This window comes from Sceloporus occidentalis, unplaced genomic scaffold (assembly GCF_023333645.1).
Source record: "Sceloporus occidentalis isolate IW3139 unplaced genomic scaffold, rSceOcc1.0.p SCAF_259, whole genome shotgun sequence".
Lineage (NCBI taxonomy): Eukaryota > Metazoa > Chordata > Lepidosauria > Squamata > Phrynosomatidae > Sceloporus > Sceloporus occidentalis.
In genome coordinates this window covers 372,746-444,834 of record NW_028317239.1, presented here as the reverse complement: position 1 = coordinate 444,834, position 72,089 = coordinate 372,746, and the positions used below count along the sequence as shown (strand labels likewise).

Here is a 72,089-nt window from a genome sequence, read left to right as displayed (position 1 = left end):
GCAGAATATTTTGCTAGAAAAGGTCATTGGCTAAAAACTAAATTTGTCTTTTCCGTCTCATCAGCCACATTAGAAACCTGGACCGCCGTAACCGTATGCAGAGTCATACAATAAAGACCAACTTGTGTACCCCGTGTGATACATTTTCGCTATACTTCTCAGTACATCATTTCAGAAAAACTGAAATTCAACCTTTTATATCTCTTTCAGTTTGTAAAATACGACCGCAGTGCAGAATCTGTTAAAAAGAGAATCTTTGAGATTGTTAATTATGTCAACTTGGTAAGTTTACCCTGATAGATAGTATCTGACCTAGTGAAACATGTTGTTGTTATTATTAATATTGTGGCGTATTTGGGGGGGGGGCACCCTGGGGGCCACACTGGCACAGACTTCCAGCCTCGAGAAGTGTGGGTGTTCCAAATAAACGATTTGCCCCGAGTGCCAAATTCTACGCCCCTGTTGTAGAGTTTAATTGACTGATCATTGGGGTAGTCATATTTATTTGGGGTTTATTTAACTGATATCAAACCATCTGCAAGAAGACCATTAGGTGGATCTAGAAGGGATCAGGGGGTAAATCCAAAAGTAATCGATATCTCGCATTGACTTATCCTGTCCATTGTTCATTCATGCTCAGGTGTATAAGGCCATAAATACTTTTGTGGCTCTCACTGGGATGGAAATCTGGGAGAAAAGTGACCAGTTTGAAGTTGTCCCCTCGGCATCTGTAAATCTGGATAGGTTTTCTTCCTGGAGGAAAGAACGCCTCTTGCCGAGGATAGTACATGACAATGCCCAGTTTATCACGTAAGTAAATCCAAGCCTTAGAGAAGAATCTTTTAAGAGGTGCTTATAAATAGTACTATGTATTAGATGGCCGCTTTTTTGTAATTGCTGATATGCCTCGTGTTCTGCTCATCTCAGGAATACAGACTTTGATGGTGCTACGGTTGGACTGGCATACGTGGGCACCATGTGCAGTGAAACTCATTCCACGGGGGTTATCCAGGTGAGATGTTCCATATATTTACTGTCATATAGAATTAAGGTTTATCTATATGAGTAATTGCATTTTAGTTATTTTATTACCTTCCTTAAATAAACAACCATGTTAGATGTACCTTTCACCGATAAGGTATTTCCGGTGTCAAGCAATACCGGATGTCCTGTATACCTTTTTTAAAAACCATAAGCTTGTATGGTGAGAATAGATAATTACCGTACTTTCTTAAATATCTCTCTTCTTGTCAATGCTACCTTATGATTTTATAATCTCATCTCTGGTGGCGTGGATTAAAAAAAAATTAGAGGTATTTCATAATCTTAATTGAAAAAGAAATGTTACATTTTTTGGTCCAGTTGAACCTACAGTATAGTAGATAAGATCTTATTTTACAATCGCTTTTCTTTTCTCCAAGTGAACAGCATTAGTAAGAACAACGTGTTGAAATCTTTGAGCTGATTGGACCAATCCTTCATCAGATGTTCAATAGTTCCCTTTACAAGATATCCCATAGGGTGCATAGTAATCTAAATTTAATGGCCAGCATGTGAGAAGTTGAGTGTTTCAGTGCTTAGTATTCTTCCCATGACCTCACCAACAAATCTTGTTCCTAGAATCACTTTCTAACGTCAGCGGTTCTGCAGCATTCAAGTCAATCTTACTTTGGACCATAGAATCATGTAATACATTGGGTCATTTCTTTCGCTTAACCCTTCCAGGATCACAGTAAGCCACCTATCTCAGTAGGGGCTACAGTGGCGCATGAGATGGGACACAACCTGGGGATGAATCATGATAGCAGCTCCTGCACCTGTGACGCTGAATCCTGCATCATGTCAGCCAGCCTCAGGTGCGATAATACGTCACTGTGTATTATAAAGAAAGGGCTAGACCCAAGGAGCTTGCAATCTAACTATTAAATAGTCCTGGTTAACAATAATTGAATGATCATAGTTAAAATAACAATTAATGTATTTTGACCTCTTTAATAGTTTTTCTTTTTATTGTCTAGCTTTCCCTTTGTCCCATTTTTTGAATATGTCCATGCCCCCCTAATGATTTCCCTCTTTTTGGCTCCTTATGACTTTGTTATCTCTCTCATGCAGTTATAAAACTCCGAAGTTCTTTAGTAGCTGCAGCCACCAGAACTTCAAAGACTTTATCTACGATAAAATGCCACAGTGTATGAAGATCTCTCCCCTGAAAACGCATATCCAGACACCGCCAGTGTGTGGCAATAAGTTTACGGAGCTGGGGGAAGACTGTGACTGTGGCACAGAGGAGGTAACGTCTATTCACGATGTATGCAAAGCGTGTCCCTCACCCCTAACACACCTTTTCAGGATCTAGAAAGTCAGGAACTCAGTCAGTGGTTTTCATCCCCCCATAAAAAAAACTTCTTACAGACACTGCCTGATAATGCCAGGACCTTATTATAGAATAAGGTAGCAGTTTAGTTTTAACCAGGTGTGTTAAGTACTGGAACCCAGCCAGGCTTTACCTGTATAGACATATCGCTTGTCTGTGCGGTAGATACCACATTGTTCTCTTGTTTTGTGGCTGCTAAATACCTGTGCTGATTATTACACTGTAGTCTGCGGGTAAATATGGGTCTGAATGGGTCTTTTATGGCACATTGCTGCTCCATTTAATAAACAAAATGATAAAATCTTTTACAACGTCCTTTGTTGAGGACATTCCAGGGGATGCCAATAGCCACCCATGAATTACACGAGCCTTTGATGAGTGTCCAGGCACAGCCACTTTGGCAATGCCAGCTCCTTTCCCTCTGACATTGGGGCACCGCACTCTGTTATAATGACACTCCAATGTATTGCTGGTCCCTGTTAACCTATGAGGATATTACTGTTAGAATGATGCCCACAGGGGGCCAGAATGGGCCTTTTACTGGGATGCCAAGTAGGGCTAGGCCTGAGGGCATTTCTTGAGTTTTGGGGGGTGGAGCCTGGGGAGGTTGTTTATGGACGAGTGTCATTAGGTTCGGGGCCATTTTGCGTGTCACCCTACCTCGTGTAGTTTGTGGTGTTAGCGGGGTGGTTAGTTTTTGTCAGTCAGGGGGGAAGCTTACCAGGCATCTAGGGGGTGAATGCTTTGGGGGAAAGCACTTGGCAGTATTTTGGTTGGCGGTTCCTGGCTGGTGGTGCTCGGATCCTCAGGTCTGGGGTTGGGTATTCGGGTATGTCTTGTTGGGGGTACCTGGATACCCTGGTAAGCTTAGGGGTGTTTTCAATTTTTGTTATTTATTGGTGTTCAGTTTTTGGTAGTCATTGCCCTGTAAACACACCTAGTTTTGGTTTAGGTGGCCTGGTTAAATAAATAAATCAGCGGTGGCCTTTTAACTCCACTCTTGGTGTCATGTTAATTATTGGGTAGTTAAATTGGTTGGGGGGCCTGGCCCGGTCATCGAGGGTACATCAGTCAATGCTCCAGGGAAACTCCACAAAGGCTCAACAAAATACATTTGCGTATTTATAAATATATTTAATATGTATTTATATATTGCGTAATTGCGTATATTGAGTAAGAAAGTTTCATTAGTGGATTAGTTAAACAAGATTCTGGCAGAAGTGGTAACAGCGAGGACGTTTAAGCATAAGGCGAAGTGATAGACAAAAGTCAAGAATACTTTATGGTTTCTTTCTGTTGTCAACCTCTGGATTCTTTATTGAACTACATTGGTTGTCAAACATTCTGTTAATTTTGATAACTATGAGGTCAAAGGAGGCTAAAGTGATTTTTCCAGAGTAATACGTAAAGCTTTGTAAATCCAGTGGCTCCGTATTGTCTAAGTTACCCCGGTGCTGATGGACAGGTCATGTCTTTTGATTGTCCCGTAGGAATGTACCAATCCTTGCTGTGATGCCGCCACCTGCAAACTCAAAGCCACAGCTCAGTGTGCGGAAGGAGAATGCTGTAAAGACTGCCAGGTGAGTGGGATACGCCTTATAATATTTCATAAACATTCAGTATTTGGTAACCAGGGCCGGCCCGACAATGGGGCCGAGTGGGGCAACCGCTCCAGGCGGCACTTTTGAAGGGGCGGCACTTTGCCGCCCAAGCCTTTTTTTTTATTTATTTTCTTAAGCGAAAGAGAGAGAAAGGGGCGCCGAGTGGTTTTCGCTTACCAAGCTGTCAGTACCCGCTCGGCGCCCCTCTCTCTCCTCTGCGGCGAGTCTTCCTGTTCGGTCTCGGTGCCGGCTTGTAATGCTGAGTGCCGGAAGATTTCCTCATAGCCGGCACCGAGACTGAACAGGGAGACTCGCCGCAGGACTGCTTAAAAGGTAAGTACAAGGGGGGGGGGGGGAAGGGTAGATAAGGGGGGGGCGGCATTTTAAAATTTGCCCCAGGCGGCATTTTGCCTTGGGCCGGCCCTGTTGGTAACTATAATGTCACATGCAAAGTGGAATGGAATGTAGTTGGGTATCTGCTCGCCTTTTTTGCCTTTCTCTGTAATTAAAGTTTATTCTGCACAGATTAGGAAAGCAGGAGATGTATGCAGACCTGCCAAGGATGACTGTGACCTGGCGGATATGTGTGACGGGAAGTCTGCCTTCTGTTCCTCTGATCGTTACAAAGTCAATGGATTTTCGTGCAGAAGCGGAGAAGGAAGCTGCTACAATGGGAAGTGTCCCACTCTACAGAGTCAGTGTACTGCGCTGTGGGGAGCAAGTGAGTGCCAGGAGCCTCGGTTATTTAAATAATCTATATGGATTTCATACATTATTGGCCGTAAACCGGATCTACTAGGGTTAATTTAACTTGTATTGTGTTTCGGCCATATAAGTCTAGCCATGTAGAAACAATATTACTTCTGCCTTTCAAACAGTGATTTATAATCCAAGAACGATATCTTTAATGACACGAAATAGTTAGCTTATGTGATCCATAGAAAGTGGAACCTAAATTCATACTTTAACATTTTTAATTTAGGATCACTTATTGAGGAAATGACTATAAGGGGATTTCTTCCTCTCCAGGCTGCAACTCTGTCACTAAGTTTAATATTGCGAAAGGGAAGTTATCACGAAAAAATCGTGTTTTGTTTGCACTTGCTAATGTTGCGTTCCATATCCTCCAAAAATTCATATAACCGAAAATAGGAAAGCTGTAGGTTTATGTGGCTTGTTGGTGCGTCACGAAGGCTGAGCCTCACTGAGATTATTAATAGCTTTATCTGTTGTATAGACGAGTGTAAATTCTATTATTTATTTACACAGATTTATTTAGAAATCCAGATGGTCCTGCACTTTAGGTTCAAGTTTTATGGATCTCTATGATACACACATATAAAACATTCTAGATTGTAAACCAAATTAGCAACAATTCAGACCTGCATGGACTTTCCTCAGGCCGTCTAATGCAGAGGAGGTCTTCTCCACGGTGGATTTCGGATTTAAACTTTAGAAGAACATCTTTTACAAACCCAATAAAATCACATAAGCTGCTGTATCTTCTAGACCTCCAGTATGATATGTCACCCCTCAACCTTCCTAACGTTTATTCTGTCTTCAATTAGGTTCTCAGACAGCAGTTAATTCCTGCTTCAATGTGAATCAAAGAGGCACTAACTATGGGTACTGTTTGAAGTCTGAGGGCACATACGTTCCATGTGCAGCCAAGTGAGTACACAGCTCTCGTGCTGGCTCAGCCAGTGCTGGCTTCGTAGCTAATGTAAGATGACTGCAGAGGGCAGGCTCAGACAATGTTATGGGAGGTTGACTAAGATAAGTGGAGCAGCTTCCCAGCAGAAGTGGTTGAGTTCAATACAGTAAAGTAATTTAAACATGCATGGTATAAGCACATGTCTATCCTGAATTTAAGGCAAGACCAAGGGCCGAGTCTGTAAAGTACAAAAAACTAGCAGACTCAATGGGTCAAATGTTTCTTAACTTCTCTCAAATTTTATGTTTCTATGTTGGCCTTTTGGTGGGCCAAAACATGTAGAGTTTGCTGGGCCTCAGAGGTCTCTTCTTATTATGGTCTCTTCTTCAGACATACCCATCTTCTCTTTGACCAGTACAGCTATATCCATTTTTTTCTCCTGTGTATTTGTATGTAACATTATTTGTTTTTTTTTTCCTAGGGATGTTAAATGTGGGGTACTTTATTGTTCTGGTGGTGCTGACAGTCCCAATCTTTATGCTTCTGTTGCTGCATTTTCCAACTGCAAAGCAGTTCTGCATCCAAACGGAATGGTTGAGAATGGAACAAAGTGTGAAGATGGAATGGTGAGTGAATGAGAGCATCTGAGACGTTCTGATTTATAACCCCAGTGAGGACCCTGTTTATCGAAATCTAGTAGTTTTTTAGGACCTAACTTGGTAATTTATATTATAGCGCCTGGTAATAATTACTTTGGATTGGTTCATTTATATGGTGTTTATGTTCTAATACTTTTTTATGTATAGCAGGGCTGCAGTTTCTACCACAAGTATTTTTTTAATGGTTTCTGAAAGATGTATATTAAATCCTTCCTGGCCACCATTACATTCTCAGAAACAAGTCTAGGTGACCAAGGACGTAATAGTACATCCTATTCTTTTTGCATCCGTGTGTACTTTTTCCCCAGCTGCATGGGAGATCAGGGTGTTATTCGACAGTCTGGGGTCTCCTCTCTCAGCAGGACTGATCTGTAATATTCTACCAGTGGTGTCAGTCCTGACACTGCCGGAAATATGATTGCAAATGAAAAGGTTCCCAAGGAAAATTTCCAAGCACCCCTGAAACCTCTGATGAACTCCCCTGTAGGCTGATCAAATTTACTGCGATCAGCAATGCAGAGCAATGACACCCTGGTTGCTGATCACTGTGTGATCAGCAGCAGTAGGGATTAAAGTGAAAATAAGGAGAAACTGTTTCTCTCTCTTCAAAAAATATAAAAAATAAATACGGTATGTAGAAAATAATAATACAAATAATTTAAAAATGTACAAAAATAAACAATCACAAAGTAATTGCCCAAACACCTCTTACCCCCCCCCTTTAGAAATATATATTAACAATTATCCTCTTCTTTGCCCCATATCCAAAGTTCAAAATTAAGTTAAAAATGTAGTATGTAAGGGAGCATTTTGCACCTTAAAGACTATGCATTTAGGATACTATTCTACTCAGGGGCTATTTTATCAGTGGCAGAAATCCTAATTAAAATTAAAAAAATGTTTTGCATATTATTTATAATAAATGACAGATTATCCAAAAAGTTGTATTAAGAGAAAGCCCTATCTTTCCTTGAAAAAAAAACCAATATATAATTTGTGTGGGTACACTAAACATGGAAAGGGGGAATCATGGTCGAACAGATATGGTAAAAATTTACTGGATCTACTATTTAAATAATTGCTAAATCTAGCAATTATTACCCAAGACAATAATCTTAAAAGTGTATATGTTCTAGTCTTTGGAATTGTAGGTTCTGGCTACCCACAGACCCCTGAGGGTCTGATAATATGGTAGTACTCAGTGTACAGGTTCTCACTGCTGTGCATGCGTAACGGTTCCATCTCCTTTGTAATTAAGTGTTGACTGTTTCATTATAATACTGTGGCCCCTTTCAGTGTTTGCATTCTATGTTGGAATTATGTTACGCTGCCTCTGCTGGTGGGGATATGGTATTGCAGGATTTAAATTTCCTTCTTTCTGTCTAGGTCTGTTACAGCGGGAAATGCGTTACCACTGAAAGTGCGTTCAAATCCACAAACTGCTCATCCAAGTGCCCAGGACATGCGGTGAGACCTTGGTGTGGGAAAAGGGGGAGGATAACAGGGTTGGGTTTTTTTCTTGATTTTTACTGATTAGGAGGTAAACAATGGCACACCAGTGGTTAATCATTAAATTGTGCTAGCCAACATATAACTCATAATGGACCATGTTCAGTGATCAGTGTCAGAATTCCAGTTTTACATCACCCATAGAGATAACCATTCTTTCCGCCTTGTTATCATTCAGAAACATAGATCCTGGTGTTGGATTATGTTCTTTAACTATAGGATGTATTGATTAATTTAAAAAAAAATGCATTTAACTCTTCACTTACTAGGGTCAAACCCAGTGACCATCTGCTGCAAGAAGAATTTGTCAGACCATGTAAAATACATGGTTAAACCAGTGTGATTTCTTGAAAATCCACTCTCTGATTGTGTCTATGAGATGATACTGCAACTCCCATGGAAAGTCACATGCAGAATATTTGTGATTGACTATTACATGGTTAATATTTAGATATTATTGGAAGGGTCTCAGGTTCGGCTCATTCCGAGGATTCACTTTGAATTATTTCTTTCAGGTTTGTGACCATGAGCTTCAATGTCGGTGCCAGGAGGGATGGGCGCCCCCGACCTGTGACACGGCTTCAAGTACCAGTAAGTATAAGACACGAAGAGTGATGGCAACAGAGGATGATGTCAGAAATACTTTCCTCCTACACGCAAACTGCACAGACCTTTTAAGTAGCCTCTACTGTCACCCAAAGCAGTCTAACTCTGCCAGCACCAATTACTTTAGCTTCTGTCTTTCAACATCTTCAGCGGATAACTCACAAAGAGTCCATAGGACATTGGGTCACCCACTGGGTGTCGTGATACTATGAGATCATAGTCGTACCTCTTTAAACCACATTTATCCAGAATTGCTACATAGCTGTGGTGCGGGCGCATCACTCCAAAACCCAGGCAGGAAGTGTGGCCGCTATAGACATGATACAGGAGAATAATGCTCTGTGCACATTTTAACTAAAAATACCAATACTTCCCACGCAAATGCAACAGCCTCCCAGCAGAAGTGGTAGAGGTCTAATACAGTGAGGGGATTTAAACCTGCATGGGGAAAGGCATGTGGCTCTCCTGAATCTAAGACAAGACCAAGGAACAAATATTGTTTGAGGTTAAGGTATTTATCACTTATAAAGGTCTTGGGAGTCATAAGAGCTGACAGATTATTTAACATGTGTTATTACTCAAGCACACTATTGTAATTATAAATCCCTGTTTCCGCAGATATTATCATCATCGTGGTGGCGGTCATTCTTGCCGTTGCTCTTCTGCTTGGTCTTGTGTTAATGGTGGTGTTCTGCAGACGGTCACGACGCAGGAAGCAGAGGTAATTTAAAAATAAATTAGAACCTTCTTGCTTGTACATCTTGCCCGTGTTTACAATCGAGAAGTGGAATAGTTAGGAACAAATCAGAGCATTCTCAGAAAGAAGCGCGTCCTGGCCAGTATGTGTAGTATAGGCGTGAAAGACACAGCTACTTCTCAGCCCCTCACCTTTTCTCTTGTATGGCGTAATATTTTGTTTTTGAATCTGCCCCTATTTTTTGGTCATTTCTATCTTCTAGAGCAATTTTAATTACATATGCAAAGAGGAATGGGAGCCATTAATAGACCGTTGCCAATGCCCTAAATTCCACATGGGAAAAAAGAGTATAAATGAAAACCATAACATACCCTTTGTTCATGTATACGTGTTTAGCCTGCGTTAGGGCCAGACACCAGCTACCCTAACTATTGGCGCCTACTCACCACCTGCTAAAATTCCTCCTAATGACTCTGACCCTTGGTGGCTATCAGGTTTTTCCCTGAAAAAAGGGTTAGTTGCAAATTACCCTTGTTTAGCATCGCCATTTTCTTCTCTTGTAGTTGTTCTCCACCTACTATATCTGGTGCGACCAACCCATCCTTTGGCCCTCAGGTTCAGCAACAACAGTCTGGTTTCCACGTGTCAACACCTGAGGTATGGAATATGGAGGCTACAGCAGTATTCCCCAATTTATCATAATTCTGAAGACTTTGGAAAGTGAAGGATAGCGTGCAGCGAGTGGGCCACATTCTGTGCGGAGAGTGGGAAATATGATATGATATGACTGTGTAGGCAGCATTTACTGGAAGTTGTGAGCCTGATGTGTGAAAATGGCGTGTGAGTTATATATAAAAGGTGAGCTGTGTGTGGGGAATTGGCACTATATAAAATGTGTGTGAGGAGTTAACAGTATAGGCCCTGTGTGGGGAGCAGGCGTTATATGAAGGGTGAGCCCTGTGTGGGGAGCAGGCGTTATATGAAGGGTGAGCTCTGTGTGAGGAGCAGGCGTTATATGAAGGGTGAGCCCTGTGTGAGGAGCAGGCGTTATATAAAGGGTGAGCTTTGTGTGAGGAGCAGGCGTTATATGAAGGGTGAGCTCTGTGTGAGTAGCAGGCGTTATATGAAGGGTAAGCCCTGTGTGAGGAGCAGGCGTTATATGAAGGGTGAGCCCTGTGTGAGGAGCAGGCGTTATATGAAGGGTGAGCCCTGTGTGAGGAGCAGGCGTTATATGAAGGGTGAGCCCTGTGTGAGGAGCAGGCGTTATATGAAGGGTGAGCCCTGTGTGAGGAGAAGGCGTTATATGAAGGGTGAGCCCTGTGTGAGGAGCAGGCGTTATATGAAGGATGAGCTCTGTGTGAGGAGCAGGCGTTGTATGAAGGGTGAGCCCTGTGTGAGGAGCAGGCGTTATATGAAGGGTGAGCCCTGTGTGAGGAGCAGGCGTTATATGAAGGGTGAGCCCTGTGTGAGGAGCAGGCGTTATATGAAGGGTGAGCCCTGTGTGAGGAGCAGGCGTTATATGAAGGGTGAGCCCTGTGTGAGGAGCAGGCGTTGTATGAAGGGTGAGCCCTGTGTGAGGAGCAGGCGTTGTATGAAGGGTGAGCCCTGTGTGAGGAGCAGGCGTTATATGAAGGGTGAGCCCTGTGTGAGGAGCAGGCGTTGTATGAAGGGTGAGCCCTGTGTGAGGAGCAGGCGTTATATGAAGGGTGAGCCCTGTGTGAGGAGCAGGCGTTATATGAAGGGTGAGCCCTGTGTGAGGAGCAGGCGTTATATGAAGGGTGAGCCCTGTGTGAGGAGCAGGCGTTATATGAAGGGTGAGCCCTGTGTGAGGAGCAGGCGTTATATGAAGGGTGAGCCCTGTGTGAGGAGCAGGCGTTATATGAAGGGTGAGCCCTGTGTGAGGAGCAGGCGTTATATGAAGGGTGAGCCCTGTGTGAGGAGCAGGCGTTATATGAAGGGTGAGCCCTGTGTGAGGAGCAGGCGTTATATGAAGGGTGAGCCCTGTGTGAGGAGCAGGCGTTAAATGAAGGGTGAGCCCTGTGTGAGGAGCAGGCGTTATATGAAGGGTGAGCCCTGTGTGAGGAGCAGGCGTTGTATGAAGGGTGAGCCCTGTGTGAGGAGCAGGCGTTGTATGAAGGGTGAGCCCTGTGTGAGGAGCAGGCGTTATATGAAGGGTGAGCCCTGTGTGAGGAGCAGGCGTTATATGAAGGGTGAGCCCTGTGTGAGGAGCAGGCGTTATATGAAGGGTGAGCCCTGTGTGAGGAGCAGGCGTTATATGAAGGGTGAGCCCTGTGTGAGGAGCAGGCGTTATATGAAGGGTGAGCCCTGTGTGAGGAGCAGGCGTTGTATGAAGGGTGAGCCCTGTGTGAGGAGCAGGCGTTGTATGAAGGGTGAGCCCTGTGTGAGGAGCAGGCGTTGTATGAAGGGTGAGCCCTGTGTGAGGAGCAGGCGTTGTATGAAGGGTGAGCCCTGTGTGAGGAGCAGGCGTTATATGAAGGGTGAGCCCTGTGTGAGGAGCAGGCGTTATATGAAGGGTGAGCCCTGTGTGAGGAGCAGGCGTTATATGAAGGGTGAGCTCTGTGTGAGGAGCAGGCGTTATATGAAGGGTGAGCCCTGTGTGAGGAGCAGGCGTTATATGAAGGGTGAGCCCTGTGTGAGGAGCAGGCATTATATGAAGGGTGAGCCCTGTGTGAGGAGCAGGCGTTATATGAAGGGTGAGCCCTGTGTGAGGAGCAGGCGTTATATGAAGGGTGAGCCCTGTGTGAGGAGCAGGCGTTATATGAAGGGTGAGCCCTGTGTGAGGAGCAGGCGTTATATGAAGGGTGAGCTCTGTGTGAGGAGCAGGCGTTATATGAAGGGTGAGCCCTGTGTGAGGAGCAGGCGTTATATGAAGGGTGAGCCCTGTGTGAGGAGCAGGCGTTATATGAAGGGTGAGCCCTGTGTGAGGAGACGGCGTTATATGAAGGGTGAGCCCTGTGTGAGGAGCAGGCGTTATATGAAGGGTGAGCCCTGTGTGAGGAGCAGGCGTTGTATGAAGGGTGAGCCCTGTGTGAGGAGCAGGCGTTGTATGAAGGGTGAGCCCTGTGTGAGGAGCAGGCGTTATATGAAGGGTGAGCCCTGTGTGAGGAGCAGGCGTTGTATGAAGGGTGAGCCCTGTGTGAGGAGCAGGCGTTATATGAAGGGTGAGCCCTGTGTGAGGAGCAGGCGTTATATGAAGGGTGAGTCCTGTGTGAGGAGCAGGCGTTATATGAAGGGTGAGCCCTGTGTGAGGAGCAGGCGTTATATGAAGGGTGAGCCCTGTGTGAGGAGCAGGCGTTATATGAAGGGTGAGCTCTGTGTGAGGAGCAGGCGTTATATGAAGGGTGAGCCCTGTGTGGGGATGTGGACAGATTTGAATTGCATGAGCGCGAGAGCCTTGGAATTGCGTCAACATTAATCAAATTTCATTTGTGTTTAATTGTAGCACAATTCAACTTTTTTTTTTTTTATTTCTGCTCTTTGTCCCTGAGTAATAAGTGCCACATAGGGACGTGAAAGCCTCATTTACTATACTGATATTTTTCACTGTTTCCATTTTTGTCACATGCAGCTCACTACCCGGAACCTCCTGCACCCACACCCATCACCACCGGCAAATTCACAGAAGCCACAGATCTCATTCGTAAGTCTGCTCACAACCCATTGGGTTCGGGGGTTAACGATCACAGGTTTTGCAAAAAGTTTGGGAATAGAAAAAAAATGGGCTGTCTACTTATACCATCCCTTACCTTTAAACCAAATTTACCCAAACCCCATATACTCATCAAACCACACAAAGCAGAAGCTGCGGATATTTTTTAATAAACACATTTTATAAAAGATGGTGACAGTTCCCCTTGTTGGGATGGCCATCTGTGAACCCTTTTCTGATCCTTTTTGTTTTCTCTCTTACAGACCGGTGCGGACTCGTCCCGGCGCCTCAGCCGAGATGGTTACCAAGGTCCCCAATATTCTGTGGTAAGTGTAATGTGTTAAGGGGTGGATATAGGTAACCTCATGTCCTTATTGCTTAATACTGTATGGGACAAATCCTTTTAATTCTTACTACAGACATTTAAAAAAACAATTAAACGGCAGAGAAGAACCATTCGGCCCTTCTAGTCTGCCAATCTGTCCTTGGTCTCATTTTACCCTATCCCATGTTTAAAACAATAGGGGGTCTTCCATTATTCCAAACCAAATTTCATTCACATTCATTTGATTAACCTGCTATCAACTCATACCAGCTTTTCTGTATCATAAGCAATCACATCCACATCCACATACTTATATGAATATATATTATTACTTTTAGCAACAGCATTTCTGACAGTTGACTTAGCCTGCTACACACTAGGACCAGTGTGCTTACAATCTAATTTATTTTCTTATCAGGCCTCCAGAAAGGTTCTGTTTGAGAGCAAGCCAACGGTAAGATCATTTATCCGACCAACGTCGGGGCACCCGACAAATGGTATGGCTGCTGTGTAGTCGGCCGAACAGATGGGATTAGGGTAGCATGGAGGTAGCATCATGGTTATATAGCATTATTAGGAATTAGGGGTATGATTACACCAGATGATGATGCTTGTATTACCTTGGGCGGGTGTAATGTTGCAGGGTGTTTTCAATGTATTATATATGTAAACGTTTCATGATGATGATGTTGTGGCCGTAGCCGTCTGGTAGTCATATTTTAAGAATGGGTATAGCCTTTAACCATGATGCTTGTAGCTGTAGTCTGACTGCAGATATGATGGTTTTGTTAACGTGATTTATTGGTTTATTAAACTGTCTTTATTTATTTATTTCAGAGGCCAACCACTGCTCCACCGCCTGTACCTCCGGTCAAACCAGTGGTTCCTCCACCTCCGCCACAGGTGTGTTCAACTATCCTACCTTAAACAGTCAAACCTTCATTGGCACGGTATACACTATATACCCCCATGTGTCCCACTTTAGAAAGGAGAGTCCCTCTTTAGGACCCAAATTTCTCTGGGAATTAGTATTTCACGGCACTAAATGCCGCAACAAATTATATATATATCGCAGAAATAACATTTAGAAGATACATTGTGGAAATGGAATAAACTATTCTTCTAAATGCCCAGTTAAAGAACTTTGTATCAATTTAGTCACACGGTCACAAAAAGCGTTGGTAAAGTAATACAACCCCGTCCTCAAAGTCCACAGGTCTGTGACCGCAAGTCACCGTGTAGGGCAAGCACACAGAAAACGTCCTGAATGGGGATACCCTAAAATTATTGCACATTGAAACATTACAACTACCTGATATCACTCCCCCATTAAGAAGGGCTATCCTGAGTGAGCCTCTCATGCAAAAACAGCTGAGCTGGCCCTGTATAATGCATAATTAATGCAATTAAGTGTCAGCCCTCTCACATTTTGAGCTATGCAATTTGACATAAATATATATGTTTTTTTCGATATAGTAGTTCTAACTACAGAGACCCGTACAGATCGTTTGGAACATGGCACAGCTCCCTGGTGCTAGATAATGCATCTTAAGACTATAAGTAGATGGTTGTCCTCTTATACAGTACTTTTTACAGTCATCGGATTAAAACCGACCCAGCCGAGTTGGCTGCTAAGATAAATAGGTTCTCCCTGCTGTACAGAAAATGTTAATAAATGTATAATTGTACAACTTAAGCTTTTTATATCACAGCACATATTTTCTTCTCATTCCAGGCACTGAAGCCTCCAGTTCAAAATTAACACCGACCCTGAAACAACCAACAAGCACTCGGAGAGTCTAGCTATGCATAGACTGGCTTTATGAGTCCTCGGTGGACTGATCCTTGTTAAAATGGCTGTACTTCCTCCAGCGGTCAGAGGACTGAGATGGACAAAAGGCCCCGTCATCCTTCAATTTTTAACAAGTTCTCACTGCGGAGAGGGAAAACTATTTTCAGCAGATCCGATATACCTACTGAAAAAAACTTCCATAGCTTATCTACTGCCAGGATCTACAGTCATAGTATCAATCCTTATCATATGTCAGAGAGATGGATGTATAGATCTATAAAATCTCTGGCACCCCCCTCTGCTTTACTGTAAAATGGGGGAAGAAGTGCTAACTATGGAGCAGTCAACAAAATATATACCACAATAGTCCAGACATTTTTCTTTAATAAATATGGAAGAACTTGCACTAATATCGCTTCATAATGCTGTTCAGGTTTCGGTTACCCCCTCCCCATCTCCCTTTATTGCTACGTTGACTTCTGTCAACCATACAGGATTGGTCTTCTAACTACTTCTATTCCTTAACCCTTTGTTTCTGTAAGGTGAATTGTTATGGTATAAACTACTCGTTATGTCCTGTTTACCCGTTGTACAGCGCTATGGAGTATGATGGCGCTATATAAAACAATTAAGTGCAGCTGGAATTAATATGTTAAAGGTCGTTAGACATACATACTGTGTTCAGGTCTCTAACTCCCTGTGGCGTTCATACTGTTTTCTTTGAAGGGGTTTACTCTGATTTCTGTGACTTGTAAATATTCTCGTTAGAGAAAAGGTGTGATTTCCAGAGGAATGACTTCAGGATTAGTCTGGTTTTGATCACTTTACTATTAATATGTTTTAATCGCCCTGTATAAGGTCATGTGGGGAAAATCCAGAAATCAACTTAGATGAGGATTTAAGTTGGTAACATAAGATTGCTTTTTATAGTTTATTTTCTCAACATTTTGTGCACTTTAAGTCATAAAATAAATTTAAAATTTTTTTTTAAAATTCCAACTGTGTGGTAATTTGTTTGTGAATTAATAGAACTTTGAAGAATGGGGACTTAACAACATTTTTGAAGTAGCGGTTCTTTAATATTAATATTAATGCCAGTGGAAGTTTTGGAATCAGCACCCGCGTTGGCGATTTTTACGTGTCTTCCGCTTCGTCCCTGCTGTTCTTAAACGCTTCTATTTTCCAAATTTATCACTTACATTTGACTGTGGAATATCTAGCTGGGATGAAAGGTGGCATCCTATCACCGAACCGCACGTGAATTCACTGAGCTCTCCAGAATATCCCATTTTTTCACAAATACTAGTAAATACATTTTACTGCCTGGCTATGTGCTTGATTTTATACAGCTGTGGCAATGGGTCTGATTGCAACTCCTGAACTCAATAATTAAGAGATGTGTCCCGATACTTTGGTCCATCTCGTCTGGTTGCATTATTAAGACTTAGGCTAGGTTTCCACTTGGGTTTTTTTTGCTAAAAAAGCCCATAAAAACGTAATTTTAGCCACACGGCGTTTTTTGTGTGAAAAAACACTGAGGCCAGATGTTAGCTGTTCTTCAATAGGAAATCGTACAACGCCATATCCACTTGGCGTTTTTCTGTTTGGCGTTTTTTCAGTCCTCTTTGGCGTTTTTCTGCTTTTTGGGGCTCTGTGGCAGTTTTTCAAAATCGCAGCATGTTGACACTCTGGCGTTTTTTGCAAGGAAATCTTGGCGTTTTTCGCCAATAGAAGTCTATGGGAGAGAAAAAAACGCCATGAAAAAGCCATGTGGGTTTTGCCTTGCCGTTTTTTTATGACGTTTTTTTCCACAGTTACAATGCAGAGGATGGACCCAGTATCTGTGTGTCCTACGAGAAATAGGCTGGAAACAAACAGTTTCACACAAAACAAAGTTCATATTGAATTTTACACCATTTGGAACAAACATGCCATTACAAACAAACATACGCGACGCATCAACTGGATCCTGCCTGCCAAAAGCAACAGCAAACTATGTGCACCATCATTTGGGGCCAATCTTCCTAGAGGAGCAGACATTCGGAATAAAGCACGCCTTACAAACCACAGAAAAGAGAAAAAAGGGTCCGCCGGGGCGTTTAAGTAGAACTCTACCAAGGAAATGACATCAGGAGGGGGCAGATACTTGCCATTTATCCTAATCCCTTCTAGCTGGGTGACAATTCCAACGTGTAAAGGCTGGAAAAACTGCCTAAGGTCAAAAAAGCAATTTCCACAGAAAGGCTAAAACGCCAGAAAAAACGCCAAAACGCAGGTAAATGCAGTGGCAGTTTTCTTGGCGTTTTCTTGGCGTTTTTTATCAAGAAAATAACACAGGACAAAAACCCAAGTGGAAACTTAGCCTTATTATGGGTTTGTAATTTCCTTTTCTCGTTACACAAGAATAGCTCCTTAGTTGATGTTTCACAAGATATTGTTTCATACAGGAAACATTGCAATCAAATACATTTTGCAGTCATAAAAAAAACACAAGTAAGTGACAAAAAGAGATAGCACACAATGTAACATGGAAGAATGAGGCCCGTGTCTCTGTTGACAAATATCTCACTTCTGGACATTACGAGGAGCATTAGGAGCACTAGGTTATGATGTCATAACTCAGCGCTCCCGTCTTTACTCAGAATGGGTGGGCAACCGGAGAAAATATATCAATGCCAAGCTGAGAGACAGGTGTCCCTGTACAAGGCTGGACCACCAAAGGCTTACTGCCACTATCTGGAAATTTATAAATTGCATTAAAATATAGCAACATGTAGCATATATTGTCCATATCAAACATGGACACAGATAAAAAGGTTTTAATAACTCCTATATTACTTTTACCAGAGATATGGGTCCCATGGGCTGCATCGAAGGGTGCTGCCGTCATCTATCCATATTCTGCTTGGGACAGAAGGTGAGCAGTCCATACACTTAATGAGTGTATCAGAGGACTTACGAGTAGCAACATGTATATCACTAAATCAGGATGCCGCTCTCCCATATAACACCCACCAGACCTTTAGGGAAATTAGGGTGAGGTACCATCATCCAAGTAGAAACACACGCTCACGGTGTGCCGCTACAACTTTAAATGGGATTTTGTGATACTATATCGCTTGCCGCAGCCAGTTCTAAAGTGTCTAGATTCCTAAGCAGACTTATGTCTTGGGTGGCTCAATCTAGCTCGTTTATTTTTGTTTCTCCCACCCTTCAGTTGGATGTGATGTGTGTATCATATTGTTTTTGTTAGCTTAGGCTCTATAATACTCCGGGAATAGTCCCTGCGGTAGCCGGGCCAGAGTTCCATAGCCGCGGCTGGGTAAAGCCCGGTCCTAAAGATGGGTAATAAAACCAGGGTTCTCAAATGAGCTCCCTCTCCGAGTGTTGCCCAAAAGAGAGAAGTGGTGGGACAACCGATGTCCGTAGTGATTCAGTTCCAATGAGCACAGGGTGACTTAAACATAAGAGGGGACTGTCCAGGTAGCCAATGAGTATCCCCAGGAATCCATCAGTGCGCCCCTCCCAAACTCAAATCTACCCCCATTTGTCCTCAGTCTCAGGGGGTTACCGTGACAGGTACCTTGCTTTCATCCATTCTTTTCATGTTTCAGAGCTGTGTATAGATGTTGCAATTCACTGTGTAATTTTGGTTTACAGTGGGATGCTGTTGCTCTCACACACTGTTCCTAACAATTGAGTGTATCATTACTTGTGTAATTAATTACAAAATAAATGTACGACAGAATGACATCAGAGACAGGCAGTGATGGACTGATGAGGTTGTTATTTGATTTACTACAATAAATAAACGGTAAAGGCACAGTTCACTGTCCCTGACAGATCCACTAAAAAGAGTTTCTGTAAGGAATTTAACAGGCTCGAAAGAACATGACACAATACCTTTCTGACCCATACCCTAGGCCCTGGAGGTGACTGGCCTTGAGTATTTGACATGCATGGAGATGTGTTCCACATGGAAAATAAGTGGAGGTGGGAAATGGGGCAAATCCATTTGGGGGATCTGCAAAAAGAGGGCACCACAAAAATTTAAAGGGACCACATAGTAGCGGAAGTGTCTCCTTAATTATATCATATCTCTAAAAATGGAGGATGACACTGTATTGCAGGGGTGTCCAAGTTTTTTCTGCAGTGGGCCACTTCATCAGAATTGTATCCGTGCGAGGGCCACACTCATTTTTCACCGTGAGAAAATATAGCCTTTAATAAAATATGCAAATTAAAATAAAGTAAATGACACAAAACCTTTTCTTTTCCTCTCACTGATTTCTGGGCCTAGAAAGTTTTGTGACTACAAATTCAAAAATGAAATAGTTTTATTTATTCTAGGGATGCACCAAAATGAAAATTCTGGACCAAAACCGAAAATTCAGGGTTCACTTAGCCGAAACCGAAAATGACCCCCCACCTTTAAAAATAATTAAAAACCCCCACATTTTTAATAAAAGTAGGTAACACACCACAATTGGACCAAAAAAAATCAGCAATATGACTTGGCATGATAGGAGTGTGATTGCTAACCTAGTCAATGCTGGAACATAGGCATGATGGGACTGTGATTGCTGTTAGCAATCACACTCCTATCATGCCAAGTCAGGCAGTACATGCTGGTACAGGGTGGCTGTAAGTGCAGACCCCATACTGCTGGCAGCATCAATACACAAGGGGGCAGCTAGCTAGGTTTCAACATGTACTGGCTGACTTGCATGATAGGAGTGTGCTTGCTAACTGCATCACAGTCCCATCATGCCTAGGTTCCATCACTTACACATCCATGCTATCACACACACACTCATTCATTCACATACTCATTCATTCACAGATTCATTCCCTCAATCAGGCATACTCATTAAAACCACCTCCCCACCCCCATACCAGCACTGTAGTTCTCTTGCTCAGAGACTTCAGCAGGGGACGCGGTCTCCCTCTGTGTTCTCTTGTACTGCACAGAGGAAGCACGTGACTCTGCTGGGCTCCGCTTTCTCTGCAGTACAAAAGACCCTCCCACAGGCTGCCGATCTCACGCGGGCCGCACCTCGAGGTCTTGCGGGCCGCATATGTCCCGCGGGCCGCATGTTGCACGCCCCTGCTGTATTGCAATCTCACCGCAGCAGCTACATAGTGTCATGCCCACAATCCAACACTGGGAATACTGGTTTTGAGGGGTATAACAAGACTATATAAACTACTGACCGGTGTGACCCTTGTTGTTCCACAATTATCAGACACTACAGACTGAATAATATTACACTGCAGAGATAAAGGGCCCCCGTGGACTTGATCATGGCACTGGGTACTTCTGTTGGTCTGCTAAATTCTTAAATAATAAATAAAAAAAAAAGACAGACAACCGAATGGATTTTGAAAGGTCACAGCTTTATTTAAGATCAAATACTGTGACACGTAAAACGTTATTAAAACGTAAAACATACATCTTACTGTAACTTTTGTTACCTCCAAACTTAATGTCCCAACCCACCACTTAACCATGGAGGTTACAACCACAACCCCACACAACAACCATATGACTTAAACTGTTCCACGTCACACCGGAACTCACATGACCATGTTGGGGCGTACACCAAACCACGCGCCGTAAACCGCACTAGCACGTGGTGTAATCACAACGGCCCCCTCATTCCCTTGAGACCCTGCTGGTGGGAAAAGGCCCTTCAAAGTACACAATAAACACGGTTTCCATACCTCAGATAAGAAACTACGACGAGTTCACCCACATACCCTGAATAAATCAACCATAAAAAACATGACCGCAACCTCAGTTCCCCAAAAACACCAAGCCAGAAGACAAAACAAAAAAGGGAGGGGTAAAATCTTGCGAACTGCGCCTATGCACAATAATGAAGAGGCCCTACACCACGACCCTACTTAAAGGGGCATTGACCCACGCCCCCAAATGACCTATCCAAAAGGATCCATGAGGTGATCATGCACCCCAACATGATCCTGGCCTGATCATGCAGCCCCTCCCTTGAATTTTGTCTATCCGCGGCCCACTGTAAGGAAAAGGGAGTATGGATGCTGGCCTAGGCCTGGAGTATGGGTATTCCAGCAGTCATAACATTGGTGATTAAAAGGTGGCTGAGGAAGGGGCCCCACACTTTTCCCCCGCTTGACTCCTTCTGGGCAGGGATCTCCACCCAGTTGTTTGTATAGTTTGTACATGTATTATTATAACATGTATTACATGTATTACCGTATTTCCCCATGTATAAGACACTCCCATGTATAAGACGCACCTTAATTTTGGTGCCCTTCTATCATGCTGGAACCTATCATGCACAGGTTCCAGGATGAGCGTGATGTTAGCTGTTCTGGAATCTGGGTATGCCTGGGCATGGTAGGAGTGTTATTGCTGTTAGCAATCATGTATATTTAATATAGCAATCACACTCCTATCATGCACAAGCAGCCAACACATGCACATCACTTTCATCCTCCCTGTGCCCTGCCCCCCCCTACTTACACATCCATGTTATCACACACACATATTCATTCATTCCCCCATTCACGCAGACTCATACACCCTCCCCCCCTTACCTGAACTGCAGATCTTCCGGTGCTGCTCGCAGACTTTGTTTCCCTCTGCGTTGCTCCAACTCTGAGTGAACTTCTCTTGTCCTGCCCAGGGGAGCTGGAATGTAGCAGAGTCATGTGATGTACATTCACGTGACTCCACTGGATTCTTGTGTCTCCTCAATGGAACAATAGACACTGCTGAGCAACACAGAGGTAAGCGGAAAAATAAATACTCTAAAACCACTGTATAAGACGTGTTTTTACTAGACTTGTGCATTCGTCTTCAGGCGAACATGAAAACGAGCACGAAGAGGCCGTTTTTTTGTTCGTTCCGAAGGAACGTAGAACAGAATACAGTGCCGGCAAACCGTAGGCGAAGACGAAGACTCACAATCACGAAGAATCGAAGATTCTTCGTGATCGTCTTCGTTTTTGCCGCGCAACCGCCAAAATTTCAAACAGGAGTGAGCTGATCCTCGTCTGTCCAATCAGCTCACTCTTGTGACGTAACGCTAAGGGTCTCGTCCAATGCCTGTGCTGCTGTTTTTTGAATTCTGAAGGCGCCTTTATAAGACCAGAGCTTGCCTGAGAGATCCATTCATTTTTCGCTGTGACTGCTTTGGCAACACTGCTGTGCTGCATCCGAGCGTTACAGAGAGAGATTGTTCTGTTCTGTGTGAGACTGGTAAGCCTTAGCCTGCCATTTCTCACTGTGTACTTCATCCTCACTTCAGTGCTACTTAATTAATATATTTAATAATAATAATTTGATTAATTTAATTTTTTTAAAATTAATTTGTCATCAACTTTAGTGTAAGTGCTGTTGAGTTGACAGTGCACCCAGTGCCTCAGTGGCACTGGGGTGCCCTTGCCCTGGGCTGGCACTAGTGCCTATTGCCTGTCCTGCTTAAATAAATTAAATAGAATTTATAAATTACAATTTAATAGAATCTATAATTTAATAGTTCATTATAATATTATATATATATATATATATTTGTCAGTCATATATATATATATACTATAGTATACTAGTGTAGAGTGTACTGTAGACATTCATCTACTAGTGTCTAATTTAAAATCAGTAATATTAATTAATATAATTAATAATTGAATTCATTATAAAATTATATATATATTTGTCAGTTATAGTTAGTAATAGTATACTAGTGTAGAGTGTACTGTAGACATTCAGAACATCTACTAGTGTCTAATCTAAAATCAGTAATATCAATAATTCTCTAATTCTTTCTTATCTTAATAGTTAATTAAATTAGCTATAAATAAAAGTAATAATATTAATTAATTACTACTAGCGTATAGTTCAGCTAATCTTATTAGTACTGGTGCTGCAGCTCTATAGTTTGTGCTTTGTTTTAGCAACAGTAAGAGACCAAGTCAATTTTTCTTAATTAATCTTTCATTTTATTTCATTTGTTTTGCTCACCTCAGTCCATCAGTGAAGTGAACTTGTTGGGCTAGTGAGTGCAGCCGCATAAGTGCTGTGTTTTTTTTTGATCAGCAAGCAGTGACGTTAACTGTTTTGCAAAGATTTTCTCATTTATTTTACATTTTATTTCAATTTTATTAAAAGTACCCTTAGTGTTTTGCTCACCTCAGTCCATCAGTGAAGTGAACTTGTTGGGCTAGTGAGTGCAGCAAGCAGTGAAGATAACCGTTTTGCTGTGACATTTTATTTTATTTCTAATTCTTTTCAAGAAAAATTGACTGTGACGAGCTGTACTAAGCAAAGCTTCAAGCTACTAGCTGTAGTACTAAAATAATTCTAATCTTCTTTAATCTTAATCTATAATATATTATAAATAATAATATTCTAATTCATAATCTATAATATAAGTAATTCTAATTCTAAATTCTAATTCATAATCTATATTCTTCTATCTATAATACATAATATATAAGTAAATTAGTTCTAATCTATTAATATTATATAACTTAATATTAATTAATAAATCATATACTGAATCTGATTTAACCTCACTTTAGCTTAGTGGGTTTGAGAGCGTCTGCCTAGAGGTAGACTTATAGTAAGGAAATATAGCTTTAGGCTAGCATAGTGGTAGGCTAAGCTCTTAGGCCCGTGTAAATTCAAATTAAAAATAAAATACTGCTAGTTATTAAATAGTTAATCTTGAGTTAATAATTTCAATAACTTTAGGATTTTGGCAGATTGCACACAGCACAGTGCAGTAGTGCATAGTTTTACTTTTTAAGCAGTAGCACTGAAGAGAACTTCCTCTAATTTTTTTGTCTTTAATTCGTTTTTCCTTTTTTTTATTTTTATTTTTTTATTTTTTTTTTTATAGTTTTTTAAACACTACACTACACTACACTACACTACACTACACACACAACACAAAATTTGAAATGGATCCTCCTTTTGGGACTAAGGAGGGACAAGCTCCATCTACCACCACCACCACCACCACCAGCACCACCACCAGCACCACCACCAGCTCTAAGATGCAGCCTTTGCGTCAGTCTAGTCGGCCAAGTAGGCCAAGCTCTCGCTTATCATTTGGGGAAGCATTGCTTGAAGGATCATCAAGTAAAGGAAAGGCACCAAAAGCAGGCAGTAGTAGTGCGGCTAGGCCCACAAGCTCTATGGTTTTTTACGGAAAGCCTAAAGCACCAGAAGCACGTTCAAAGTTAAAGGGTAGCACAAGTAGTACCAGCCCAGTGACTAAAAAGAAGTGCCTTTTGCCCCAAGCAGCATCTTCCCCATCCACCAGCAGCATGCAAGGTACCAAGCAGAGCCAAATTAGCAGCAAGACTCAGAGGGGTCCCAAACCAAAGCGATCTCATTCCTTTGTAGGGAAAACCACCACCACCACCACCCCCGCCTCTACCACCACTAGTGCTGCGCCTACTGTTCCCACTGGTACCGCCACGCCATGTCCTCCTAGTACCTCTAGCAAGCCACCAAGTCCTTACAAAATTTTTGTAAAGACAGTTAGAGAGAGGGCTACACATAGTGGAACTCCACCTAGCGAGGTAGCAGAGGAGCCTGAGACTGAGAGGCCAAGTGCAGAGTCTATTCTTCCTGCTCGCACTACTACTAGTCACGAGTCTCACGACGATATCAGTCTTAGCTCCAGCCTAGCAGGAATTCCATTCGATCTGGCTAATGAAGAGCTAGACTATGAGCCAGAGGAAGTAGAGGAGATGAGTGGTCAGGAATCAGATTCCTCAGGGAGCAGTGTCCAAATGACTAGTGCACAATTTTCCCCTGAGCCTCCACCTTCTCCGCTACGATCATCACCATCACCACCACCAGCAGCAGCAGCAAAACCTAGCAAATCTAAAGCAATTAGCAGTCCCACTATGGCCAGTACTGTTACCACCAGTCCCACCACCACTAGTTCTGCCTCTGTTCATCCACCCCGAGCAGTAAGAGCAGCACCCAAGGCACACTCCAAGGCTATGCGCGCCCCAATTTGGGAGCACTTTGAAAATGTTGAAGAAGGGCGCTATGGAAAGTGCAAACATTGTGGGAAGCTAATAAGCAGAGGGAAAGTGTCTGGCCATTTTACCAGTGCTAGCATGAAGCATCACCTCAGCACTCAACACAACGCTGTGCTATTGGGGAAAGATGCAGAGGTAAAACTTAGTGCAGGCAGCATAGCTGGTGGCCGTGGAAAAACCCCAACAGCTTCTTCTTCTGAGCCAATAGCAGCAGCAGCAGCAGCAGCAGCAACTAGTGCTGGCAGCCAGAGACCAAGGCAGGTTGGAGCACTGCATGCCCAGCCCACCCTGGAAGAATTTGGGGCATTCCACTCCAAGAGAACGATGCCCAAACAGCAGGCCAATAAAGTAACGCGACTTATTGGTCAGTTCATTGCTGTTGGAGGGGCATCCTTCTCCATGATTGAAGGGGAGCCTTTCAAACAATTGATGGCGGCTGTGGCTCCACAATACACAGTTCCGTCACGTTCCACTTTCAGCAGGAACATTGTCCCCTCGCTGTATCGGTCCTGTGTTGCAGCAGTGAAAGAGGAGCTTTCCAAGGCTGCTGGTCAGTGTGTTCATTTCACTACAGATTTGTGGAGTGCACCTAGCGCCCAGCATGCCTTTCTTTCTTTGACAGCACACTGGTGGCAGCCCGGTGTGTCTAAGGAAGTTGCTGCAGCAGGCTACCGATCATTCCTTCTCCATGCAGAAGTGATGGATGAAAAGCACACTTCCCAAAATATTCTGCATGCGATTAGGAAAATGTTTAGCCTTTGGGTGGGAGCAGAGGCGGGCACCAATGTTGAAGTTGGTTTTGTGGTAACTGACGGAGGTGCCAATATGGTGAAAGCGCTGCGAGATGGTCATATTGTTGGTGTGCGCTGTGCAGCCCACATCATCCATCTTGTAGTGAAGGCAGCAATGTCAGAAGGAACTAATGTGGCAGCAGTAGTTCTGTCCCGCTGCAGAAAGATCGCTGGGCACTTTCACCATGGTGTTAAGGCTAGCCAACTTTTGAGGGAAGAGCAAGAGAGGTCAGGTCTTCCCGTACACTGCCTACGTCAGGATGTCAGTACACGGTGGAACTCCACGTTAGACATGCTAGAGAGGATTTTGGAGCAGCAGAGGGCAATCCATAATCTTGCCTCAGAGCACAATATTGGGATTACCTCTCCATTGAATAGGGAGGATTGGACAGTGATCGCCCAGCTAGTGGCAGTCCTTAAACCATTCAGGGATGCCACAGAAAATTTAAGCTCAAACACTGCCAGTCTGGCCCAGGTAATCCCAGTGTTCTCCCATCTAGGCAGCAAGATGGATGTGTTCCTTGGAAACCGTGAGGCTGTTCAAGGTGGCACTCTACATCCTGACGTAGCAGCCATAGTCAGGAAGCTGAAGGATCTGCTAAAAGTACACCTTCGCAAGCGAATGGAAGAGAGTCCCGAAATGATGCTAGCGTGCCTTTGTGATCCAAGAATTAAGGGAAAGCTAGCTTTGAAATTCAATGTTCTCAGTAGCTACCGGGAGCAATTGGTCAACAAGGTGTGTGACTGGCAGCGTAAAATGGGAATGCTGTCCGAGGAGGGTGAGGTGCAGGAGGAGGAAGAGATGATGTGGTCTGCTACCCCTAGCAGCAGCATCAGCAGCAGTGCCACAAGCAGCACAACACAGCTGAGTGGAGCAGCTGCGTTTTGGGAAGAGGCACTTGGCAGTATAGTTGGACCATCTGACAGAGCTAGCAGCAGAAAGGAGAGTAGTGCTGCTGAAATGGTCAAACTTTACCTCTGTGAAGTTCCTTCTGCTCCTAATGTTGATCCTCTTAGCTACTGGGATGAAAAGAAGAGTGTGTGGCCTGCACTCTCATGGGTTGCGCAGCAGCTTCTATCATGTCCGCCAACCACTGTTCAAAGTGAGCGCGTGTTTTCTATGACTGGAAACATACTGAGTCCACAGCGCTCACGCATGGCACCTCATCTGATGGAGCAGATTGCCTTTCTTAAATTCAATCTGCCCAAATTGGGTTACCCAGCTCTTAGCTTGGAAAGTTAAATTTTTTCTCTCTAATGTTTAAGGTAGTTTCTCCCCCTGGTTGCACTTGCTGCGGTGTGGCAATGCCTGCTACCTCCGCTGGTGTAGCCAATTTACGCTAGGGCCTAGTGTCTGAGCTCTGTAAGTCCGCTCCCAAACGCCTAGGACTGACAGTCTTTGGATGCTTTGCCCTGGGATGAAACAGGTGAGTGGGTCGTCAATTGCCCACTCATTCACCTTTTTCCGTTTCCAACGCTGCTGCTGGTGGTGGTGCCAGTATCTTTTGCCAGTTCGCTTCCTGGCTGAAATCATGCCTCAGATGTCCCTAATGGAAAGGGTAGTTTCTCCCCCCTGGTGTGGCAACGCCTGCTACCTCCGCCGGTGTAGCCAGCTTACGCTAGGGCCTTGTGTCTGAGTTCTGTAGGTCTGCTCCCAAACGCCAAGGACTGACAGTGCTTGGATGCTTTGCCCTGGGGTGAAACAGGTGAGCGGGTCGTCAATTGCCCACTCATTCGCCTTTTCCAATGCTGCTGCTGCTGGTGGTGGTGCCAGTGTCTCTTCTCTGCCAGTTCGCTTCCTGGCTAGTGTCATGCCTCAAATGTCCCTTATGGTAAGGGCAGTTTCTCCCCCCTGGTTGCACTTGCTGCGGTGTGGCAACGCCTGCTACCTCCGCCAATGTAGCCAGCTTACGCTAGGGCCTTGTGTCTGAGCTCTGGAAGTCCGCTCCCAAACGCCAAGGACTGACAGTGTTTGGATGCTTTGCTCTGGGGTGAAACAGGTGAGTGGGTCGCCAATTGCCCACTCATTCGCCTTTCCCAATTCTGCTGCTGCTGCTGCTGGTGGTGGTGCCAGTGTCTCTTCGATGCCAGTTCGCTTCCTGGCTAGTGTCATGAATCAAATGTCCCTAATGGTAAGGGCAGTTTCTCCCCCCTGGCTGCCTCTGTCTGCGGTGTGGCAACGCCTGCTACCTCCGCCGGAGTGGCCAGCTTACGCTAGGGCCTAGTGTCTGAGCTCTGGAAGTCTGCTGCCAAACGTCTAAGACTGACAGTGTTTGGGTGCTTTGCCCTGGGGTGAAACAGGTGAGTGGGTCGCCAATTGCCCACTCATTCGCCTTTCCCATTTTTCAATGCTGCTGCTGGTGGTGGTGGTGGTGCCAGCATCTCTTCTCTGCCAGTTCGCTTCCTGGCTAGAGTCATGCCCAAAATGTCCCTAGTGGTAAGGGCAGTTTCTCCCCTCTGGCTGCGTCTGTTTGCGGTGTGGCAACGCCTGCTACCTCCGCCGGAGTGGCCAGCTTACGCTAGGGCCTTGTGTCTGAGCTCTGGAAGTCTGCTGCCAAACGTCTAAGACTGACAGTGTTTGGGTGCTTTGCCCTGGGGTGAAACAGGTGAGTGGGTCGCCAATTGCCCACTCATTCGCCTTTCCCAATTCTGCTGCTGCTGCTGCTGGTGGTGGTGCCAGTGTCTCTTCGATGCCAGTTCGCTTCCTGGCTAGTGTCATGAATCAAATGTCCCTAATGGTAAGGGCAGTTTCTCCCCCCTGGCTGCCTCTGTCTGCGGTGTGGCAACGCCTGCTACCTCCGCCGGAGTGGCCAGCTTACGCTAGGGCCTTGTGTCTGAGCTCTGGAAGTCTGCTGCCAAACGTCTAAGACTGACAGTGTTTGGGTGCTTTGCCCTGGGGTGAAACAGGTGAGCGGGTCGCCAATTGCCCACTCATTTGCCTTTCCCATTTCCTTTTCCATTTCATTATTTTCCTTCTGATACACAACCAACCAAACATAACACACACAATAACACATATAACACATATAACACACAGTGACATCACACATAACACACATACACACACACTTACAATGCACAAAACACAAGGACCTTTTCCTTGTTATTTGCCCTGGCCTTCACTCACTAATAGCATTACATTAACACTATAACTCACACTTCACCCTATAACATTTTTCCATCCACATACCTGCCAACAGACCCAACTTTTTCAGGGACAGTCCTGCTTTTTTCCAGTCCTGTCCCATCTAATTTAGCTAAACTAGGTATGCAAAATGCAAATACACATAGGTAGTTATAGCTCGGTAGGTAACGCTACTATAAACATTTAATAAATATAATCAAGTACTAAATAATAAATCTAACTTTAAAATACATTTAAATAAACCCCTATTTTTTTAAAAAAAAAAACATTAAAATTAAATTATTATTATTTAGACATAATCCATCTTTAACCAAACCAGTGCACTGCTACTAATCTTAAACATAACCGTACATTAACCCTAAGCTATTTTTTAGTTCTTGTCCAACATTTTTCCATCAGCATACCTGCCAACACACCCAAGATTTTGGTGGACAGTCCTGCTATTTTCCAGTCCTGTCCAATAAGTAAGTTGGGTTGTTGCAAAGTATGCCATTGTAAATAGGTAGCAAATGTTAGGCATGTAAAGTGGTCCAAAATCAATTTAAAAATGTAAAATATTCCCTATTCTTTTATTAAACATCTATGGACAGTACACCTCGGTATGTGTGTGCAACTCTATTGGTCGTTTCGGCAGGGGGCTCGCCTGCCATCAACGAATGAAGTGCATTCTGCAGTTCTGCAATTCACTCGTTGATGCCAGACCAGCCCCCTGCCGAAACGACCAATAGAGCTGCACACACGTACCTTCACGGCAGCTGCTGCTGCTGTGATGTGTTATTAACCCCGTATTAACCCCTGCTAGGCAACCAGGAGGAAAACGAAGATTAAACGAGCACGAAGAATGTCCGCGAATATTCGCCCGAAGAGAAGACAGGAACGGGCGAATATTCGCGGAATACGAAGATTTTTTTTTCCCCGAAGACGAGCACGAAGACGAACACGAAGAGCCCCCTGGTGCCCAAGTCTAGTTTTTACACCCCAATTTTTTTTTAAAAAGGTGCGTCTTATACATGGGGAAATACGGTATTTTGGTCACAAGCAGCGAAGCAGATTCCCCTTGGCCAGTGAGTGATGAGGATAACTGTAAGCAGCACCAGATAGGGCTTGGGGCGGCAGGCCCAGCGGGGGGCTTATGGCAACTGTTGGGCCAGGACTCTTGGAGGTTGGTGGTAGAACCGCCTGTTGGGCATGGCTCAGTAGCTGGCAGGTTGTTTTATGGTTGGTTATATAAGTGTATGTCTTCATTGCTGGCACAGGATTAATAAAGCTGTGTGCAACACCCTTAACCCATATATCGGAGTCATGTCATTATTATGGGAATGGGTTAAGGGGTTGGGTCTAGGATCATACTATGTTAGCCAGTAGAACAGACAGGTCTGAAGAAGCTAGCTTTAACTATCCTCTCCACCATTAAATGTATCAGTGAATGATAATTCCACGTTAGTGATTCTTTATAACAAAAGTACCCTATATGACAAAAAGTATGTGGACGCCTGACCATCACACTTATATAAGCTTGTTGGACATCCTATTCCAACACCATGGGCATTATTATGGAGTCGCCCTCGCTTTATAGCTATAACATCCTCCACTCTACTGGGAAGACAGGGTTTCTGTGGGAATTTGTGCCCATTCAGCCAAAAGAACATTAGTGAGGTCAGGCACTTATATTGGCCAAGGTCAAGCACTGATGTTGGCCGAGAAGTCCTGGCTCACAGAAGAGCCAAAACCAATGTGCACAAATGTTATGAAATCCAGACAGCTTACTTCTCAGGACCAAAGCACCCCCGGTACAGCAGCATCACTACATTATGATATCACCGCTGTGTTATTGCCAGATTGTTCCCTAAAGGTGCTCTGCGTATGATAGACTGGGGTTGTGTCAATGTAGCACAATATGAGAGTTGAACCCACTAAAGTTACCGTGAATATAACATAAAATTAATGACCAAATAAGTCAGCAGAAAAAAAATGTGAAGACTACAGGAGCCGAATATATAAACTACATGTTTCTATTGATTTGGATTTGCACCTGAGTCCAATTTGTTTTTCTCTATGTAATAGGAGAGTTAGTGGTGGTTATTCCCTTGTTTGTCAACATATGGCTTGTATGCAGCAAAACTCATTATTTTTATGTGATTTTTATTTGTTTTCAGAATGTGCTCAGAAGAATTTACTCACAGGCTCCAAAATGCATAACGAAGAGCAGACCCCAGTAAGCTTCTTCTGCAAGAAGGGCTTAGCCGTCCCCGCATAACGCAAAAGCTAAATCAATGAGATTTCCTCCATTAACTATGCATGATACAGGGCCAGCCAGCTGTTCTTTCAGATAAAACTCACTGGGATTCACACTTAAATCATCCAAAAAAAAACCAAACTACTTCCTCTTTCGTTGCAATGTTGTGTAACGGATTACTTCCCCTGAAGATCTATGTATTAAATTGCAGTAACTATTCTTGCAGTAAGATTACACTTATGATGGTGCCCTCGGTGCTGCTCCTTGTAGGGCTACTAAGCTGCCAAACTTTAGGTGAGTACTACTACCCGTCAAGCAAATCCAATGTTTAGTGGAAAGCATTTAAAAAAAAAAAGGAATGTAAGTGAGCCGTTCACAAAAATCTAATTAATCAAAAGTTGGAGTTTTTTTAATACAAAAAATACAAAACTAAGCAATTTATCCCTGCTTGAACATAGGTGACTCAGTCTGAAGTATCTTTAAGTACTGTCATGTTAGCGTTTCATATACCTAAATAAACATGTTGAATGGTCTTTGAAAGGCTAATACTTGGAAGGATTAAGGCTTCGACTTAATGCTGTAAACATTGCATACTTTCTGCATGTGGATTATTTTAGATGGCAACATTACTCTGAGTTAATTTGTTATTCTAATAGCACAATATACTAATCTTATGAATAACCGCTCTGAACACTGTTAAGGCGATATGTTCCCTTTTAAGGAGGATGATGATGAAAAAAGTGAACTAGACAGGGCCAAAGAAAAATTGCTTAATGTACCTTAATGTGTCAAAATGTGCCCAAACGTCAATCAATTGTTTTGTAATTTTGCACAACCTACATTTTTAGCTATTCAAGCCAACCTAGAGGTTTCATAGATTTGGACAGATTATGGCACTTTAAGCCTATTGTACATTCAGCCCCTCACTTTAAACATCTTTTTATAAAAATTGTTAAATGTGAATAACTTTTGATATGTTTTACCAAAAGTCTTTAAATTGTCAGGAAATGTTGGAAGAGATGGATTCTTGTTTTGTGGAAAATTTGGAGCAAGTCAATAGTTTAATTAATTTTTGTATGTTAAGCCACAATAAGCTCCCCAAATCCATGTAAGGTCTAGCTTAGGTTTGGGAAGGTTGTGTAAAATTTTGAAGCAATTAATTGACATTTGGGCAAATTTTTGACACATTAAGCTACATTAAGCTATTTTCAATGTTTTAGGATGTCCCTGGGTTACGTGCTTTTTTTTTATGTGTTCTTGATTAAAAGAGCCACAAGGCCACTGATGTGAATGCTTTTCTTTGTTGCTGTTCTAGACTGCCCTAAAAGACTAATATGTGTACATTTCCTTTTGGAAGCTGTGCTGTCATTTTTGCTGCGTGTCCAGATTCCAGGGAGAATCCTATATACCCCATCAGCCCTTTGCCCCCCCAGAAACTCACATACGCACTGGCATACTTTTTTACACACACTCTCACATTTGCAGACTTACACTCTCTCGCCAACACACATGCACACTCATTAACCCATACCTAAATCCTATACACTCATGTTAACACACACATTTATATTTATACATTCATGCTAACAGACACTTACACATAAAAGCACATACACACTTACTCATACACATTCATGCTCACACATACACACATCCATGCTCACACACCAACTTTTGCACATCCATGCTTACACGCAAACACTTACACATAGACATCTATGCTCACACATTTTTCCTCACACATTCATGCTTACACACACTTAAACATACATGCTCACACACTTACAAATCCATGCCCACACACATATGCAATCAAGCATCTATTCTCACACACACATACATGTCAATGCTCACACATTTACACATACACATCCATGCTCACACATTTACACATACACATTAATGCTCGTGTTGAGTGACTCAGCTACATTCCTGCCTTGTTGGTCTGGTCCTAAATTGTTCACAAAGGGGTGATCTGACCGCCACTGCCCATGTCCAGGGTCTGAGCTCCACAGAAACTCAGAAATAGCTCTAAATACATTACCAATGCTAACATAAAACCATTTCGAAAAAAAGAAATTGTCCTATAGACATTATTTACTTTTAATTTACTATTAATGAAAAGTTTTATTTTGGATGACAGGTTCACTTTTAATAGCATTTAGCATTTAAGTGGGCATTTAAAAGCATGAGTTGCATTCTCTTTCAATACAGTAGTTGTTGCTGCTTCTGCTCATAAAAGGTCCAGACTGTGACAGGTTTGCATTCTAAACCCACAATCACAAAGGCTAAATACACTAAACTCTGCACTACTAGTGTGGCTGGCCCTTCCCTACAGTGGCACTTTTACCTCTTGTGTAAAATACCCCAACTCCTTCTAGAGTGTAAGCTCTTTTGAGCAGGGCCCCACTTACCTATTGTTTTTGTAAGTTGAATTGTTATGTTATTTACTACTTGTTATGTCATGTCTACCTATTTACAGCGCAGCGGAATATGATGGCGCTATATAAAACAATAATCACTCTTCATTGAAAGTTTATCCCAGTTTATTCCATTCGTTTGAGCAGGGCCCTCCTCACCTGTTGTCTCTGTTAGTCAATTTGTTATGTTACATACTACATGTTATGTCCAGTCTACCCATTGTACAGCGCTACGGAATTTGATGGCGCTATATAAAACAATAAATAATAATAATGATAATAATAATAATAATTATACAACCCATGGAAGTCAGTAAGACTCATTGGTGCCTAAGGATGTGCAAAGCCAGAACTGTCTCTACATGTTGCATAGTTAATGTAGCAACACAAGTCACAGTTTAGTAAATCAAGCCATCAGCTCTTATTATAATCACTCTACGCAGGAAAGAAGAGGCAACGATGGCTTACGGGAAATCTGAACTATGCTCTTCAATGTGGTTTTTAATTCCTGAACTGTTCCCTCCATTTCAAGTGAAAGGTTGCACTGTGTATCTAGTTGTACTGTCTTAAGAAGGACAGGGTTTCAGAAACCCTGTTGTAACCTTATTTGGTTTAAATGTTTTAGGAAGGACAGTGAGTTAAGAAACATCATGTTCCAAAGAAAAAAAACGAAACATTAACCAATACTATTTCCGATATGTGGTCAAAGAATCAGGTTGCTCCACCACTGATCACAACAGTTCCTGTAGAGATGGAGATGATGTGGACCATGGATGTTGTCATGACCGCCCACTTTTGCCAGCAAAATATCAGTTTATCAGAGTTATTAGTGAATATAATATATCACCTCTGAGTGTGTCTTTCCTGTTAGGACACCGGGGGTGGTCACACATTGCTTTTAGTCATATCCTCAGTGCTGATTTTAGGTTGATTGCATATTTGGTCATTTGCCTTTTCAGTTGGGTGCACTTTTTTTTAGCCTGCTAAGGATATATTTTTGTCTTTCAGCATTTCACCAGCCACTAGCAGGGCAAAAATATGAGGTGATTTTTCCACGGAAAATTCATGCACAGCACAAGAGAGACGTACAGGTAATCCGGCGGTCCTTAATCAACAAAGTCTCTAAATTCTAAGTTATTGCCTTATCATACCGTATACACACATCCTTGATCAACATTTGGTTTTCATGAAACACTCTGTAAAGCTGCGTGGCCCCAAGGGCTTATGACGCCATAGTCTTGACACTGATAGATGGCGGTAGGGTTCAGTCCTTAACAAGGACTCTAGGCAGATTGACGGCGTGGGTCTCAACAAACAAGCTGTATTTTCCTAGGGAAATACTCCATACGTGGACACCAGGCATATGGATGTTATTGTTGCTTTTGGGGCATTTAGTCCAGTTTGAGTCCATTGCTTGACTTGACCACCATGATTGGCATTTCAGGAAAAGGTCATCTAAGAGGAATACACAGGTAATATTTTTAAAGCATGTGACTGCAGAAGCATATTATTACACAAATATCTGGTTGACTTTTCCAAGTTGCTTTTTGGGCAGAACATGTTGAGTTTGATGGAATTGTGCCTTTATTTATTCTTAGAAATTAAATTAATCAACTGTATTATAAATATCAGACTGTGCGACTACAAACGGTTCATGAAAGGTCAACCAAAGGAGTGGAATGTTTGTCTTGGACTTATATTGGATAGTTCCTTTGAATGGAGTCGGACCTACGGCCCTATATAAGTGCACAGCACTGGCCAGATTAATTTAATAATCTAATTTACATTCCCAAAGACTGATTCAAAACCCTTCTGCTTGTATTTATTTCTCTTCATTCTCCACAGAGTGAGCATCCAGACCTGGTACAGTATGGGCTAGAACTGGAGGGAATACCTTTGATTCTACACCTTGAAAAGAATGAGTAAGTGTTTGTATGTATATATATATATATATATATATATATATATATATATATATATGTGCATTTTCTGCTTCTGAGACATAGTGGCTTATTCACAGTATACATTATGACGAGCCAACCCCATAGAGCTACTGCTGCAGGGGCTTGGATGGCCCTTAACTTGAGCCTTTTTAAAGTGAAAGAGGTAAAACCAATAAGTGAATACATATGCATGACATCAAACATTTTCTTTTCCTATAGAGACTTGATATCTGAGAATTACACTGAGACTCACTACTCACCAGATGGGACGCCAACAACAAGCACCCCAACAATCCAGGTATCAATATGGTCACAGGCTATGCCTTTGGGGATGTCATGACAATGTCCTAGCACCACAGTTATACCCATTAAGTGGAATTTATACTGACCCCATTTAATTGTGTATATTTTGCTTCTACAGTAGCATTACCAAAAAATGGTAAAATAGTTTGTCATGATTATTAAAATAAAGAGTTTAACATTTATAACGATATATCAGAGAATTTGTGTGTTCTCTCTTGCAGGATCACTGCTATTACCAGGGGCATGTGGCAAATGATACTGATTCCTGGGCCAGTATTAGTACATGCAGAGGGATAAGGTAAGATGAAGGAGGCTATAATTAAGTGCCATTCTGTCTTATTTATAGCTGAATAAATGGTATGGTATCCTTGGGCTAGATATGTGGTTCTCTGGATTTTTTCTTTGTTTCCAAAGATGTTGAACACTTTCTAGATTTAATTAATATTGCATTTTGTTCGGAAAATATTTTTAGGTTAATATTTGATAATATAGCAAGTGAATGCTGTTATTGGAATGACTACATTATTCCATCCACCATTTCCCTTTTGGAACTTTACACAGCATTCTAATTCTAATGGACCTAAAGATAGCCAGGAGGGGCAAACATTCTGTAGATTATTGTAAAAGGTTGTTAATCAATATACTTTTGACATTTATTGAAAAAAATAATATTGGAAAAGATGATAATATCCTCAATAATTATCATTTTTGTTAGCAGTTTGTGTTAGGTAGAATACAATATGCCATACATGCAGCTCTTTGCTATAAGGTGAAGGTTATAAATACATTTATGTTTAATAACACATTTGTTGTTTGTCTAGGGCTAGGGCTGGCCCTGTAATTTTTGTGGGAACATGGAGCTTGTTTATTAGGGGTACAGTATGCCTATTTCTGTTTGTATTAGAGGGATGATCGTTACACGAGGCCGCAGATTCTTGATTGAGCCCCTAAAGCTGACGGACAGCGAGGCGCATGCAGTGTACCCGTACAAGGCCCGGCAAGACGTCCCAATGACATGCGGCGTGACCAATGAAACGTATACCGAGGACTCCTACAGCATGGTATCTCTGTCCAGCAGCAATGCTGAGGTGAGATAAACCATTGGCTTTCCTCACTTGGTAAATCTGCTCTACAAGAAAAAGCAGAAACAGATATGGAGGGCCCCGCTTAAAACAGGGGATGTTCCCAATGTTAAATGGCAAACCAGACCATGCAATGAATTCTTACTTAATGTATTTTGTCATTTCTTTTTCTCTTGCAATAATTTTTTTTTTTATTTACCCTTTTACTTTCCTTGTAGATCTAATTTCCTTATTTCCCCCCACTTCCTCCCTTTTCAGTTCCATTGTAAAGTCTTTTTATTTTCTTCCTCCATTCCTTTTCTTCCATTCCATTTCATCTGATGTACGAGTAATTTAAATGTATCGCTATGAGTGCTTAGATATTACGGTAGTAATGGAGGCCTTTTAAGTGTGCTGTATTATAATGTACCCACTCTCTATCCTATATCTCAATGTTCTTGTTTTGTTTTATTAGAAACAAGCATTTCTGACCGCAAAGAAATACGTTGAACTCTATATAGTGGCAGATGATTCCATGGTGAGTGTTGGGGTAGATTAATGTACACTATATATATATATACGATGTCAGGTCTGAAGAGAGGATAACTCTCGAAAGCTTGTCTTTTAAATATTATGTTAGTCCAATAAAAAAAAGTATCACCGCATACTCTGCAATACTCTGGGTTTTTTTTACATCGTGTCTACCGGACTAATATATATATACAGTTCTGTGAAAAAGTAATTGCCCTCTTCCTGATCTCTTATATTTTGTTTATTTATGACATTTAAATGCTTCAGATTAACTAATTTTAATATTAGACAAAGATAGCCCAAAGTAAATGAAGATTTCATTTAATTTCACTAGACTCCCAGGCATGATTAATACCAGATTCATTAAACCTAAACATCAATTAAACAGTCTTGCAAAGTGAAGTTGGCTAAAAGGTGTCAAAAAGAACAGCTATGAAAGAAAGTCCTTGCCTTAGTTAAGGTCACAATTCCACAATAGGAAAGAGACAAAAACCACTGCTGACCAAAAAGAACACACAAGCTCACAATGACCCCAAGACTTTTGGGATAATATTCTGTGGACTGATGAGTCAAAGGTGGGACTTTTTGGAAGATATGGGTCCTGTTACATCTGGCGTAAAGCTGATGCAGCGCTCCACGATAAAACCATCATACCAAGAGTCAAACACGTGGTGGTAGTGTGATGGTCTGTGGCTGATTTGTTTCTTAGGACCTGGGCGACTTGCCATAATTGATGGAACCATGAAATCGTCTCTCTACCAAAAAATACAAAGGAAAATGCCCTGCCATCAATTATCAAGTCCACCTCTGGATGGCTCAAAACAAAATGAAGGTTTTGAAGTGGTCTACTCAACCTCCTAACTTGAATCCAATAAGATTCTTTGGCATGAGCTTAAAAAGGCAGTGTATGCTTAAAACCATCCAATGTGGCTGAATTAATACAATTCTGTCAAGAAGAATTCCTTCAAAATTAAAAATACTCATTGCCAGTTACGGCAAATGATTGTAGTTGCTGTTACCAAGGATGGCACAACCAGTTATTAGGTTTAGGGGGCAATTACCTTTTTTACGTGGGTGATAAATAATAAATGAAATGATAATTTTTAAAGCTATTTGTTTTATTTAGTCACGTTGTCTTTGTCTTACCACTGTGTAGCTGTTAAGTGACCAGTAGACTTGGGCACCAGGGGGCTCTTCGTGTTCGTCTTCGTGCTCGTCTTCGGGGAAAAAAAAATCTTCGTATTCCGCGAATATTCGCCCGTTCCTGTCTTCTCTTCGGGCGAATATTCGCGGACATTCTTCGTGCTCGTTTAATCTTCGTTTTCCTCCTGGTTGCCTAGCAGGGGTTAATACGGGGTTAATAACACATCACAGCAGCAGCAGCTGCCGTGAAGGTACGTGTGTGCAGCTCTATTGGTCGTTTCGGCAGGGGGCTGGTCTGGCATCAACGAGTGAATTGCAGAACTGCAGAATGCACTTCATTCGTTGATGGCAGGCGAGCCCCCTGCCGAAACGACCAATAGAGTTGCACACACATACCGAGGTGTACTGTCCATAGATGTTTAATAAAAGAATAGGGAATATTTTACATTTTTAAATTGATTTTGGACCACTTTACATGCCTAACATTTGCTACCTATTTACAATGGCATACTTTGCAACAACCCAACTTACTTATTGGACAGGACTGGAAAATAGCAGGACTGTCCACCAAAATCTTGGGTGTGTTGGCAGGTATGCTGATGGAAAAATGTTGGACAAGAACTAAAAAATAGCTTAGGGTTAATGTACGGTTATGTTTAAGATTAGTAGCAGTGCACTGGTTTGGTTAAAGATGGATTATGTCTAAATAATAATAATTTAATTTTAATGTTTTTTTAAAAAAAAAAATAGGGGTTTATTTAAATGTATTTTAAAGTTAGATTTATTATTTAGTACTTGATTATATTTATTAAATGTTTATAGTAGCGTTACCTACCGAGCTATAACTACCTATGTGTATTTGCATTTTGCATACCTAGTTTAGCTAAATTAGATGGGACAGGACTGGAAAAAAGCAGGACTGTCCCTGAAAAAGTTGGGTCTGTTGGCAGGTATGTGGATGGAAAAATGTTATAGGGTGAAGTGTGAGTTATAGTGTTAATGTAATGCTATTAGTGAGTGAAGGCCAGGGCAAATAACAAGGAAAAGGTCCTTGTGTTTTGTGCATTGTAAGTGTGTGTGTATGTGTGTTATGTGTGATGTCACTGTGTGTTATATGTGTTATATGTGTTATTGTGTGTGTTATGTTTGGTTGGTTGTGTATCAGAAGGAAAATAATGAAATGGAAAAGGAAATGGGAAAGGCAAATGAGTGGGCAATTGGCGACCCGCTCACCTGTTTCACCCCAGGGCAAAGCACCCAAACACTGTCAGTCTTAGACGTTTGGCAGCAGACTTCCAGAGCTCAGACACAAGGCCCTAGCGTAAGCTGGCCACTCCGGCGGAGGTAGCAGGCGTTGCCACACCGCAAACAGAGGCAGCCAGGGGGGAGAAACTGCCCTTACCATTAGGGACATTTTGGGCATGACTCTAGCCAGGAAGCGAACTGGCAGAGAAGAGATGCTGGCACCACCACCAGCAGCAGCATTGAAAAGGCGAATGAGTGGGCAATTGGCGACCCACTCACCTGTTTCACCCCAGGGCAAAGCACCCAAACACTGTCAGTCTTAGACGTTTGGCAGCAGACTTCCAGAGCTCAGACACAAGGCCCTAGCGTAAGCTGGCCACTCCGGCGGAGGTAGCAGGCGTTGCCACACCGCAGACAGAGGCAGCCAGGGGGGAGAAACTGCCCTTACAATTAGGGACATTTGAGGCATGACACTAGCCAGGAAGCGAACTGGCAGAGAAGAGATGCTGGCACCACCACCAGCAGCAGCATTGAAAAGGCGAATGAGTGGGCAATTGGCGACCCACTCACCTGTTTCACCCCAGGGCAAAGCACCCAAACACTGTCAGTCTTAGACGTTTGGCAGCAGACTTCCAGAGCTCAGACACAAGGCCCTAGCGTAAGCTGGCCACTCCGGCGGAGGTAGCAGGCGTTGCCACACCGCAGACAGAGGCAGCCAGGGGGGAGAAACTGCCCTTACAATTAGGGACATTTGAGGCATGACACTAGCCAGGAAGCGAACTGGCAGAGAAGAGATGCTGGCACCACCACCAGCAGCAGCATTGAAAAGGCGAATGAGTGGGCAATTGGCGACCCACTCACCTGTTTCACCCCAGGGCAAAGCACCCAAACACTGTCAGTCTTAGACGTTTGGCAGCAGACTTCCAGAGCTCAGACACAAGGCCCTAGCGTAAGCTGGCCACTCCGGCGGAGGTAGCAGGCGTTGCCACACCGCAGACAGAGGCAGCCAGGGGGGAGAAACTGCCCTTACAATTAGGGACATTTTGGGCATGACTCTAGCCAGGAAGCGAACTGGCAGAGAAGAGATGCTGGCACCACCACCACCACCACCACCACCAGCAGCATTGAAAAATTGGAAAGGCGAATGAGAGGGCAATTGGCGACCCGCTCACCTGTTTCACCCCAGGGCAAAGCACCCAAACACTGTCAGTCTTAGACGTTTGGCAGCAGACTTCCAGAGCTCAGACACAAGGCCCTAGCGTAAGCTGGCCACTCCGGCGGAGGTAGCAGGCGTTGCCACACCGCAGACAGAGGCAGCCAGGGGGGAGAAACTGCCCTTACAATTAGGGACATTTGAGGCATGACACTAGCCAGGAAGCGAACTGGCAGAGAAGAGATGCTGGCACCACCACCAGTAGCAGCATTGAAAAGGCGAATGAGTGGGCAATTGGCGACCCACTCACCTGTTTCACCCCAGGGCAAAGCACCCAAACACTGTCAGTCTTAGACGTTTGGCAGCAGACTTCCAGAGCTCAGACACAAGGCCCTAGCGTAAGCTGGCCACTCCGGCGGAGGTAGCAGGCGTTGCCACACCGCAAACAGAGGCAGCCAGGGGGGAGAAACTGCCCTTACCATTAGGGACATTTTGGGCATGACTCTAGCCAGGAAGCGAACTGGCAGAGAAGAGATGCTGGCACCACCACCAGCAGCAGCATTGAAAAGGCGAATGAGTGGGCAATTGGCGACCCACTCACCTGTTTCACCCCAGGGCAAAGCACCCAAACACTGTCAGTCTTAGACGTTTGGCAGCAGACTTCCAGAGCTCAGACACAAGGCCCTAGCGTAAGCTGGCCACTCCGGCGGAGGTAGCAGGCGTTGCCACACCGCAGACAGAGGCAGCCAGGGGGGAGAAACTGCCCTTACAATTAGGGACATTTTGGGCATGACTCTAGCCAGGAAGCGAACTGGCAGAGAAGAGATGCTGGCACCACCACCACCACCAGCAGCAGCATTGAAAAATGGGAAAGGCGAATGAGTGGGCAATTGGCGACCCACTCACCTGTTTCACCCCAGGGCAAAGCACCCAAACACTGTCAGTCTTAGACGTTTGGCAGCAGACTTCCAGAGCTCAGACACAAGGCCCTAGCGTAAGCTGGCCACTCCGGCGGAGGTAGCAGGCGTTGCCACACCGCAGACAGAGGCAGCCAGGGGGGAGAAACTGCCCTTACCATTAGGGACATTTGATTCATGACACTAGCCAGGAAGCGAACTGGCATCGAAGAGACACTGGCACCACCACCAGCAGCAGCAGCAGAATTGGGAAAGGCGAATGAGTGGGCAATTGGCGACCCACTCACCTGTTTCACCCCAGAGCAAAGCATCCAAACACTGTCAGTCCTTGGCGTTTGGGAGCGGACTTCCAGAGCTCAGACACAAGGCCCTAGCGTAAGCTGGCTACATTGGCGGAGGTAGCAGGCGTTGCCACACCGCAGCAAGTGCAACCAGGGGGGAGAAACTGCCCTTACCATAAGGGACATTTGAGGCATGACACTAGCCAGGAAGCGAACTGGCAGAGAAGAGACACTGGCACCACCACCAGCAGCAGCAGCAGCAGCATTGGAAAAGGCGAATGAGTGGGCAATTGACGACCCGCTCACCTGTTTCACCCCAGGGCAAAGCATCCAAAAACTGTCAGTCCTTGGCGTTTGGGAGCGGACTTCCAGAACTCAGACACAAGGCCCTAGCGTAAGCTGGCTACACCGGCGGAGGTAGCAGGCGTTGCCACACCGCAACAAGTGCAACCAGGGGGGAGAAACTACCCTTACCATCAGGGACATTCGAGGCATGACACTAGCCAGGAAGCGAACTGGCATTGAAGAGAGACACTGGCACCACCACCAGCAGCAGCAGAATTGGGAAAGGCGAATGAGTGGGCAATTGACGACCCGCTCACCTGTTTCACCCCAGAGCAAAGCATCCAAGCACTGTCAGTCCTTGGCGTTTGGGAGCAGACCTACAGAACTCAGACACAAGGCCCTAGCGTAAGCTGGCTACACCGGCGGAGGTAGCAGGCGTTGCCACACCGCAGCAAGTGCAACCAGGGGGGAGAAACTACCCTTACCATCAGGGACATTCGAGGCATGACACTAGCCAGGAAGCGAACTGGCATTGAAGAGAGACACTGGCACCACCACCAGCAGCAGCAGAATTGGGAAAGGCGAATGAGTGGGCAATTGACGACCCGCTCACCTGTTTCACCCCAGGGCAAAGCATCCAAGCACTGTCAGTCCTTGGCGTTTGGGAGCAGACCTACAGAACTCAGACAGAAGGCCCTAGCATAAGCTAGCTACACCGGCGGAGGTAGCAGGCGTTGCCACACCGCAGCAAGTGCAACCAGGGGGGAGAAACTACCCTTTCCATTAGGGACATCTGAGGCATGATTTCAGCCAGGAAGCGAACTGGCAAAAGATACTGGCACCACCACCAGCAGCAGCGTTGGAAACGGAAAAAGGTGAATGAGTGGGCAATTGACGACCCACTCACCTGTTTCACCCCAGGGCAAAGCATCCAAAGACTGTCAGTCCTAGGCGTTTGGGAGCGGACTTACAGAGCTCAGACACTAGGCCCTAGCGTAAATTGGCTACACCAGCGGAGGTAGCAGGCATTGCCACACCGCAGCAAGTGCAACCAGGGGGAGAAACTACCTTAAACATTAGAGAGAAAAAATTTAACTTTCCAAGCTAAGAGCTGGGTAACCCAATTTGGGCAGATTGAATTTAAGAAAGGCAATCTGCTCCATCAGATGAGGTGCCATGCGTGAGCGCTGTGGACTCAGTATGTTTCCAGTCATAGAAAACACGCGCTCACTTTGAACAGTGGTTGGCGGACATGATAGAAGCTGCTGCGCAACCCATGAGAGTGCAGGCCACACACTCTTCTTTTCATCCCAGTAGCTAAGAGGATCAACATTAGGAGCAGAAGGAACTTCACAGAGGTAAAGTTTGACCATTTCAGCAGCACTACTCTCCTTTCTGCTGCTAGCTCTGTCAGATGGTCCAACTATACTGCCAAGTGCCTCTTCCCAAAACGCAGCTGCTCCACTCAGCTGTGTTGTGCTGCTTGTGGCACTGCTGCTGATGCTGCTGCTAGGGGTAGCAGACCACATCATCTCTTCCTCCTCCTGCACCTCACCCTCCTCGGACAGCATTCCCATTTTACGCTGCCAGTCACGCACCTTGTTGACCAATTGCTCCCGGTAGCTACTGAGAACATTGAATTTCAAAGCTAGCTTTCCCTTAATTCTTGGATCACAAAGGCACGCTAGCATCATTTCGGGACTCTCTTCCATTCGCTTGCGAAGGTGTACTTTTAGCAGATCCTTCAGCTTCCTGACTATGGCTGCTACGTCAGGATGTAGAGTGCCACCTTGAACAGCCTCACGGTTTCCAAGGAACACATCCATCTTGCTGCCTAGATGGGAGAACACAGGGATTACCTGGGCCAGACTGGCAGTGTTTGAGCTTAAATTTTCTGTGGCATCCCTGAATGGTTTAAGGACTGCCACTAGCTGGGCGATCACTGTCCAATCCTCCCTATTCAATGGAGAGGTAATCCCAATATTGTGCTCTGAGGCAAGATTATGGATTGCCCTCTGCTGCTCCAAAATCCTCTCTAGCATGTCTAACGTGGAGTTCCACCGTGTACTGACATCCTGACGTAGGCAGTGTACGGGAAGACCTGACCTCGCCTGCTCTTCCCTCAAAAGTTGGCTAGCCTTAACACTATGGTGAAAGTGCCCAGCGATCTTTCTGCAGCGGGACAGAACTACTGCTGCCACATTAGTTCCTTCTGACATTGCTGCCTTCACTACAAGATGGATGATGTGGGCTGCACAGCGCACACCAACAATATGACCATCTCGCAGCGCTTTCACCATATTGGCACCTCCGTCAGTTACCACAAAACCAACTTCAACATTGGTGCCCGCCTCTGCTCCCACCCAAAGGCTAAACATTTTCCTAATCGCATGCAGAATATTTTGGGAAGTGTGCTTTTCATCCATCACTTCTGCATGGAGAAGGAATGATCGGTAGCCTGCTGCAGCAACTTCCTTAGACACACCGGGCTGCCACCAGTGTGCTGTCAAAGAAAGAAAGGCATGCTGGGCGCTAGGTGCACTCCACAAATCTGTAGTGAAATGAACACACTGACCAGCAGCCTTGGAAAGCTCCTCTTTCACTGCTGCAACACAGGACCGATACAGCGAGGGGACAATGTTCCTGCTGAAAGTGGAACGTGACGGAACTGTGTATTGTGGAGCCACAGCCGCCATCAATTGTTTGAAAGGCTCCCCTTCAATCATGGAGAAGGATGCCCCTCCAACAGCAATGAACTGACCAATAAGTCGCGTTACTTTATTGGCCTGCTGTTTGGGCATCGTTCTCTTGGAGTGGAATGCCCCAAATTCTTCCAGGGTGGGCTGGGCATGCAGTGCTCCAACCTGCCTTGGTCTCTGGCTGCCAGCACTAGTTGCTGCTGCTGCTGCTGCTGCTGCTATTGGCTCAGAAGAAGAAGCTGTTGGGGTTTTTCCACGGCCACCAGCTATGCTGCCTGCACTAAGTTTTACCTCTGCATCTTTCCCCAATAGCACAGCGTTGTGTTGAGTGCTGAGGTGATGCTTCATGCTAGCACTGGTAAAATGGCCAGACACTTTCCCTCTGCTTATTAGCTTCCCACAATGTTTGCACTTTCCATAGCGCCCTTCTTCAACATTTTCAAAGTGCTCCCAAATTGGGGCGCGCATAGCCTTGGAGTGTGCCTTGGGTGCTGCTCTTACTGCTCGGGGTGGATGAACAGAGGCAGAACTAGTGGTGGTGGGACTGGTGGTAACAGTACTGGCCATAGTGGGACTGCTAATTGCTTTAGATTTGCTAGGTTTTGCTGCTGCTGCTGGTGGTGGTGATGGTGATGATCGTAGCGGAGAAGGTGGAGGCTCAGGGGAAAATTGTGCACTAGTCATTTGGACACTGCTCCCTGAGGAATCTGATTCCTGACCACTCATCTCCTCTACTTCCTCTGGCTCATAGTCTAGCTCTTCATTAGCCAGATCGAATGGAATTCCTGCTAGGCTGGAGCTAAGACTGATATCGTCGTGAGACTCGTGACTAGTAGTAGTGCGAGCAGGAAGAATAGACTCTGCACTTGGCCTCTCAGTCTCAGGCTCCTCTGCTACCTCGCTAGGTGGAGTTCCACTATGTGTAGCCCTCTCTCTAACTGTCTTTACAAAAATTTTGTAAGGACTTGGTGGCTTGCTAGAGGTACTAGGAGGACATGGCGTGGCGGTACCAGTGGGAACAGTAGGCGCAGCACTAGTGGTGGTAGAGGCGGGGGTGGTGGTGGTGGTGGTTTTCCCTACAAAGGAATGAGATCGCTTTGGTTTGGGACCCCTCTGAGTCTTGCTGCTAATTTGGCTCTGCTTGGTACCTTGCATGCTGCTGGTGGATGGGGAAGATGCTGCTTGGGGCAAAAGGCACTTCTTTTTAGTCACTGGGCTGGTACTACTTGTGCTACCCTTTAACTTTGAACGTGCTTCTGGTGCTTTAGGCTTTCCGTAAAAAACCATAGAGCTTGTGGGCCTAGCCGCACTACTACTGCCTGCTTTTGGTGCCTTTCCTTTACTTGATGATCCTTCAAGCAATGCTTCCCCAAATGATAAGCGAGAGCTTGGCCTACTTGGCCGACTAGACTGACGCAAAGGCTGCATCTTAGAGCTGGTGGTGGTGCTGGTGGTGGTGCTGGTGGTGGTGGTGGTGGTGGTAGATGGAGCTTGTCCCTCCTTAGTCCCAAAAGGAGGATCCATTTCAAATTTTGTGTTGTGTGTGTAGTGTAGTGTAGTGTAGTGTAGTGTAGTGTTTAAAAAACTATAAAAAAAAAAATAAAAAAATAAAAATAAAAAAAAGGAAAAACGAATTAAAGACAAAAAAATTAGAGGAAGTTCTCTTCAGTGCTACTGCTTAAAAAGTAAAACTATGCACTACTGCACTGTGCTGTGTGCAATCTGCCAAAATCCTAAAGTTATTGAAATTATTAACTCAAGATTAACTATTTAATAACTAGCAGTATTTTATTTTTAATTTGAATTTACACGGACCTAAGAGCTTAGCCTACCACTATGCTAGCCTAAAGCTATATTTCCTTACTATAAGTCTACCTCTAGGCAGACGCTCTCAAACCCACTAAGCTAAAGTGAGGTTAAATCAGATTCAGTATATGATTTATTAATTAATATTAAGTTATATAATATTAATAGATTAGAACTAATTTACTTATATATTATGTATTATAGATAGAAGAATATAGATTATGAATTAGAATTTAGAATTAGAATTACTTATATTATAGATTATGAATTAGAATATTATTATTTATAATATATTATAGATTAAGATTAAAGAAGATTAGAATTATTTTAGTACTACAGCTAGTAGCTTGAAGCTTTGCTTAGTACAGCTCGTCACAGTCAATTTTTCTTGAAAAGAATTAGAAATAAAATAAAATGTCACAGCAAAACAGTTATCTTCACTGCTTGCTGCACTCACTAGCCCAACAAGTTCACTTCACTGATGGACTGAGGTGAGCAAAACACTAAGGGTACTTTTAATAAAATTGAAATAAAATGTAAAATAAATGAGAAAATCTTTGCAAAACAGTTAACGTCACTGCTTGCTGATCAAAAAAAAACACAGCACTTATGCGGCTGCACTCACTAGCCCAACAAGTTCACTTCACTGATGGACTGAGGTGAGCAAAACAAATGAAATAAAATGAAAGATTAATTCAGAAAAATTGACTTGGTCTCTTACTGTTGCTAAAACAAAGCACAAACTATAGAGCTGCAGCACCAGTACTAATAAGATTAGCTGAACTATACGCTAGTAGTAATTAATTAATATTATTACTTTTATTTATAGCTAATTTAATTAACTATTAAGATAAGAAAGAATTAGAGAATTATTGATATTACTGATTTTAGATTAGACACTAGTAGATGTTCTGAATGTCTACAGTACACTCTACACTAGTATACTATTACTAACTATAACTGACAAATATATATATAATTTTATAATGAATTCAATTATTAATTATATTAATTAATATTACTGATTTTAAATTAGACACTAGTAGATGAATGTCTACAGTACACTCTACACTAGTATACTATAGTATATATATATATATGACTGACAAATATATATATATATATAATATTATAATGAACTATTAAATTATAGATTCTATTAAATTGTAATTTATAAATTCTATTTAATTTATTTAAGCAGGACAGGCAATAGGCACTAGTGCCAGCCCAGGGCAAGGGCACCCCAGTGCCACTGAGGCACTGGGTGCACTGTCAACTCAACAGCACTTACACTAAAGTTGATGACAAATTAATTTTAAAAAAATTAAATTAATCAAATTATTATTATTAAATATATTAATTAAGTAGCACTGAAGTGAGGATGAAGTACACAGTGAGAAATGGCAGGCTAAGGCTTACCAGTCTCACACAGAACAGAACAATCTCTCTCTGTAACGCTCGGATGCAGCACAGCAGTGTTGCCAAAGCAGTCACAGCGAAAAATGAATGGATCTCTCAGGCAAGCTCTGGTCTTATAAAGGCGCCTTCAGAATTAAAAAAACAGCAGCACAGGCATTGGACGAGACCCTTAGCGTTACGTCACAAGAGTGAGCTGATTGGACAGACGAGGATCAGCTCACTCCTGTTTGAAATTTTGGCGGTTGCGCGGCAAAAACGAAGACGATCACGAAGAATCTTCGATTCTTCGTGATTGTGAGTCTTCGTCTTCGCCTACGGTTTGCCGGCACTGTATTCTGTTCTACGTTCCTTCGGAACGAACAAAAAAACGGCCTCTTCGTGCTCGTTTTCATGTTCGCCCGAAGACGAATGCACAAGTCTAGTGACCAGAGGGGGGTGTATGCATCTCTTCATACGCACAGTAAAATAATACTCGAATAAAATGTTTAAAATGCTGCTTTCTTTCCAATACATTTCAAATCGTCTTTAATCATATAAAACTCTCCCTAAACGTAAGGTGTCTTTGTAACGTACAATGTATCAGATTAACATGGAACAATGTGATCTGTTTGCACTAGGTAACATATTTTTTTATAGAACTTTGTATAAGGTTCCATAGGGTTGGATGGTAGCTCACAGGCAGGGTTCTCATCTACTGATGTGTCTGTATTAATGTATATTTCTTATGTGTGTTAACTGCCCCATTTAGATTGTACAGTACTCCGTAATCTTTTGGCTCTTAATAAGTAAAAGGTAATAATAATAATAATAATAGTAGTAGTAGTTTGACTATTATTATTCAATTTGTTGTGGATAGCGCATCACATAATACACATTCAATGTCTCTGGAACTGAACCTGGATTTTCATAATTTCATATGAGATTTCTGTAATTTTAATGGGTTCCACTCCCTGTGGTAACCATTCGACTGATTTTGGCAGATCAAGCTCAAGCCAATGGGCTCTCTAAGCCACCAGACCCCTCTCTGAGTGCTCATCACAGCTATTTGTCTGCCAATAGAGGGTGACTCTCTACAACTAATATGCTCTTTGCTTTTCCAGTTCGTAAAATACAAACGTAATACTGAAAGTGTCAAAAGGAGAATATTTGAGATTGTCAACTTTGTCAATGTGGTGAGTACACCATCAAAAAGGCCACCTCAACGAGTGAGATCTTTGGGCATTCTTTACTCTGTTGTTCCAGTGAATATTTCACACATAAAAATATATAGATATACATTTCCATGTAACTCATGTGCTTAACCCTTCCTATATATCATCATGATGTTTGGGTGCCGGAGGAATGATCTGTACATTACACTGGATGGGTGGTGAGAAGCTGGTTCACTCAAATAAAGAGGATTGAGTGTTAAGCCTGACCAATAATTATTACAATTATTAAAAACATATGTGGAATTCAGTTTGATAGCATCTTCAAAGTTTAACTCTTTAATATCGGTGATACCCAGATATGCTTAAATCCGAGTAGAATACGTTAGCACCAGACTGCGCAACCCTGAGAATATATCTATTCGCTCTGAGATCCCGCACAAAACGATAAGTAAAATTAATCTCTAATAAATTACCAAAACGGGGATTAGTACATACAGGCAAATACAAGGCAAAGCCAGGCCAAACGGTAGAAAGTAGCTCAGAGCCGTGTGAGATCCCCCGATTCTTCAACGCTGTTTTTGCTACCCCCTCAATTTGGTGAATCTAATCATCATGTACCTGGGGGATGCTCACAGATTGCATGTAATGCATATCACTGCCTTATCCAGTTTTACATTTTAAGGGCCCAAGGCTCAGACTACTAAGAATGGATGAATAATTATCAAAAATGAATCGCTTGAAAATGTTATGGTCAAGAATAGGACATAGTGGCCAAAGCCGACCCTTCCTGCTTCACTTCTAATGCATCCTTAAAAAAGTGCAGTAATTTATTGTGTCTTAACACATCCCTTTACAGGTGTACAAATCTATTAATACCTTTGTGGCACTGACCGGGTTTGAAATCTGGAGCAGGGGGGATTTGTTTCAAGTCAAGAGTAACCCGAATTCTCTTCTGGATCGATTCTCAAATTGGAGGAAAAGCGACCTCCTGCCTCGGAAGCCACATGACAACGCACAGTTCATAACGTAAGACATTTTCAGACTAGATGGACTGAATGGTCCTCGTCTGCTAATACATTACGTGTTTGCCCCACATAAAGTGTCTCCTTTGACACAATGTAAATATTTTCTATAATGTGTGAATACAGCTATGTCCTGTGAGCTGCAACCGGGTCATTTTATTGGCATGCGCAACCCTTATCCCGGGACTCTTACCAGTGCAGGCTACCCAGATCTCTTTTTAGCCCCAGTTAACATTAAACTGGTTGAGAGTGGGGGGGAGAATTGGGCATGGAGTGGATGTGGCTAAAGTGGCCAAATCTAGGGAGTTCCCATGGAACAGCAACCACCATATTTTGGATCAGTCTGAACATGCCCCAGAGCCTCAAGGTATAGTGTGGTCTGATTTTGGGTCCTCAGGGGATGTCCTTTTATTGTTGGCGGGGGAAGTGGTGCTTGGTTCTGCCCATTTGTTGCCCAGCCACACCAACAAAACACAATTATATCTTAATTTATTAGTAACCACGCTCCCAAAGCATGGCGGGTCCTACCTCCTTGTACCAGCTGCAATATTGCCCCCTCTGAGTTCCCAGATGAAGAGGGTGGGGTAGACCTCCTCTCAGAAATCGATAGGCAGTTGCCCGATGTGATAGCCATATCTTGCGCCTGCCTTGTTATTCCTGTATACATTTGGGAGATACAGGGACGGGTGTTGTCTATCATATGATATATATTGTACAGTAGAATTTAGTGTTTGGTATTAGAAGTTACTCTAACTCTAAGTTATGCATTTCTAACACTGCTTCATAATGGGGCTTTTAATTCATTCAACTCCCCCACAGTCAGGGGAGGGCTGGCAGCCGAAGGCCTGGGGGCCAAGTAAAGTCAAGTGGCCCATTGTGCCACCGATTCGGCCTACCATACACGCCCATCTTTTCCTGATTTTCTAACGTATATTGATTATAAAAATACAAATATGATTCAAATGTGGGTTAACATAAGTAAATTTAATAGGATGGTAAAAAAAAGCAAAACCTAATGTCCCCCTGATGCTCAGCCAGTTAAATGCCCCCCATGATACTGGCTGAGGATTATGGGAAGTATAGTACACAGCAGCAAGGAAATTGTAAAGGTTAATATGAGTACCCTACCAGGATCATACCTTAAAGTGGGCTGATTGGGGACAGAGCTGACACTGAAGAGCTGAATGGGGACAGCAATGACATGGGGGGCTGATTGGGGACAAAGGTGACACTGGGAGGGGCTGATTGGGGACAGAGATGACACTGGGAGGGGCTGATTGGGGATAGAGGTGACACTGGGAGGGGCTGATTGGGGACAGAGGTGACACTGGGAGGGGCTGATTGGGGACAAAGATGACACTGGGAGGGGCTGATTGGGGACAGAGGTGACACTGAAGAGCTGAATGGGGACTGCAATGACATGGGGGGCTGATTGGGGACAGAGATGACACTGGGAGGGGCTGATTGGGGACAGAGATGACACGGGGAGGGGCTGATTGGGGACAGAGATGACACTGGGAGGGGCTGATTAGGGACAGAGGTGACACTGGGGTGCTGAATGGGGACAGCAATGACATGGGGGGCTGAAAGGGGACAGAGGTGACACTGGGAGGGGCTGATTGGGGACAGCAATGACATGAGGGGGGCTGATTGGGGACAGAGGTTACACTGGGAGGGGCTGATTGGGGACAGAGGTGACACTGGGGAGCTGAACTTGTAAACACATACAGACACAGAGATTTCTTTGTTTAATAATTTAAAAAAGCATTATGTTGTTTGTCCCCCACGGACACACTTACATACACACACATACCTATTTTTTTGTTTTTAACAAATACAAAAAAACCTTATATAGTTTGTACAAAAATAAATTGGTTTACTAACCTTCTACTTCTTCCACTTTGGGGGGCTTCGTCTAGGCCTCCATCCTCTGGTAGCTGCAGACTGTTTTCTACGTAAACAGGATGTCAGCGACACGACATCCGGTGCTCCAGCAGTCTGAGTGCGAGGGGGCGGAGCTTTCACCCCTCACGCTGCTCCCATCGCTATGCGGCCATCAGATTGCTGGAAATTTAATTTAAACAGCCGATGCGTGCTGATGCCAACGGCCGGCGCTACTTTAATACCGGATCGGCTTGCCATATTAAATTTTAAAAAAGTATTATAGTAGCCTGGGGGAAAATTGCCCCCCTGCCCCCCGGCCCAGCACGCCCCTGCCCACAGTGAAATGGTAAAGCAACACAATTCTCTCAAATATTTACATGTGCGGTCATAAAATCTTTGTCTTCCTCAGGGATGTAGATTTTGATGGTTCTACAGTGGGACTGGCATTTGTATCGACAATGTGCAGCGACACTCATTCTACGGGAGTGGTCCAGGTGAGTAGTGTTAGAGTTAAACATATAAATTCAATTAATAATTATATATATACATATATAAATTCATTAGTAAATTTATATGAAAACCTGAAAATAAAAAGGCTATTATGTCATCAGTTGCCCCCATATTTATTGTGCCATTACCTTATGACAGCTGCTGATCTCAGCCTGTAATCAGGACTTGTGTCTAGGTCGGAGTTCCACCTCAATCCAGCTGCCTTTAATGATTGAGCTTGATTCGCAACCACAGTGAGGTTGAGAGGGAAGCTGGAACATCTCGCAACCTTTCTGTCCCCCCTTTGCCCCACCAGAGGGTCTATTGAATAGGAACAAATCCCAACAGAAAATACCTATTTTACCCATTTAGCACAATCAGGTCCTAACTAGCCACTAGTCATTTATTGTGTGTCATGTTGGACGATAGACCCTTATGTGGCTAGGTCTTGCTTCACCTATGCTCTTTGGCCAATTTTTAATCCACACATTTTTAACTCCCTTCATCCTTCTCAGGATCACAGTCCAGAGTCTATCGCTGTTGGTGCCACACTTGCTCATGAAATGGGACACAACATTGGGATGAATCACGATGATGGGTCTTGCACTTGTCCTGCTAGATCCTGCATTATGGAGCCTTCGCTGAGGTAAGATTCTGGATACCACTGACACCACCAAACCCCCAAGGGCACTCATTATATTACATATTATAATGTATGATATTATATCTGACATTTGTTGATTTGTGTAAGTTTACTTTGAGGGTTAGCTAAGCCTTAAACTGCTCATATAAACAATGTCTTTGTACAAGAAGGCCAAGGCGATGATACTTACAGTATAATATTTATGTCTATGGACTCCTGAACCAATATTTACTCTTAGATTCTGTCTTAAGGTGTGCAGACCATTAAATTATAGATACAGCACCACAGTCCTTAAGTACAAGGCTGTACATATCAAGATTTGATTTTTATTTGCTCTCCTAGTGCTGCTTTTCTCACCTTTTACCATAAATGTCACTTTTTTCCCTCTCCCTCTGCTTTCCTTCTACAGATAACATTATCATTCATTATATCTTGTGTTTTTCATACAGTACAAACACCCCACGTGATTTCAGTACCTGCAGTCACCGATTTTACCAGGACTTCATTCTGAACCAAATGCCCCTATGTATGAAGGACCGACCACGCAAGGAAGACATACTGGCAACCCCCATGTGCGGAAATAAATTCACTGAGCAGGGGGAAGAATGTGACTGTGGCACAGAGCAGGTAACTACTACCATCAATAAAATACGGTGCCAATATATACACCGGATTTCTCACAAAGTTTGCTGGATACTGTCAAGGGCATCATTTACCTAGGTGGGTCGTAGAAGTCAGGTGGGTGATGCTAAACTCTAGAATTCAGTTCCAAATTGTCCTGTCCAGCAAACGTTCCACCAACAGTGTCTTTAATATGAAGTTTTGCTGGTTTATGGCTGTTTTTATGGTGTTGGTATTACCGTATTTGCTCGAATATAAGACAAGTTTTTTCCCAGAGCAAATACTCGCAATATTCAAGGTTGTCTTATTATCAGACCTCAAATAGAGGTCTGACTATGAGACTAAGATCCAGATCCCCAGCAGCGCTGAGGGGGGGCAGAGTGGCATATCTGGGGAGCAGATTGGCAAGCCGGGAAGCAGATGTGCATAACAGGGTTGGCAAATTAAAGGAAATAAAATAAAAAAATGCATTTTTCTCAATCATAGTATTTAATAAATATGACAAAATAGTTTACATATTAATTAATATTTACTAGTAAAACTTTTTTCCTATAGGGTCGTCTTATATTCAGGCTTTTTCTATTTTTCCTAAATTAATATTCACATTTGGGGGGGTCGTCTTATAATCTAGCAAATACAGTATTAGCACCGGGAGATGTCTTGGGTGTAGACAAGGTAAAACTGAAAGACCATCGCATTAGAGCGCTAATTTAATAATGTGTTTTTATATTAAAAAACAGAACATTTTGGCAAATGGGAGAGCGCTTTGTAGTTATTAGTTTGGGTAACCGACGCCGTAAACTAACACAATTTACAATCAATAGGCTGATCTTTGGGGATGCCAATGTTATAAATTCAATAACCATGGTCATGCTGGTAGCAATAACACTGAGCTCAGACGAACACAGATAAAGGATCAGTAACTTTACAATAATGACAATCTTTTCTAAATATGCCAAGCAGCGGTAATCTATAAGGTGCGAAAGTGTAACAACATATCATGTGAATGTACCCTTGTATCAAGGTCAAAAAATTATCTATTTCATATTATTATTTATACTATTATTATTATCATCAAAATTAAAAATAGATAATTTTAGAAGGACCTTATGGTGATATGAAAGTAGAGATTGTCACATTACTAGTTTTGAGTGAGCATTCTTAGAAAAAATATATGAACGGGGCAAGAAAAAGTGTTATTGGGCAGGGTTTGGGTAACGATATGTATTTTGGTTTAAAAGCATTACATTAGGAAGAGTAGGTGGACAATAAAGTTGTCTTCTCTAGTGGAGACGCATTTAACACACGTTTAGCCATTCCTCATAGCTAACAGAGCTCCCCTTAATTATTTTGGCCCCTGATTTTGCTTCTGATGTATTGCAGGAATGCAGGGATCCGTGCTGCAACGCCACCACCTGCAGATTGAAACCAGAAGCTCAGTGTGCCGAAGGAGAATGTTGTGCGAATTGTAAAGTAAGTGTTTTATTAGGAACTGCTTGCACTTACTTTGTGAGAAATGCTCTATTACAATAGTGTTCAGAGTTTTAAAGGGACTAAAAGGTCTAATGGCCCCGACAGAAGAACGCATAGTATCGCACGCTGTGAGTACTTTAATATATTGGTGGGCTAAGCAATATACGGCCATATAGTGTGACGGAATCCCCAATAGTTATGCCTCAGGTGTTTCTTGAATGGTATTAGCTGGGTATGCGCTGAATTCTTGGTTTGTTTTTTGGACAGTCTGTTGGTGACCCTAGAGGCATTACTAACAGGGCCACCCTAGCCAGAGTGTCATTGAATTGATACAGTAGGAGGATGTAATCAGGCTTGCAATAGGATTATTAAATTAATAGCGCAGTTATTGTTTTTGTAAATATTCCTATAAATAAAACTGTGTTGTGGGTCCTGAGCAATGTGTGATCTTCTAGATTAAACAAGCAGGAGACGTGTGCCGACCGGCCAAGGATGACTGTGACCTGGCAGATATGTGCGATGGGACTTCTGCCGCCTGCCCGTCTGATCGCTTCAGAGTCAATGGTTTCCCTTGCAGAAACAGTGAGGGGTTCTGCTATAATGGAAAATGTCCGACCTTGGAGAGTCAGTGCACTGCACTTTGGGGACCTGGTGAGTTATCGTACGTCTTATATAGATTCCGATGTATATTGGATCACCTTCTTTTCATAGCCACACTGTAGGGAAGGATGATCGCTCGTGGGTTAATGTTTATGTTCCTAGGTGTCAACTAGATTGTATACCTGCAAATATCTCTATATTTAAATGCACTGTTAAATCTCTTTTTCTTTAGGCGCTCGGGCAACTAGATCGTGTTTCAATAACAATTTGAGAGGTGTTGTCTATGGGCACTGTCAGATATCTCGGGACAACTTTCTACCATGCAGTGTTGAGTGAGTATACAAGTATTAAATTGATTTTTGGACTACAGATTATCAGGACAGGCTCAGACAGTACTGGGTTTGTACGTAATGAAGACAATCTGATTTTAGTACAGATTTATAGGTTTCATTTCTATGCCAGATGTGGACAGATAGTGAATGTACTAAAAACAGTTCTATAAATAATGGAAATGTTCTATTTTTTGTGTCTACAGAGATGTAAAATGTGGGCTGCTCTACTGCTCCGGTGGGAATAATGAAGCCGCAACACGTGGATCGAGGTACACGTTCTCTGATGGCTGCAAAGCTGTCGTGACTCCTACAGTTATGGTGGAAAATGGGACAAAATGCGGAGATGACATGGTGAGTGCACAGGGATCCTATATCAGGGCACTATTTATATGTCCATAATTCCTCCAATTAGGAGATGACATGGTGAGTGCACAGGGATCCTATATCAGGGCACTATTTATATGTCCATAATTCCTCCAATTAGGAGATGACATGGTGAGTGCACAGGGATCCTATATCAGGGCACTATTTATATGTCCATAATTCCTCCAATTAGGAGATGACATGGTGAGTGCACAGGGATCCTATATCAGGGCACTATTTATATGTCCATAATTCCTCCAATTAGGCAAGTAAAGGGGGTATAATATAGCACTAATGGGTCCTAAGCTAAACATATTGTCGTTAATGATTTCTGTAGCTAATTACGGTATTACTGGCATTTCTCCTTGCATGTATTTTACTTCACACTATTTGCTTCCACATCTAAACAAGTACTGATTTTGCACACAGCAAAACTATTTAGAATCTAAAATAATACACACGAGGGGCAGCATCTTGTGTTACACCACCAATAATGAGTGTGTGTCAAGTAGGAAGCAATGTACATAGGTGCCTTCTCTGACATTAAGGAGATAATAAGAACTAGACTTGGGCACCAGGGGGCTCTTCGTGCTCGTCTTCGGCAAAAAAAAAACTTCGTATTCCGCGAATATTCGCCTGGTCCTGTCTTCTCTTCGGGCGAACATTCGCGGACATTCTTCGTGTTCGGGTTTTCTTCGTTTTCCCCGGTTAAGGGGTTAAAACGGGGTTAAAGCCCCTCTGGCGCCAGGAGTTTAAATGTCCGTATGAGCAACTCTATTGGTCGTCAGCAGGGGGCTCGTCTGCCATTGGTTGATTCAGACTGTTAAACTCCTGGTGCTGTAATTGTCCGGCAGATCCCGCTGGTCTCCCTGTTCTATCATTTATTAACTGATAGACCAGTGGGATCTGCCGGGTAAGTTGCAGCATTGGGGTTTTAAAAGTCTGCACGAGCCACTCTGTTGGTCGCTCGTGCAGACTTTTAAAACCCCAATGCTGCAACTTACCCGGCACATCCCACTGGTCTCCCTCCTTGTTCAATTAATTAAATGTCCATACGAGCGAACAATAAAGTCGCTCGTATGGACATGTAACTAATGGAACAGGGAGGGAGACCAGTGGCATCGGCAGGGTAAGTTGCAGCATTGAGGTTTTAAAACCCCAATGCTGCAACTTGCCCTGCAGATGCCACTGGTCTTTAACTAATTGAACAGGGAGGGAGACCAGTAGCATCTGCAGGGTAAGTTGCAGCATTGGGGTTTTAAAACCCCAATGCTGCAACTTACCCGGCACATCCCACTGGTCTCCCTCCTTGTTCAATTAATTAAATGTCCGTACGAGCGAACAATAAAGTCGCTCGTATGGACATTTAACTAATTGAACAGGGAGGGAGACCAGTGGCATCGGCAGGGTAAGTTGCAGCATTGAGGTTTTAAAACCCCAATGCTGCAACTTGCCCTGCAGATGCCACTGGTCTTTAACTAATTGAACAGGGAGGGAGACCAGTGGCATCGGCAGGGTAAGTTGCAGCATTGGGGTTTTAAAACCTCAATGCTGCAACTTACCCGGCAATTCCCACTGGTCTCCCTCCCTGTTCAATTAGTTAGGGGGTTAACTTTATTTTTTAAAGGGTTAAGGGGCCGTGCAAGTGAGCCTATCGGTCGCTTGCACGGCCCTTTAACCTATGGATTTCCGGTCCCGTTAACCCCTTCGATGCTGTGTTAGATAACGCAGCATCGAAGGGGTTAACGGGAGCGGAAATCCATAGGTTCGCTGGCAGGGGTTACAAAGACCGTGCGAGTGAGCCTATTGGTAACCTGCAGGGTCGTCCTCTGGCATCAACCAATTGGTTGATGCCAGAGGAGGTCCCTGTAGGCGACCAATAAGCTCATTCGCACTGCCCTGTAACCCGTGACGGCGAACCTACGGATTTCCACTTCCGGGAACTGCCGCAAAGCCGCGAAGACAAGGTAAGTTAGAAGAGGGGGGGAGAATGGTAGACGAAGACGAAGACAATCACGAAGATCTTCGTGGTGTGTGTCTTCGTCTTCGCCTATGTGTCTTCGGAACGAACACGAAAACGCACTCTTCGTGTTCGTTTCCATGTTCGCACGAAGACGAATGCACAAGTCTAATAAGAACTGATATCTGTGTCTGAACGTTTCCAACCAATACTGAAACACCTTTAAAGAAACCCCCAGATACACATACCAAAGGCTTTGGGTAACCCAAGCTTTAAGCATGGTCTCTGAGAGTCTGGAGGTGACCCCTTCATATTTTGCCCCTACTTGATGACGTATGACATACATTGATTATTCGGTGGGACTTCAGAAGGCTTTCATTATATCTTCCCTTCCTTTTCAGATCTGCTTCAGAGGGAAATGCACCAGCGTTGAAAATGCATACAGTATAGCACAATGCCTGGCCAAGTGCCCGCAAAATGCGGTAAGAAACCATGAGCCATATAGAGTCGTGAAGGGTATTGTACAATGAGAAGTAAACGCAGAATGCTGGAGAATTATTTTTCTCCTGCCCAATTATCCGGAAATCAGTTTCAGAGAATTTCCATCCACAATGCGAATGAAACCCAAAGAATATGAGGAGGAGAAAAATTTAAAAAAGGAACAAAAACAAGGGCAAGGGAGGAAAAGGAGGGTACAAGGTGAAAGATGTGAAAAATATAGATAGAGGGTACATATGGGAGGGGGTAGGGCTATACTTCTATACTGGGGTCATTTTCCGATGACTCCTTCCCATTAATTAAACTGTTGTGTAATCATCTCACAGACCAACTCAGTCCCTGACTCGTTTCTATGGCTAAATTCAGCTCAAGTGAGGACCACTCAAGTTAGCTGCTTGCTCTATAAATATACATTAATAATCCTCCCATTAAAGTCAATGCCAAGTGTCTTGGGCTCTCATTTCGTTCTGCTGATGTATCTAAGGAGTTGGAATGTCTTTTGTATTGTTATAGATTCTGGTTGTGTGTTAACTGACTCATACTTCCTCAGGTTTGTGACAATGAGCTAAAGTGTCAGTGTCTAGAAGGCTACGCACCACCAAACTGTGAGCCCAAATCTAGAATCAGTGAGTATTCTAGCTCTGCATGACTGTCTCCATGGTATTTATTTATTTACGGTACAACTGATACCCATTAGGTCTCATATAAAGTATTGCATAAGTTCCGTGATTCAGTTGCATCAGTGTGGTAATTTTGGGGTCATCTAAAGTCTCCAAAGTCACAATGAATTTGTCTCAGACAGCAAAATATTTTCTAAAGTATAAAGCTGAGTGCTTGTTTGCCAGATCTGCTCAGCAAGTGGACCAATCCACCCGTTCATGGTGGAATCCAGATATTCATCCTGAGAAAGACCAGGGTCTGAGAAGATGCTATTGGTGGATGTTAAAAATAAACTATGAACACCCTTATTTTTTTTTTTATATCCAGACTAGTATTGTCAACAAGGGTTCATATTTTTAGCAATATAACAAATTTGATGACTGCAAGATCCTATTGAGTCAGCAGTTTTCCTTAAATATATTTTCTGCTGGGTTTAAGTTGCATCAAGGCTATGTAGCACTGAATAGGGTGAGATATGGTCAACATTTAGCAAGACTGTTATAACACATTGATCCCAAAAGTGTTTCTTTCTTTTTGTAGATGCTACTTTTGTTACTTTTGCTTAATCTGCTATATCTCTTCCATATTTAATGTTTCCAATATTAAATTAATTTACCAGACATTATTCCTCACTAGTAATTTTTTCCTAGCTGTCAAAAGCATAACCTTCTATTTATCAATGGTTAGAAAACCACTAACACTATACAGCTTCATGTAATTTCCAAATATAACAAATATAGTTAATAAATAATAGTTATATGAAGTAAGGACGCTACTTTATTTCTAGTGTCAAAGTGTTACTTATAAGAACCTTCTGTTTTTAAAATAATCCTTACGAGAATATGGAATCTTTGTTCTTACATCACTTGTTGTTCCCACAGGCTATGTTGTCATCATTATATGCGTGGCTTTTGTCATCATCTTCATAGCTTTGATTCTGCTGACGCTTTACAAGAGAGTGCAGCGCAGGAAAAACAGGTAAAAATCTGTAAAAAAGAAAATGCAATCACTTTGTAAGGGCAAGAAGGGAAAATGTCTTTCGGCAAACTGGAAGAAGGAAAGACGAAGCTGGGAGGACAGTGAGAAGAAAGGGTGGTGGGAAAGGAAGAGATTTAAAATTGACAATGGGGCAGAAAGATGCATTAAGGGAAGATTGAGACGGGAAGGAAAGATAAAATGACAAGAGGTAGCAGCGTTGGCTGGTCATAGGGAATTTGAACCTTTTCTGTTCTGTATATTGTCTAGCAATTTTACTACAATAAAAGATAAGAACATAGAATTTGATCGTAGAACCGTTCAGCTCATGTAATCTGCTGTAAAGACTCAAACTTTAATTGGTCCTTGGCCTCGTCTTAGATTCAGGATAGCCATACGCCTAACCCATGCATGAGGACTATTACATATCCTGTCTACACTTTAATATCTTTTTGAATAACAGAAGACATTTGTGAGGTTATGTATGTTTTTGTTCTTGGCAGACATTCTCAAGCTGCAGTGTCCGGCATGGCAAACCCAATATTCAATATTCATCAGCAAGCCTATATACAGCCAGGCTCACATGCAGCCACTCCCCAGGTAAGTGGTGCCTTCGTAGTATAACTTGCTTTGGGAAAATCGCTCTATATATCTAACCTTTAATAATCTAACATATCTTTTCTTTTGTATAGAAATAAACAATTTGTAATACTATTTAATATAAATATTATTATACTATAGAATTACAGTACTAAAATAAAGGTGGGGAGGACCAGGTCGAGACTGGCAACCTTGCACACTGGCCAAATGTACGGAGGTCCACTGGCCAATAGTTGTCCAGCAGCAGATTGAGTCAGCCAACATGCAGCTGCCAGCTGGATCTGACTATGGGTTTCTTCTACCTGTTAATATTACATTTATTTTCTATTAGACTGTTCTGTACAATCCTCCGGCTCCTCCAGCTCAGTCACAGAAGCCTCAAGTAGCTTATGTGAGTATTAAATCTCCTTTCAAGGAATAGAATGGTAGACAACATGACATTGTTTCAGAGAGGGAGACTGGCAGACTAGATGGGTACAGCATTGCTCTTGGATTGTTTTTTATGAGTCAAATTATACAAATATGTAATATTTTCATAAGATTTATTTTAGCATGAGCTAATCTAAGCAGTATAACATTCTATTTTGTTTCCACAAATTGATCATTTGTAACATCTGGTATATCCATTACGATTTTACGACTGTGGGGTATGCTAGGATGAAAATATTCCATTGTCCTGTGATGGTACAATTGAAAGCTAGCAATCTCAATGGACGGTAGTCATTTCTGTGCATTCTATGTTTCTCCTTAATGTTTTGATTTTTAATTTTAGGGGTTCCAGAGACCAAATAATTCACCTTACCCTCCACCCTACAAACAGAATATTAATATTCCTCCACAGGTACGTCAGGGTTTGGGCCAACCATTTCATCCAAGTGCACACACTGACGTCTTGTATGACAGCATTAAATAACCTTAACTTACCTTTCTTTAGTAAATAGTCTTAAGGATATCCTTCCGGTTATGCCAAATTACAGCACTATGATTTTCTCCCTTTAAAAATGATCCATGCGTACAACCAGAATTCCCTATATCCACACTAAACATTACCTAGCCAGATACTCGCAATACCAATGACTCCAGGTCATTGTCTCTGGATGAGTTTGCTTATCTGGGGGGTAGTTAGACCAAAAAAAAATGTTGCACATTAAAACTTACACTGCCCCATACATCTGCAGTGTAATCAGTGCTTGGGCTGGATCGGAAAAAAAACCCAATAATATTGTATGTTTTAAGAAGTTTCAATTGAATAGAGTAAAATTGGATTGCAAGAGCATTACGGCTCTATTTCATGTTAACTACATACTAAAGTCCATTTCTTCATGTATCCTACTGATTTCAAAGGGACTGTTATTTAGGATGTGAAAGTGGTGTACATAGGAATGCTTCCTGTTTTTAGTAGGGGCAGCCGGGGAGGAACTAAATGAGCGAGAAGTCTCATTTTATAACTCCAATAATTAAAGGATGCATGCTCTAATTTGCTTGCAGTAGAATGCATTGAAGTCCATGAAAAATGGACATTTTAATAAATAAATACAATTTTGGCGACTTAACTGTTCATTTACGTATTTTCTTTACTTCTCCATTTTAGGGGTTCCAGAGACCAAATAATCCATCTTACCCTCCACCGGTGTTTACCGCCCCAGCACAGGTATGTCAAAGTTAGGGTCATGCCATTTTCACATCATATTTCACACAAAGATAACATTAGCTAACCTTAATTTGCATTTTTTTAGTTTTTAAGGATATCCTTCCAGTTTTGCCAAATTACACCCTGATGAGGATAAATGATCCATGCCCGTATCATGAATTTCTTATAGCCATGTGTAAACAAACATTGTTAGGTTCCAACTAGCTAGGCACTCGGAATTCCACTGACTCCTAGTCATTGCATCCTGATGCTTTACCTTAACTGAGAGAGGTAGTTGGACACATAAACACCTTAAAAAGTCTATTTTTCAGCATAGGCAATGCAATAAATATTTTAAATGCACTCATAGATCTACAGTGGAATCGGCACTAGAGTTAGATGTATGAACGTAATAATTAGACTTGGGCACCAGGGGGCTCTTCGTGTTCGTCTTCGGGGAAAAAAAAATCTTCGTATTCCGCGAATATTTGCCTGTTCTTGTCTTCTCTTCGGGCGAATATTCGTGGACATTCTTCGTTTTTGCCGGTTAAGGGGTTAATACAGGGTTAACGCGTACCGCAGCAGCTCTGGCGCCAGGAGGTTAAATGTCCGTATGAGCAACTCTATTGGTCATCAGCAGGGGGGTCGTCTGCCAATGGTTAAACTCCTGGTGCCGTAACTTGTCCAGCAGATACCATTGGTCTCCCTGTTCTATCATTTATTAACTGCCCTGTAACCCGTGACGGCGAACCTGCGGATTTCCACTTCCGTGAACTGCTGCGATGCCAAGGTAAGTTAGAAGGGACCGGGGAGAGTGGTAGACGAAGACGAAGACGATCACGAAGATCTTCGTGGTGTGTGTCTTCGTCTTCGCCTACGTTTTACCGCCGCTGTCTTCTCTTCGGCGTGTCTTCGGAACGAACACGAAAACGCACTCTTCGTGTTCGTTTTCATGTTCCCCCGAAGACGAATGCACAAGTCTAGTAATGATTTAAAAAGCAGTAAAACCGTTTTGCTATATTTGCATTGATTTGTTAATAAATGATTCTCAGACTCTGCTTTGATTGTAGGTGATCCAGAGACCAGCTAACATGCCACCTCACCCACCTGCCAACAAGCCAGTATTTCCTGCCCCACCACCACAGGTATCTTAGCGTGATGTATATGCTTATACCAACTCTCCCTTTCATGTAGAGATGTAGTCTCTAGACTTGTAGACGGTCACCCTTTGTGATCACCCAAGCACTATACAAGACTTAGTGTAGGGTCCAAATAGAAATTAATTTATTTGGAACAGCACAGATATTTATACACACAAACATACAGTTCTATGGCCAGCAATGCCTACCAGCAGAGGCGTATCTAGTGAAAATAGCGCCTATGGCAAGCACTGAAATTGCGCCCCTGTTCAAATATCTAATGCTGCTTTCACACATTAATTCACACTCTTTACTACCCCCTCTCCCTCCCTTGTCACTTTCTAACCCATTTCCCTCCTCTTTCCCTACTACCCTCTTCCTCTCCCCTTTTGTAGTTCTCTCACCTTGAGGTTCAGCGACGGGAGTCTTTTGTCTTCCTACACTGTCCGCTGCTTCACTGCTGAGCGCCGTAATATGACGTCATATTTCGGCGCTCAGCAGTGAAGCAGCTGGCACCAGCGAGCGGCTTTTAAACACTGTCTTTTTAATTTTTTTTTGATGCGGGGGAGAAAGAGGGGCGCCGAGCTTGCTCGCTGGTCCCCGCTGCTTCACTGCTGAGCGCCGAAATATAACGTCATATTACGGCGCTCAGCATGAAATGCCAGCACCGGGACAGAGGTAGAGGGCTCGTGGAGGAGAATGAGGGGCGCCGAGCCTTTGCCATCTTTTCCTGCGTTTTTTTGCCTTATGGAGAATATTGTCCCGGTTCCTGGTATTGTAATTTCATACGAGAGATCTTGTGAGATACTTTTGTTTTGGGCTTCTCATGACTGAGATAGTTTTTGTGTGTGATGATGACAGGGTCCTTCTCTTTATTGCAGGGGCTGAAACCTCACATCAGGTATTAAACTGAACCCAAGATGAGAAGAGAGTAATGCCCTATGAGAATGCTGCTGTGCAATAAATATTATATATATACTGTATATTTAGTAATATTCATAGATAAATCCATTTATGAACATTCCTTTACAGCCATCGCTCCTAGGTAGTAGACTTTTTCAAATATTAACTAAGACAAAACTGAAGCAGCTCCAGGACCATCCGTGGTCCATAACCACCCAGTTATCAGTTTTTTGAGATCACCATAGAAATTCTGGAAAGAACTTATATCAAGAGACTTGAACATTTTGAATTGATTATCTGTATATGCCTTTAATTTATTTTGTTTTCCAATGCATTTGTTTTCCATGTGTTCTATGTTATCTATTAAATTACCTGCCTTATTTCACAAACCATTAATCAACTAGTTTTGTCAGAAAATGGTTATTCATGTATATTTTATATTTTTTTTGTACATTTACAATCAGTTGTAATATTAAATTTAATAAAGTGTTTAAGTAAAAAAAAAACTGCTGTGTTTCCCAATTTTCAAACAGCTTTATAAATTGTGGTGCATCAATCACGTCTGTCAAGCTCCAGTCCAGAGGGGCCAATACACTTCTGTATTTCAGAATAACACATAGATACATAGCTGTGCACATTGTGTTTTTTGTAAATCAAGATTTTATTGTTTTTCAAGTTAAGAACAAGGAGTACACAGAAAGGGCGGGAGGGAGGTTGGACAAAAAAGGGAAATACACCTCATGCCCTGACGCAGCAGGACAACACAATACAGGAAATGAAGGAAATGAAAAATGAAGGGGGAAAAAAACGAAACAAAAAAAAACACATAAACCCCACAAAGGATATCATAGAAATACATGGCCACAATAACCACAGTTAGGTAGCAAGGATGGTTCGTGTGGACGGATCAGTAATAAAGCGAGACCAATGAAACCACATCCTCCCGTGTTCCTCCTCCCGACCAGCACTACAAAAGTCTTGATACACCCCACAGGTGTCACGTTCCTTCAGCGCATCTTCTTCTTGTAATTAGGGCTTATTCACTAAAATGAGTGTCGGCACTATTCATTATGAAGGGCCCATATTGGCAGGTTTCCCCAGTGAGAAGGGCTGAGCTGGCCCTGTATAATGTATAATGTGTAAGGCCTCTAACTGATTTAACTATACATTATAAGCTCTTCCTGCAGGGGTGGGCGGCGATGACTTGCCCCAATGTATGGGGATCAGTGCCTTGGCCTCATTTAGCAGGTGTCGTACTACAGACCTTTTGTAAACCGACATTGAGACAGAAGTGTGATGGAGTAAACAGCTGACAGGGTGGAAAGGGGGCGGCGAGTCAATAAAGTGATGAAGAACTCCATGTATTGCTTTCCAAAACGGTACTATAAGGGGACACTCCCACCAAATGTGCAAAACCGATCCCCCTGACGACCCACAACGCCAGCAGACATCGCGATGGTTGGGAAACATAGCTTGGAGACGTGACGGTGTGCTATACCACTGTGTCAGGAGCTTGTAAGAAAGCTCCTGGGTTCACGTGTTAATAGAGCACGTATGTGTCAGACGAAAAATCTTTGCCCACTCTTGCCTGGATTAGGACGCATCGAGAGCATTTTCCCATTTACCTACAAAAGAAGGCAGAGTCCCCGTCAACCTAAATGAGAAGCCTATATAGGGCAGAGATGCCATGAGGAAGCAGGGCCCCTCTCATATGTAGCAATTCAAAAGGGGTAAGTGCACGAATAAGGTTATGCTTTCGTAGTTGCAAGTACTGCAGAATATTTAAGGCGAGGTGTGCACATTTTTTATCGGTCACATACATGTCAATTATATAAACTTTCAATTATAGAATTTAATGGCAGTTGAGAACCCATCTAGTCTGCCCATTTTTCTTTGGATACCCCACCCCCACCCTAAGACACTTAAGTAGACATCCTTGTTGTAGATTTGAGCGAGTTGGCCAGAAACATGGGACAGCTGGCAACATTTAGCCCAGTAGGCAAGTCCTACGTAAAAAACAGGAAGGAGCCAGTAAAGGTGCTGTCAGTGTGTAAGACCTTATTATTCTGGAAACCCCAGTGGTTACTTGGAATCTAACAAGGAAGGTAGAAACAGATGAAAACCATGATTTTGATATGAAGAAGAGACCTCTTTACATCTTTTTCTATAGGAAAAACTACTAAAGCCTGCACTTGTAATTCCTTATACAGCCACCAGGTGTTCTATTGTAACAACAATTCAACAACACAAACTATTGCTTACCAAGAAATATCACAGGTATAATATGCACTCACATATGATTTGCTAAATAATAAATACATAATAAATAATTACAATGACAGAATAAATCTGTTACTGTAAATGTAATTTTGTTTATTTGCATAATTAGCACATGTGTCCCAAAAAGAGTATTATATATGTGATTTTACAGTAATAATACATCTTTATGGCTCATTTCACACGCTCCATACAAGCTCCCGGGCACATGAGGGCACAAAAGAGAAATAAAATGATGTGGGTTACTAGACCATCTGTTTTTGTGCTCCGCACCAATGCCATGGGCAAGTGTAGGAGCCATTGGGCACCCTCATTGCTGGTTATAAATTTGGATAAAAACAGGAGCACCACAGCTCCTGACAATCTGAAATTTGTATGTTGATACAATGTTCTAACTCACACTTTTAATTCAACAGCATCTTGCCAGCAAACATAGCCAATACCCTAAAACTGATCTGTTGAGAAATTAAGGCCAACCAGGTATGCATTTGAGATTAATTTCTTACATATGGGAGTTAGTGATTTTAGCCAAACCCTTAACTCCGCATGATGTCAGTCTTCCACGGAATCAGTTTTTAAGACATACAGAAACCAATGTTATATGATGGATTCATTCTCCTTTCCGCTATTTACCTAAAAAAAAACAAACCACAAAACTGTTCAGTAAGGTATTTCCAGAATTCCAGTCATTCTCCATTCATGAACAAGCACCAGATATACCTGGTATGGCATCGACGCGTTCACTGAGTATCTTTCAGCTCGCCTGCCACTTTTATATTGTAGAGAGGGATACATGAAGTTGTAACAATGGCCATTCTTGAGAGTTCATGGAAGTGGCTCAAGGGAGCCATTTATTTACTAAAATTGTTTAAATAAGCTTGTCCTGCCCTCCGGTGGTCAGAGTGTAAACTGCAGGGAGCTCGGTGCCATTTAGCATTTTTTTAATTACCTCTTAGTGAGCATACCTGCAAACAGGCAGATTTTGGCATGCTGGGCTAACGCAGGGGTTTGTCATTAGTAGGGTTAACCTAGTCAGATGTGTTTTACAGCCAACAACTTGCCCTCTTCAGCCACTCAGACTGACCGACACCTTTCACATACCAGAGCCCTGCCTCAGTGACCATTGGTGGTGCCTCCCGTATGATATGGAATTTAGGGTGATGGCTTCTATGCTGGGTTTGGGTCCTCTTGGGGACACAATGAGATCTATCTTAACAGTTAAGAGTATACCCATTGTACAGCGCTACGGAATTTGATGGCGCTATATAAAACAATAAATAATAATATATGTAATACTAAGGGCTAGGCCTGGGACGTCTCTGTGACACTGGAGGGGCAGAACATCTCACCAGGGGATAAAATTGACTGTTTTATGGAAAATCGGTGAACCTCTCTGAAAACTTCTGTGAATTTGGAACATCACTGAAAATCCTCAAATTCAGCAAGGACATTGAGGTTCCCGCAGATGATTTTTGTATAATTAGGTTTTTCTGTGTTTCTCCTTGTTTTATTTTTACAAACTGTATTGTATACTGTGTGTCTAAATTGCTATCACCTTTGATCATATTTCTGTACATAAGCACCGTGACATTAGTCAGATGAAACTATATATCAATCCAGTTTCCTTCTCTGGGCTGTAACAGAACTCTGCCTTCCGAGAAAACTGGAATAAACCACATTACTTGTTTTACTTAAATCGGGTTTTATACATTTTTTATTCATTTAATGCGTTACTGGGCGTTACCGAAACGTCGGTAAACAGTAGTCAGCTTAAAACATAACGTGGCGGTGGCAGCGTATTACCAGTCTGGTGTGGGTTTTTGTGGTATGTTTAAGGGTTAAGTGAGTGACCAGAGGGCTGGTATGGTTAACCCTTGCACACCCATACCCTATCCACATCTTGTCTTTTCTCCTTGCTTATTCGAGGGTTTTATTTACTAAGTGTAGAGTTTGCATGATAGTTGTGTTTTAGCTTCTTCACTACACTATACATTATACATTAAGAAGCCCCATCCCCAGTGAGCTGTATAATGTATAGTTAAATCAGCAACCTTAATCAACCCACTGAACAATGCATCATGCAGGTCTAGCCCTTCTTGCTGGAGAAACCTGCCCGTGCTGGCCCTTCTTAACCCCTTAAGGACCAGGCTGTGTTTTACCTTTTTTTACTGTTGGGACCGAGGCTGTTTTAACACTTTTGCGCTGTTCGTGTGTAGATGTAATTTTCTCTTCACTCATTTAGTGAACCCACACAAAGCTAATTCAATTTACCCCATCAAACCATACATTTTTGAAAACTAGACACCCCAAGGTATTTCAAATGCTAGTATTTTAACCCTTTCCATGCATGAGATTCTACCACCAGCCTTTGCCACACTTTGTGGTAGTATTTTTTTTTGTATTTTTTTCACACAAATTGTACTTTGGGTATAAATTTATAGCTCCAGGTATAAGTCACTATCAAACAACACCCTAATATGTGTTCAGGAACATCTCCCGAGTTCAGTCATACCCCACATGTATGGGTTTGTCTGGTGTTTGGGGTTAAAATGCCACATTTTGGAACTGCGCTTCCCCCCCCCTCCCATTTCGGTCAGTCTGTGCCTATGCCCTATCTTTGAGCCCGGCCACTCCAATTTACAAAATCAAACCATTAATTTTTTTAAATTAGACACCCCTTGGGTATTTGAAATGCTTTTATTAAAATTTTTCCATGTCAGGATTTTTGGGAAGATACAGCGCTAATTTTAGCACTTGCTCATAATAATAAACTTTATTTTTTTATTTTATTTATTTTACTCTTTTTGGACTTTTTTTTTTACATTTTGCTGGAACCGGATAGTTCCTCTAAAGCATAATAATTTTTAAATGTTACCATGTTTTTTTTAAGCTTTTTTTTTTTTTCCTTTTTTTTTTTTCCTTTTTTTTTTTTTTACATATTTTACTAATCACATAGTGATTAGAAAGCTGGGCTCCATTGACTTGTATGGTTGAATGCAGTACCTGTATTCAACCTGCAAGTAGAGCCAGAGGGTCTGGAGACTGTCTAGCGAACTTTTTCTACTTTATTTTTTTTTTCCCGGGCCGCCGCCATCTTGCGGATGGCGAAGACTGCGTGCAGCTGCGGCTGTGACTACTCTCCAGAGCGGTCACAGCCTGCCCTGGGGTAAGTATTTGGTGTCGCTGAATGCCTCCTGATCGATGCATTCCAGCGACACCATTGAAGTTTAGGAGGTGATCGTTGATTGCCTCTTAAACGCTTTTAAAACGGGCGTCCGCCGCCATACAATGTATGGCGGATGTTGACGCCCCGGGGAGGGGCCAGACATGGCCCATCATGCCGATCTCGGTGTTGCTGAATGCCTCGACATCGAGGCATTACAGCAACACCGTTTCAGCTTAGTAAGTGATCGTTGATCCCTTTCTAAGCTTGTTTAAGTCTCATGACGTGTCAGGCACGTCATAGGTCTTTAAGTGACCGTTTTGCATGACGTGCCTGACCTGGCAATGGACGTTAAGGGGTTAATGAATGGTGAAGCCAAAGAGTTAAAATCACAACCCTTTAACAAAAAAAAACCCTCTGGTAATAAGAGACTGTTAGCGGACTGACATTAAGAAGCTCTGTCTTACAGGGCTGGTATAAGTCTAACCCTAACACGTTGCAAGAGAAATGTATCGAGATTTAGAACATCGTCACATAGTAACACAAACAGATTTGTTCAAATAAGAGAGTAAAAATAAATTTTATTTATATACAGTAAACACAGTAAAATAACATGATTTGTTACAAAAAGTCTTGATACACCCCACAGGTGTCACGTTCCTTCAGCGCATCTTCTTCTTGTAATTAGGGCTTATTCACTAAAATGAGTGTCGGCACTATTCATTATGAAGGGCCCACATTGTCAGGTTTCCCCAGTGAGAAGGGCTGAGCTGGCCCTGTATAATGTATAATGTGTAAGGCCTCTAACTGATTTAACTATACATTATAAGCTCTTCCTGCAAGGGTGGGCCCTTCATAATGTATAGTGAACTGAAGGTTCTAAAACACCACGCTCCTTCTGACACTCTCCTTAGTGAATAAACCCCATTTCGTACGTCAGGTTACACATGGTTAATTTAATTGTTGATCAATTATTTTCAATTTCACAATCCTTCCCTAACTGCAGTCACTGTATTTTGAATATTTTATGGCAGTTTTTGGCAGTTTTTAAGATGTTTTTCATGACTTGACTTGGAATATAGATCCTAATTTAAAACAGTTCAAAAGTTTGGGGGTCACTTAGCTGGTTTCACAGAAAACAAGACGTTTCTAGCTGTAACATAATGACTAAAGGGGTTTCTAACGATCAATTAGCCTTTCAAACTTAAACTTGGATCTGCGAACACAACGTGCCACTGCAACACAGGAGTGATGGGAGTGATAAAGGGCCACTGGAACACAGGAGTGATGGGAGTGATAAAGGGCCATTGGAACACAGGAGTGATGGGAGTGATGAAGGCCTCAGTACACCTATGACGATATCCCATTAAAAATCAGCCGTTTCCAGCTACAATAGT

General features: G+C 42.8%; 1 protein-coding gene across 1 annotated transcript; it reads left to right on the top strand.

Moving 5' to 3' along the window:
• The first annotated feature begins 12,683 nt into the window (after window positions 1–12,683).
• Window positions 12,684–64,813, top strand: LOC149275893 (zinc metalloproteinase-disintegrin-like berythractivase). The gene is made up of 28 exons (XM_089504201.1): window positions 12,684–12,761; window positions 13,034–13,096; window positions 13,933–13,998; window positions 21,556–21,658; window positions 34,532–34,614; window positions 35,369–35,445; window positions 35,686–35,764; window positions 35,991–36,067; window positions 36,674–36,857; window positions 37,306–37,368; window positions 49,410–49,481; window positions 50,317–50,486; window positions 52,776–52,860; window positions 53,371–53,501; window positions 53,948–54,125; window positions 55,503–55,592; window positions 56,048–56,253; window positions 56,441–56,524; window positions 56,728–56,875; window positions 59,249–59,329; window positions 59,896–59,971; window positions 60,887–60,983; window positions 61,484–61,580; window positions 61,912–61,971; window positions 62,353–62,421; window positions 63,172–63,231; window positions 64,281–64,355; window positions 64,745–64,813. The coding sequence occupies exons 1-28, from the start codon at window positions 12,684–12,686 to the stop codon at window positions 64,811–64,813; spliced, it is 2,721 nt and encodes a 906-aa protein (XP_089360327.1).
• Window positions 64,814–72,089: the final 7,276 nt, after the last annotated feature.

Bases quoted from the DNA above. Each gene is read 5' to 3' on its own strand.
- LOC149275893 (XM_089504201.1), top strand. From the start codon at position 12,684: ATGCAGCTCACTACCCGGAACCTCCTGCACCCACACCCATCACCACCG. The intron at 12,762-13,033 runs GTAAGTCTGCTC...TCTCTCTTACAG, and splicing joins AGAAGCCACAGATCTCATTC to ACCGGTGCGGACTCGTCCCG. The intron at 21,659-34,531 runs GTAAGCGGAAAA...TTTGTCTTTCAG, and splicing joins CACTGCTGAGCAACACAGAG to CATTTCACCAGCCACTAGCA.